Here is a 60948-nt window from a genome sequence, read left to right as displayed (position 1 = left end):
AAGTACTATATGTATAAAATCAGTATGCTGTTCCTGGCCTACCCAGCCATTTCATACCCAGGCAACTGCTCTTTGATTAAGTCTAACACGACAGATGAACACTACAACAGATAATTTTTAAGCACCGTTGTTCCCACAACGATTTAAATATTTTGTGCATGGAAGAAGGAACCAAATGCTAGAAAGCCTGAAAGACTGTTCCCTCCAACAAAAAACTAAGTTAAGTGCCAAAGTCAAGAACCATTCATTTTGAGATGCCTGGACAGCATTAAAAAGACTGGAGGGTCATAGGCAGTAGGAAGCGAGGAAGGCAGTTCCAGAGCCGACCTCTTGCATACATGAAGGAATGGGAGTAATGTAAACTCCTGCATTTGAAAGCTGCACAGAAATGGGACGAAAGTTTGCTGCCAGACAGGTGCTACGCACCAGCCAGAGTGGTGGAGGGAAGCAAGCAGACGTTTCAAAGGGGCAGTGACCTTTGACATACAACAGAGATAAACATGCAACAGTTGTAGACAGATGGAATAAAAACTGGCACGCTGTATCACTAAGTGCCACTAATGCAAAATGTCGAGAAGTTTCAAATAATTTTTTGTCTGCACCAGGTGCATGGATTTTTTTTTTTAGCTCTTTGGTTATATGTTTTGTATTTTGATTACACGTTGCAGCAATATTTCACTCATTGGAAAAACTGACATAAGATTATAAAAAGCAAGGTTAATTTTAATACCTCCAAAATATCTGAAATTCTACAACTGCCTTGTCAAACTCAAGCTGTTTTTCATATTACAAACGTCTTAAAGGCAAAAAAGTGTACACTAGATACAATATTAAAACATTTATATTAAATATTCATTTATTGGAATAAAGAAAATATTTTATGGTCAGCACATATTAATACAGTAGATAAATAATGGATGTGGGATCATGAGGGCAGCAATATATTAAAATCTACACAAGTGAAGAACTGCTGAAAAATCAAATGGTCTGACTGACTAGCCAAGAGATGCTCCCACATCCACAAATACAGACAATGCATATACAGATGTCCTCGTTTAGCCACAGGTATGGCCTAAACTAAGTGTTCCCCCCATACAACTGGTAATGGAAAATTTTGTACCCTGACTAAGCTTCATATGAACACTTTTCAATGGACAGAACTGTACAAAGAAAAATGAAGACGGGGGGAGAGGGGTTGCATTGTTTCATGATCCTTAGTTATGAGGTATGACTGTCTCCTCCGTCACTTCGTTTACTTTCCTACTGCTTAAAAAGGCTTCAACATGCGTGCATGAGTTGGCCTTGGTCATCTAATGGCAACTCTCCATGCTACGGTACTTGATCTCTGGCAGTCTCACTCTCCAGTCCCTTATCCCTGAGGTCTCACTGTTTGACTTCATCCCAGATCTTTCTTCAATCCGCCTCTCACAACTCTACCCCAGACAAGCACAGCTCTCACCCTCCATCATCTCCACATGTTCAAACGATCTCAATCTACCCCTCCTCATCACTACATCAATACATTCAAGTTCCATCCTTCTCGACTCCTCAACTGCTGTCCTAACACCCCTCCCAAGGCCTGTCATTCAAGGTTGCACTACATACGAATCTAATCATTGTCATTTCTGTATGCTTGAGCCTACGAACCTCCTCCTCCTTCACTGCCCAGGTCTCACTACCATACAGCATTATACTCCTAACATATGCCACATACAAAGATTCCTTAGCACTGAGAGAGAGCCCTCTCAATGTCAGGAGGTAACAGTTCTCTGAACTTCCTCCGAACACTCCTGACAATAGCCACAGAGCTAACACCAGCCCCAACTCCAGTGCATAACATGTCTCCAAAATAACAAATCCTCCACACACTCAACTCACCAGCAAGATCAATCCCTTCATGCCTGAATCTCCATATGCTCTCCCCCACACAATGCACACCAAATCAGCATTTCCCACAGTCTAACTCTAACACCACTACATCTCATGCACCCTCTTACCAAACACTGATCAAGATGCAGTTACTTCCCACACCCCTGTAGGTATACCACACATGGCCACATTCCCTCTGCTCTGGCAGTACTGCCACTAGCCCTAGATGCCATCATCCTCGGTTACTAGTCATATCAACCCTCCAATCTGACTACACACTGCCATCAACTGAGACAAAAGGGAAGAGGGATCTTTCAGGTTTGAAATCATGCTGTAACAATTAAATTTAACAGACAATGGAGAAGGTTGCCTTCAAGAGGTGGCACAGTCTCCTTGGGTTACTAGTCTTATCAATTTGGTATAGCAATAGACTATACCGTTCAGGTACAGGAGACTTGCTGTCATGAGTCTCCTTGGTTACTAGTCCCTCATGTGGCAGGTGACTGATCATCTACTCACTTTATACACAGTGCAACCTCTAAAATTTGAGGTGCTTGTGTCCAAACTATTTGAACTTTTGAAAATTTTGAACTTTTAATAAAGCATTTCTGTGGCTGTCTTAATTCTCATGGTCTAAGATATGCTTTTGACAAGCACTGTAGTTTGGCCTAACTGGCTGGCTTAAGGGATCCTATTTTCCAGTGTTAACACTACAATTTATCTAATCTCTGAACTCAAGGTAATAATCACCAAAACAATAATCGCTACAAACCATGAAGCATTTTTCTTTCACAGTTCTCTTTCCTCATCTTGTGTAAGTGCCCTTGTTCTAAAATGTTTTACGGTTGTATTCATAATTAACATCCACCAGTAAGTTGTAAGGGACAACCTTGCATTCATTTATCTATGTAAAAACTACACTATTGTACATTAATGTTTACCTCTTTCAGCAACTCACTTGTAGTGCTACCTCTTCTTCCCTCACCGCTATCATTATTTCTATGTCTGCCCTCCTCTCTTCCTATTTCTATTTTTCCTGTCACTTCTTCTTACTCTTCTTTCCTTTTCAGGTGGCTTTACATTTAGTGACAAGCCTAATGGGTCCCTGTAAGCCTGGAAACTATTTACAAAGCTGGGTAGCAACCCATATAACCAACCCATTCGTGTTTCCTACACGGCACAAAGTGGGTTGGCGGAGGGCTAGTTAGTACCCCTCCCTATAAAACAAACCCAAAGTCAAACGGCCATCCTTTACGGGTATGATGTCTGGCTATTGAAAAATATAGGCTACCACCATGCGTTGTGTAGCAAGTGATCAGCTGATTGTTTTTATTACAGTCTGACCAACGTAGTGTGATGCTACTTTTTTCATGTGTTGTGCATTGCTCACCGATTGCTTAGTTAATTTTATTATTTATTTTATGATGATGTACACTTATTGCAATTAAATATTGAATTTTCAAACAGTGATGCAATACGTGTGCACACCGTGCAAGCGTGGAAGAAGATGGAAGTTAATACCTACTCAAATAGATTGCACAGTGGTTTAACAGTGATGCAAATCATCTAAAATAATTATATTATGAGACTGCTGCCTAGGAACAATAATCTTCATGTCAAAAGTGAGTAAAATCAGTTGACATTTGACAAGTGGTGTTCCTTGGTGTTGCATGGTTAAGGAATATTTACAATAATATCACTCTATAGAGAACTTAAAAACCTTGTCATATACTTTCATGTATAAAACCACCACCATCTTTGAGAATACCTCCAATAAGTTATTTACTCTAGTTTCAGTTGGCACACACACACACTACTTGTGCCTCGATAGTAAATATGTTATATCATTAGTTAAAATATCTTGACTTTCAAGGTTACGAAAACGCGGCTATGCACTGTTATGTTGAATACTTTTTTTTCAGCACTGCACAAACCGGAAAAGCTAGACACCTTTTTGAAGCCATATTTACAGTGAAAACTGAATATGGTAAACTGAATCAAAGAACACTGAACCACAAGGAGGAAAGGAAATTTTTAATGAACAACAAGATGCTCTATACTAAGGTGAGCAGGTCATTAGTATCGGATAAGTGTAGCTGGCAATTTAGATGCTAGTGTCCTGGGGTATTGGTGAGCTGATATTGGGAAATAAAAATTACAGAACTCATAAAGTATGACAGTCCAACTTTGGAGGCTTCCAAACTTTCGAGGTTCGAATAATCGAGGTTGCACTGTGATACTGCTTACTTCAACTCATTGTTCCGTTTGTCCTCCCTCTCTACTTCTCCCTTTCCTTCCTGTCTCTTTTTATTTCTCTTCTTCACACTTTGGGTGGTTCTACACCTGGTGACGAGCCTAGTGGTTTCCTGCAACCCCCAAAAAAACAGTTACAATGCTGGGTGGTAACCATATAACCTGATATAGGGTGATGTGGAGCCTACTGTGGTGTCCATGTTAACTGCATGGAGATGCAAATGCAGCATCCATCCAGGAACCAAAGCTCCACACTATTCCCCACACCTAACTGCTGCAGGGCACTGTTGACCATAAGGGAACATCGGTTCACTTAGTGGGGTGGCCCTGCAAGGGGTTGTTACTTGCCTGTGGTTGATGGGTCTGCTTGGCTAGACAAACTAGGGTTGATCAACAACAGCTAGTCCCTCAATTCACAATCCCATTAAATAAAATACCCCTCAATTCCCTTCCTTATCCTCCCCAAGGATGGTGAACTACAAGGGTCTGTATGGTTACTAGTCATATACTTCCCTATCCTCCTACAAAGGATAATGGTGGACTACAGGATAAGGGCAAATTCAGCCAGCAAACCACTATGGTCACGTTCAGATAAGCCTGGGAACAAAAAAATTCAGCACTGCTTCATAACTAGCATATAAACGAGCATGGGGACAAAAGTAAACTACTTGGATTTTTTTTAAATCAAATGAACACTGTCAACAGCACTTGATGACTAGCACAAACGAGGACTTTCTGTATACACAACTACAGTTCTTTCACTTTAACCTGGCCAAGATTTATCCTTTCACAGCTTACACCACTTAGTTCAATACCAAAAACAAAAACAGCATTGGCTCTACATCCTTCCCACTGCACTTATTCATGACTAGCATCACTAATTTTAATCTACAGTCATAGCTAAATCCTTAAGATTCAAAGATGGTAATTTAGGCCAAAGTTAAACCCTTCTCACAGCACTTCTTCCTGACTAGCAAAATAATTTTAGGTCAAAGTTAAACCATTATCACGGCACTTTTCATTGCTAGGATGGGTATTTCAGGCCAAGTTAAAGCAAAAAGAAAGCGCCAGTTTTAACACATTACCTATCTTGGGAATGAATGGCATTTTTCTTTACACAGCCGGCTTGATCTTGCTGTCTTGATATCTTCATATATCTTGTCAGAAGTCATCTTGCCTCCTTTAAATACAAAAAACGCATTAGCTGCTTTGTTTTCATCTGATGCAACTAAACCACTCCCAAACTGAAATACTAAGCGGTGGTTGCTTAGGCACCTGGCACACGAACACTAACCTAATCTAAACACTTACAACCGAATCTAAACACCTAAACTAAACGCACACCAGCACACACATAAAACACCTGCCAACTGGATTATCTAAACACATGGTCAGAAGTTTAAATTCCATGTCTAAACAAGAAGAGACTATCTGCACAGCCCTGCAGCAAAACTACTGCAGCCAATTTTTAAAAGTTTTTCTTTGATACTCACAATGTGAAACTTTTATACAAATGCCTCCTCACATCCAAAACTGATAACTACTTAGTAATCAGCTGATACAAGAACTGACATATCAAATCAACTAAAAATTCCAAGATGGGCAACTTTGTATTTCATAAGTCGCCACAATGCCTCCTTGTAGACAAAACTGAAAAGCACCTAATAGGCAGCATAGGTAACAACTAACATGTTAAATCAACAAAATTTCTAAGTAACTTTGTACTTCATAAGAAAATCATTCAGCGCATTCCAAGAGCAGATATTTAAACTTTTCTTGGAGAGAGAGAGAGAGAGAGAGAGAGAGAAAGAGAACTTCTTGGACATGTCAGCTTCGCCAGAGGTAAAAAGATTTTATTATATTCAAAAGCGCATCTACCTGGACCATCTTACCCACTGGATCACCAGGCATCTACAGTAAATACAGTAAAACACAACCACCTAACAAATTAAAACATCAGCCAATGGTACCTTAACCCACTAAACGACAACAATGATCATGATGATAATGGACAAATTTTTAAACAAGACAACCTGTAAACACCGCTAATACACCTAAAGATAATCCACTATACTCCGTGTGCTTTATCTATCTATCTACAGTATATCTATATCTATTGAAGTAATTCTAGAGGCTATTTCAAAGATTGGATTACATGAGAAAGCTAGAACAGTTAAAACAAAAATCTTTCCAAACAAGAACTGAACAAAGTCGAGATCCATCCACTGCAAGATGCCTTTCAGTGGATGGATCTTGTCACTGGCAGTAGAAAGGAAGGAATAATGAACTAGCACCTAATCAAACTAGCTACATGGTATATACAACACATTTTTTCATGAACTATAGTTATGGTGGTAAGAATGCGTCTCCTTGGTTACTACTGTATATATTTTCACTGGACAGAGCTAACACTCCCACATTAATACTGTGTGCTTGCTTGAAATTCAGTTATCTAATTTACTGCCAGAAACCTTAAGTCCATACGGATGGCTACAAAAAAACTGCCTCTATCCTGCCCTGTCCCCTGCCATTTGGATGCCCTCCCTCCATCTCACATCCCCCACTCTCATATCTCCACTCCATCCCTCACTTACACCCCTTCTCCCATATCTCTCCACTCCATCCCTCCATCTCATCCTTGGTTATAATGTAGGGGTGAGTGTGCTTAGTCAATTCAGCCTTCATAATTACCTGACTACCTTACTATACTAACAGACAGGAAACCATACATGAGAGAGAGAGAGAGAGAGAGAGAGAGAGAGAGAGAGAGAGAGAGAGAGAGAGAGAGAGAGAGAGAGAGAGACTATACTTATCAGAACAGATTTCTTATCACTTCCTCCAAGTTTGACTCTCCGCTACTTGAGTTCTCCAGGTAGTTTCCCACTGCGCCTCTTGAACCATAATCAGGCTGCCCTTTCCCTGGAACCTGGCCATCTTGATACTCTGTTCACACCCATGGCCACCATTGGAACGCCGCTGCCATGAAATTAGAAATATAGTACAAATTATTTAGAGTTGACAATTTATACACTAAATAACACTACTACTGTACCTACTTGATATACAGTAGATTTGCTTTATGCAGTCCACTTCACGTACTATAGGGGCAGAACAAGATAATGCTACAGACTATCCTGTCCACAGCATTTCATAACCAGCAACATTCTATGTGTTCATTTATTGTAACAAAAAATTAAAGATGCTGATATTTTAAACAAAAAAAAAAAAAAAAAAAAAAAAAAAAGAGCATAGCATCATGTTCTAATAAATTTTTGTTGCAGCTAAGTATTCAAAGAGGTGAGTTATCATTTTTAGATCTATGCCAGTTTTTCTGAAGTGGTCACTCCCACAAAAACTATGAAGATGCGGTTGCATTTAATAAGCCACAGTTACGAGGTAGGAATGAGTCTCCTTGGCTTCTATTCTGATTTTCAACTACTGTACTAAAATATGAGGCAATTCATGAAGTGATATGACAGAGTCCCTGGTTACTGGACTGCTTTTATTCTAACTTGGCCTAAAATGCCATCTCTATCTTGAATGCTAAATTGTAATATCAGATTAATACTAGAAAATGAGGCTAGTCACGAAGTGCTCAGGGATAAATAGCCTATAGACTACGAGCTATACCAGTGTCTTTTTGCCAGTAAGCTGTGTGAAATAATTTACAAAAGAATGAAAATCTGGGGAAAGTTATTGTGAATGTCTCCTTGCTTACTAGTTAAAACTGCACTCCCAGTCTGACTACACTTGGCCATGAATTAATTGTAAAGGGGCTTGGGATCTTTACAAAGAATTGGTCATGAGTAAAGAATGAGTCTCCTTGGTAAATAGTCAAAATTACCCTTACAATCTGTCTATGCTTGGCAATAGTGAAAATTAATTATGAATATCACAAGCCCTGGTCATGAGTAAGAAATGAGTCTAGTTATTGGTCAAAATTACCTCCCACTCTGACTACACTTAGCCACCAGCTGACTGAAAAGACGTAAGGAATCTTAAGGTTGTTGCATGAATATTTAACCTTAGTTAAGGTATGAGTCCATGTTACTAGCCAAAATTACCCTCCCAATCTGACTACACCTGACCAACAAACTACATAGAGGCTACGGATTTTTACAAAGGGCCCTGGCCATAAGTCTCCTTGGTTACTCTTCAAATTAATTACACTTGGCCATCAACTAAAAAGGAGTGATGGATCTTTGCGAGGTTGCTGCAAGGAATCTGAGCCTTAGTTAAGGGAGTCTCCTTAATTACTAGTCAAAATTACCTTTCCAATCTGCCTACACTTGGCCACAGTAACTGAAAAGGGACTAGGGATCTTTATGAAGAGTTTTTGTCATGAATATGGAATAAGTCTCCTTGGTTATTAGTCAAGATCACCCTCCCAATCTAGCTACACTTGGCAATAAACTAACAAAAGGGTTAATGAGTTTTTTCAGTTGAGAAGCTTGCTATACCAAATGATTTTTAGAATTGAGTTGTGAAGTTTAATATACCTAACCCCTCTAAAAAGGCCATGTGGAAGTACCAAGCATAAAATAATAATAATAATAATAATAATAATAATAATAATAATAATAATCCATCCATCCATCCATCATCCAATCCTACATTGCCCCATGAGGAGCGTAGGAGTCCAGGGCTAGGCAGTTGGTCTCGACATTTAAAACGAGAATGACCAGCCTCACTCATCCCTGACTGGCATTACATGAGCAATCAACCCCAACTATCCCTTGGATATAAACCTTCACCAGCTCAATCCGACTGGAGTGCAATAATTACCCATTAAACCACCAGGTGCCAAAATTTGGCTATATAGTTACCACCCAGCGTAGTAAATGGTTTCCTGGGTACAGGAAACCATTTGCCTTGTCACTCATTAATAATAATAATAATAATAATAATAATATAAACTTGCCATACTCACCAAATTATTATCCAATTATATGTCCCTTCCAAAGTGATTGTTGTGCCTGTGGTACTTGTGGCAGCTGTGGTGATGGTAGCTGAGGTAGTCCTCTACATCTAAATGCCTCGATGCCAGAAAGGTGCCCACAAATTAATTTGCCTCCATGTCAGTCTTTTCTACACTATCAGGCTACCCTCTCCCCAGTTCACACACCTGAAACAGAAAGTCCTTAAATGCCATCACACTAAAAACTATAAACGTAAATTACCCATAAACAAACACCAAAATTACACACACACACACACACACACACCACAAAGTCCACACACACAGTTCCATTATCCTGCCTTATTGTGATTTTAATTATGAGTAAGCTTTAAAAATATTCAGCAGTATTTACAATACAAATTAAAATCAATATCATCATCAAAGCAGTGAACTGGAAGATAAAGGAAAAATGTCTTACCAAAATCGTACAGCTTTCACCACTCACTGATCAAGTCAAACTGACCAAAAGCCGGCCGGCCGATTCCATTCCACCCAGCCCCACAGTCTTTCCTCCCCCCCCCCCATAGTTCTCCCCCCTTCCACTCCACCATCTCCCTCCCTTCACAGTCCGTCTTTCCTCCACGTGTCTCTCTCTCTCCCTCCTCCTTGTTTTTCCACCTCTTCTTCCTTCTTAAAAGTACATTTCCTCCATCCCAGCCACCCCTTCCTCCTCCTTACGTCCTCTCTGCCCTCCCTCCCCTCCGCCCTCTCTCTCATTCCCCCTTCTTCCTTCCCCCACTCGTTTGTCCAATCTCTCTGGCTTCCTAGAACATTTGATAATTTAGACACATTATCTACACGATAACGATGATCAGACACGACTATCACCACTGCATTTCCACCATTACCACCACCACTAACTACTGTACCACCAACCACCACTACCAGCTACTGTCATTACCACTACCACCACCACCACCACCAGCTACTATCATTACCACTACCACCACCACCATCACCAGCTACTATCATTACCACTATCACCACCGCCAGCCACCATCAACCACCATGACCTGCTACCACTAACCACCACCACCATTACCACAACCACCACCACAACTACCATCACAATCATCCACCATTACCACCACTACCTGTTTCCATCACATCCCTCCCTCCACACCCCTTCTTTCCTCCACCCCTATCTTTCTCTCCTTCCTTCCTTTCCCCTCCTTGTCTTTCTCCTTCCCTCTTCCCCTCCACCTCTTCCTCCTCCCAGAAAAGCACGCTTCCTTCCTCCCCCTCCCTCTATCCCCCCTTACGTCCTCCCTTTTATCCCCACTACAAATTACCGCCACCACAACCTACCACCATTACCACCACCATCATCACAACCACCTATCATTACCACCACCACAACCACCTACCATCACCACCACAACCACCTACCATCACCACCACAACCACCTACCATCACCACAACCACCTATCATCACCACAACCACATACCATCACCACAACCACAACCACCTACAATCACCACAAGCACAACCATCACCACACGCACAAACATCCACCATTACTACCACACCACAAGCACAACCATCTACCATTACTACCACCATCACCACCTGTTGTCACCGTTTCTCTCCGTTCAGACATTATCTTTCCTCCATCCCTATCTTCCTTTTCCTTCTTTCCTTCCTTTTCCCTCCACCTCTTCCTCCTCCCTGAAAAGCACGCTTCCTTCCTCCCCTTTGCATCCTCCCTCCCCTCCATCCCCCCTCCCTCCTTCCCCCTTACAGCCTCCCTCTCCTCCATCCCCCCTTACAACCTCCCTCCCCTCCATCCACCTCTCCCTCTTACGTCCTCCCTCCCTTCTACACCCCTACAACCAACAACCATTCACTATTACCACCACCCCCAACCACCAATGTCTCGTCTTTTTCCCCTCCACCTCTTCCTCCTCCCTGAAAAGAAAGCTTCCTTCCTCCCCCTTACGTCCTCCCTCCCCTCCAGCTCCTCTACAAACAACTACCACCATTACGACCACCATCACCACCACTGCAACAACAACCATCACATTTTTCTACCTTTTTTTTTTTTTTTTTTTTTAATTCTAAACACGATCTGTGGCAGTGGGGGCAAGAATCGTCAAGACTTCCAGGCATATTCTGAGCTTTTTCGGGTTCATTTTGATGTGCTTTATCTAAATATGATATTCATTTTCTTGGGAAAACAATTCCTTAAAAAGAAGGGGGGGGTCATAAAGTGTGACCTCTGGGATAAGGGACTCAACAGGGAAGCTGCTAGAGATCGAGCAGCATGGAGAGCCGCCATTAGGTGATCAAGGCCGACGCATGCAAGCAAGTTGGAGCTTTTAAAAACGAAAACGCTAATAACAATATTCTTGTTCTCGTCAGAAGACTTTATTCAACTTTTGAGTGATTTATATAATTCTGCTCTAACTTGGCCTACAGTATCACTGCCATCTCCCCATCTTGAATGATGAACTGTTACATGTTAACACCAAAACATTATTTTAGTCGTGAAGTAGTGATATGGACTGTGGAACCACAGTATTGTCATATTCTGATATTGTACTGCAAAAGGTCAGTAATCTGGGCAAAGTTAAGGTGAAGTGTACAGTGTTACTCATGCTCTCTTCAGAAAATTTTATTCAGCTTCAGAAAGACCTACTCATGGAGTTAATGAAGGCTGTATCTCACCCTTCCAGTTTGGAGTGCCTACAAAGCTGATTTAACCTGTCTGAATGTGGCTGGAATAAAATTACACATACGTCACTCAAGTGAAGGAAGTGTCCTTTCAGTACCATGGCATTTTTCATTTATGTTATTTCCAGACCATTATGGGAAAGTTTTATATCTGAAGGAGTTACATATAGCCCCCCATTACTTATTTTTCTTATTCATGCTATTCCCAGACGATTTGAATCAGCTCTGGTGAAATTTTTGGAACTGATGGAGTTAGTTAATACCCAAATCAACTTAAAACGAGAATGGTGGACTGCAGAAGGGGAACTTGAGCCTTAATCTGCTGGGTTCACATCTGAGTTGATCACGAGTCACCAAAACTTCAAACACATAAACTTTTAATTCCAGCACCTACCCGCTATATTCTTTTCTCCTTAACCTGGCCCAGATTTTCATCCTTTTGGCAACTTATATCACATATGGCAGAAAAAGACAATACTATGACTCTACATCCTGTTCATTGCACTTCATGACTAGCACCATATTCTAGTGTTAATCTATTGCTATAACTCAACAATGAACATGGAGAGAAGGCAATTTTGGGCCATGTTAGAGTAAAAAGACTGTAGGTCAAGACTTTCACTCACAATATGTCCAGGAATATAAAAATTAATCTTAATACAGTTCCCCCTCCAGAGATGGGGTTGGACAGGGATGCCTTCAAGTGTTAGCACTGAAACAGCCCAGCTGCTCTGCTGTCTGATATAAGAAATGTCTCTCAACTGTACTATTTTCTGAAAGAAGCATGATGAACCGCAGGAGGAGGAGGATAACCTAAGCCTCCAGTCCACCTAATTCACATTTCAGGTGAGCCTCGGGCCATAACAGCAACAACTCCACCTGCCTGCTACCTCTAGGGTTTCATTGTATCCAGGCATCTATAGTCAGTTTGTTTTCATCTGACAGAACTGAGCTATTCCCAAAACTTGAATACCGTACTAAGTTATGGATGCATGAACTCTGATGAGCCCTTGCTTTGAGGATGAGTCTCCTTAGTTACTAGTTAAATCAACCATCCACTCTGACTACACCTGCTCATCACCTGAGTAAATGAGTAAAGGTCACTAGTAATCTTTGCCAGGTTGAACACTATAAAAATTATTGTTTCCTTCTGTTTTATTTCTTTATAGGAAAATATTTTTGCAAGTTGCCAATCCTTCCCTTTTTTAATATATATATATATATATATATATATATACATATATACATATATATATATATATATATATATTATATATATATATATATACATATATACATATATATATATATATATAAAAAGTGAAGGATTGGCAATATATATATATATATATATATATATATATATATATATATATATATATATATATATATATATATATATATATATATATATATACTGTATATAAGGAATAAGCTCTTTTTGTGGTCACAGCCTCATCTGAAATGTGAATTTCATGGACTGCAAGCTGAATCTGCCCTTCTGCTGCAGCTTATCCTCCTCCTTTCAGGGATAAGGAGGAACTCGAGGTATGTTCGTATACTTAGGTAGTGAGCCGTGTTATATCAGTACCATCATGTGAAGGCATCAGTTTCCAGCACCTTGAGAGGTTTGAAAGCTGCTTATTATCCATATACAAGAATATATGTATATTTTAAATGAAATTAAATCTACATTGACTCTTTAGTAGCATAGTGCCCAGTAATAAGGTATTCAGTCCTGATGTTTAAGGCAAGGATGACCCGTCACTCATCCCCAGGTGGCATTATATGAAAAGCAAAACTCTCAATCAACCCTTGGGTTTATACCCTTTAAAGGCGATATCCAACTGGACCACCTTAACCCATTATGCCACCACCCATAGATTTCTTGGGTACTTGGTTACCATGGTGCTGCACAGCGATGCCTTCATGAGGTGGCACTGACATAAACGGATGGCTCCACTGCTGTTATACAATAGCCTCATTGCTCCCTCCCTATCCCCAAAAAGAGGATGGTAGACTCCTGAAGAGGGTTAATTTCAGTCTACAGACCACCGGGTTCACATCCATAACAATCTGGGGCCACAACATTAACAACTTTCTTTCAAATAAAGGGGCTGCCCTCAGATTTCCCCCCCACCTGAAGGGAAGGCCACCCCGTTTCCCCCCTTCCCAAAGTGGGGATGCCCCCCCTTTCCTCACACAAAGGGTTCTATTTCCTCTCTTCCCTCTAAAGGGAGGGCTGTTCCTTCTCTTTCCCTCATGCAAATGGTTCTATTTCCTCTTTTCCTTTTAAAGGAAGGGTGGTTCCCCCTTTTCCCTCCATAGGGAGTGGGCTGCCTTACTCTTTCCCCCCAAAAGGGGGGCTGCACCCCTTTTAAATCCAAAGGGGGACTGCTCCTTCTTTTCCCCCCAAGAAGTTGCTCCCCTCTTTTCCCCCAAAAAGGGAGACTATTTCCCTTTCTTTCTCCTCAAGGAGAGCTGTTCCCCCCTTTCCCCCAAAGGGGACTGCCCATCCCTTTATTGCCCCAAGAATGTGCACCTCCCTTTACCCTCCAAGGGGGTGCTGGAACCCCTAGTAGCAGCTACCTCCATCCCTAGGTGGGCTAACATCCCAAATGGGCTAACCCACAAGCAGTTTAACCCCACAATGGGGGCTAGCCCTGTCTCTGGCTCAGCTATGTCCCCCAGAAAGACTAACTCCCCATGAGGTCTAAACCCTAATTTACCCTGAAGATGCGTTATGTCCCCAATTGGGGTGACCTCTTTTTACCTCCAAGGTGGGCAACCACATCTGTACTTGCAAGGGACAGCTAACCCACACAACTTTTGAGCAATATTAAATTGCAACAGAAGTCAGTTGGTGTAATTAAAACAATACTTAGTACAAAACTCAAAACCAGTTGTTGCCATGATTGTAGAAATACACACATCACGTCACCACCCAACCTCACACCGCCCCATGAGAAGCATAGGAGACCGGGGCTAAGCAAGGTGGTCCTGACATATAAGATGAGAGTGAACAGCCTCACTTATCCCCGAGAGGCATTACGTGAGCAATAAACCCCAACCACCCCTTGGATATAAAACTTCACTGGTTCAATCCGATTGGAGAACCGTAATTACCCACCAAACCACCAAGTGCCAAAATTTGGTTATATGGTTACCACCTTGCGTAGTAAATGGTTCCCTGGTGTACAGGAAACCATTTGGCTTGTCACTCAGTGTTGAGTAACCCACAGGCAGAATGAAGTGGTAAGAATGAAGGAAAGAATGACAGAAGAGGATGGAAGGAAAGAAGGATGGAGGAGGGGAAAAGGGAGACACCCGAGAACAGCACTACATCGAATGAGTGGATGATGAGTGCCCCCACTTACCACACAACAAGGATATATATTCCATCCATCCATCATCCAATCCTACATTGCCCCATGAGGAGCGTAGGAGCCAGGAACTAGGCAGTTGGTCCCGACATTTAAGATGAGAGTGTATCGATATATATATATATATATATATATATATATATATATATATACACAGTATATATATATATTATATATATATATGTATATTTATTTATTTGGGAAAAATGGATAAATATCTTTTTCACAAATCTGGTCAGTCTATGTCCTCATGAATGTTTCTGTCATGTTCTGAAAATGGTGTACTAATACAGATTCTATAACCGTTATCACATTTTATGTAAAAGTTCTCTTTCAAATTGTTCCGCTGTGAATGTTCCATCTATGGATTCACAGTTGGGATTGAACACTGAGTAGGCACTCACTTCCCCTTTCTTCTTTGGTTCACTTCTCAAGTTGTACCTGAAATATAAGACTATATGAGATTGGTAAAAAGATTTATAAATGCATTACAGTACATTAAAACAAAATATTACAAATGACATTCTATATACAGTAATTCCTCGATTATCCGAAGTAACAGAGCCAAAGGTATGTCTTGATAGTGGCTCTGTCCAGATAGTAGACTTCTCCCCTGCTCCCCCTTTATACATACCCTAACTTTGAAAGCCACTGTAAAAGGCCACTACAGAACCTTGTACAACACTTATTCCTGGTGTTTTACACTACTCTATCTGGTCAAGCAGACCTATAACCCACAGCCAAGCAATAATTAAGGTCAACCAGACCCATCAACCACAGGCAAGCAATCATCACGGCCCTAAAAAATGAGGGGAAAAAACGGCAAAAATGTTCGCGTGGCCATAATCCCCACCCAGATGCAAGCATTTTGTCCTGATAAAATGGAAAAATGTATGAATAATGTTTTTGAACATTCAGATCACAGCATCCGGATAACAGATGGTCCAGATACTGTAGTGGGCGTCTGGATACCTGAGGGATTACTGTATGTATGTATGTATGTGTATATATATATATATATATATATATATATATATATATATATATATATATATACAGTGGAGTCTCTTTTATCCGAAAATCAAGGGACTTTCAAAGTTTCGTTTAATCGGTTTTTTCAGATAAAAGATACTGTAATAATATGTAGGATACAAGAGAACAGTATTGTATTCACCCATCACCCATTTCTGGCGACGTCTAGCTCACCACCACCACCAGCAATCAAAAGCCACTCAACATCACCAAAACAATTAATACACTGTAGTAACTACGTATGTAACTGCGCTTTTGTAACTGTAATTGAAACTGTCAACTTAAATAAATCTTCACTCAAATAACTTACATAAACCTTCACCAAAACAATTATGTAATGCACTGTAAGCAATTCGAACAAATAAAGTCTTAAACCTAATTGTTTTTACATATTTTCTGTTTCCTTATTCGAACATTTCCACATCATCTCCCACATGATCCAAATCTCCAAGGTGGTGGATGCAGGTGAGGGAGTGGGCAACTCCCTAGCAGGGGATATATATATGCAGTCGTAAACTAACGCTAGTGGCGCGAAACAAGCCCACCGTGTTTGAACTTTTGGGTAGATTTCAGATTTTTCCGGTCAATCGAAATGAGAACATTTTAGTAAAACTTATGGTTAATGGCATATTACGGTTAAAAGAATTTCGGATGAAAGAGACTCCGCTGTATATATATACATATATATATATACTGTATATACACATACACACACACTCACACACACAGTCTATCCTTGTCTAACACGGTTTTCCCTAACATGAAAATGGCCTAACATGGTACAATTATCAGGAAGCAATATCGCCTCTGACATGGCCACTGATGAAGCTAACACGGTTTTTGAACCGGTTGGGCGATGATGAGATGCATCATAGCAGTGTTGCCTTGCCAATGGGCGTCATCTACCTCCCAGCCAATCATACTTCAGTTGCTGAACTCCAGGAAGAGGATATCCAATGCCAGCAGAATGAAGCCATGGATAACATAGATGATGATATGAGAAGTGTTATAAGTGCTACTGACTTTGAAGGATTTTAACCAGTGATCTCCCCTCTACCTCCTCTCCGGCACAGTGTGTCTCCTCTTATCCTCCCATAAGGTAAATAAAATGTGGCTTTTAACTGTAATAATATTCTTTTATAATTTTTTGAACCATATTAATGCTTTCTCGGAGGTTAAAATTGGGGGGAATAAAAAAAATTTGCACCACAAAGGGGGAAAAAAGTGGACTTTGGGCAGGGGTACAGAAGGAAGTAGGGGTTTCAAGAATCCCTGTAACATGAAATTTCTCTAACACGGTAGGGGTGCGGAAACAATTAACCGTATTAGACAAGGACAGACTGTATATGAGGCGTTGAGAATAGTAGTGACGTAAGCGCCACCTCGGACGATTTTCAGTTATGTACACCATTGTCTTCCTCCGGCCTTCCTCTGTCTGCGGCAACAACTAAACAGTCAGAATTCAACCCGGAAAATGGTCGAAAACCCTTTACCTTAGAGTGGTACCTGCGGCTCTACGCGCGTCACCCAGAAAAATGTTCTCAAGTTGACTCTGCCTAGCGTAAGCGCCACGGGCAGCCAATGGCATGAGGGAACTTGCTCCTGCCGGTGAGTTATTATAGCACTTTCTTCCTCCTGTGCCTGGACACACAACCGAGTAGTCAGAAGACAACTCGCAACACGGTCGAAATCCCTATAGTATTGAAGGTATTACCGACCCTATGGGCTCACCCAGAAAAATTGCACTCAGAGTTTACCTGTGTGAGCGTATCCACCAGTGCCAGAAAACGCGGGGCTGAGCAGCCAATGGGAGGCGGGAACGAGCTCCCGTGACTGATGACGCCCCGTTCTCGCCTCTTCCCTTCTCCCTGACCACCACAGTCGTCCTACCTCCTCCCTCCCCACCACACTGAAATTTATTGATTTTCCTTTTTCTCTGTGTGCGTTCGTAAGAACGTTTGTGCCGGCGGTATGAGTGATTCAACGGAGAGTGAGGATGACCCTGGAGAGCCTCTAAGTAGAAAAAGAGGGCCCCAGTGCAGTGAGTGGCGGTCAAACATGGTGAAAAAGAGACGCAATCTAGGTGAAGCGTATGTGAGTAGGTTCAGTAGGTGCAAAATCCGGTGATTTTACGTAAAACTTTTTTTTTAAGATCTACCTATGGAGAAAAACGCAGTTAATGTGGCAATATTCAGATTGTGGTATATGAATGTATTACTGTATGGAAAGCCCTGTAATAGAGCTTCAATTTAAAAGAAACAAGAGCTTCCTATCATATCCCACTATAAAGTTATCACAGTCTGAAGACTGCAAAACTTTAACTGCGTTTTTCTCCATTGTTTATATATGGCGTTTACGTCAGTACTATTCTCAACATCTCATATATGTATATACAGTACAGTAAACCCTTGATATAACGAACTAATTGGGGGGAGGGTGGGTCGCTATATCCAAATGTTCGCTATATACGAGAGGTCGGTATTTCCGATGGATTACCGAACTCAGTTCGCTATATAAGGGGAGTTGTTCGGTCCTACCTGCTCAAACATAACCTAAAGTAACTCTATGAAGTTTTATATGAAGAATTCAATGGTTTATGAAGTTGTACATGTAAATACAATACTGTATGAAGCTGTACATATAAATACAATACCTATAATAAGAATACAGTGTAATGTAGTACTGCTACAGTACACTTACTGTGCCCAGAAGGGATGCTGTTGAAGTACACTTACTGTGCCAGGAAGGGATGCTGCTGTCACCGTGGGCTGATTTCCGAACCTCCCCCTCATTTAGTGACCTTGTTCGCTAAATCCGGGGGAAGTTTGGCCGCGATTTGGCAGTTCGTTAAATCCGAAATTCGCAATACAGGGGTTCGTTATATCGAGGGTTTACCGTGTGTGTGTATATATATATATATATATATATATATATATTGTCACGCAGCTTTAGTTCTGAGCAGACACCGGCTGATCCCGAACAAGGTGCGTAACAGAACCCACAATGGTTAGGAATCCTTGTGTTCCTTTTCCTTCAGGCTACAGTAGTACTCGTATATTGTTCATCACTGTTTACCGCCGCTCATTAAATAGGGTTTTCTTGAATGAATTTGTTCATTGTGGAGTACTGTAAGGTAGGGAGTCTAAAATTCCTCATTCCCTAAAACCTGTATTTACTTTCACCAACACTATTTACCACAATAAAGCATGAACCACATTACACACCGAATCGTTTCGTTTCGTTTTTAAAGGTTCCAACATGCTTGCATGTGTCGGCCTTGGTCACCTAATGGCGGCTCTCCACGCTGCACGATCCATTGCAGCCTCCCTGTTCAGTCCCTTAACCCTAAGGTCACACTTAATGACCTCGTCTCATGTCTTTCTCGGTCTACCCCTCATAACCCCACCCCCAATATTAACACTTCTCACCTTCCTCACCCAATTATCATCCCCCATCCTCTCCACATGTCCAAACCACCTCAATCTATCTCTCCTCATCACAACACCAATACACTCCAGTCCCATCCTACCTCTCAACTCTTCCATTGTAAACCCAGCCCCTCCAGGCCTTGGACGCAGGGACGCACTGCACATCCACCTAATCATTGTCATTTCTGTACGTCTGAGCCGGCGAATATCTTCCTCCTTCACTGCCCAGGTCTCACTGCCATACAGCATTACACTCCTAACACATGCTGCATACAAAGACCCCTTAGCACGTAGGGAGAGCCCTCTCAATGTCAGGAGAGGCAAGAGCTCCCTGAACTTCTTCCAACCACTTCTCACCCTAGCCACAGAGCTAGCTCCAGCCCCACCTCCAGCACACAACATGTCTCCCAAATAACAAAACTCTTCCACACACTCAAGAGATTCACCAGCAAGTTCAATCCTTTCACGTCTGACGATCTCCACATGCTCACCCCGGCACGCCGTACACATAAAATCAGCATTATCTCGCAGTCTACCTCTGATACCACTACATCTCTTATGCACCCATTTATCACACACACCGCACAAGATGGAATTACTTCCCACGCCCTTGTGGCAAACTGCACATGGCCACTCTCCCTCGTCTTTGACAGTACCGCCACCAACCCTAGATATCATCACTTTTGTTTTATCTGCATTTACCCTTAAACCCTTTTGCCCCATACCATCTCTCCACTTCCTAAACCTTTCCTCCGCCTCCCTTTCATTCTCTGCAATCAACACCAAATCATCAGCATACAACAACTCCCACGGGAGTCCGTTTCTAAAGTCACATGAAAGGGCTTCAAGTACCATGATAAACAACATGGGACTCAAGACTGACCCCTGATGCACACCAACATTCACGGAAAACTCATCACTCAAATCTCCATTCACTCTCACCTGGGTGTGAGCACCCACATACATGGCCATAACCACCCTAACCAGCCACTCCTCCAAGCCAAGCTTTCTCATTGCCCACTTCACCACCTCTCTAGGGACTCTGTCAAAGGCCTTTTCCAAATCAACAAAAACAAAATAAAGATCCCTTCTCCTACCAATATATTTTTCCTGATGCTGTCGAACAATGAATATGGCATCAGTGGTCCCCCTACCTGATAATAAACATAAACATAAACACCCTAAACACCCTAATAATAATAATCACAACATAGAAACATACATAGTTCTGCTATATGGGTCAGCAGATAATATCACTCACAAATACAGATATACAATATATATATCGATGTAAAACCACAACCCGGCTCCGCCGACCATCGACCAGCCCTCGTCACCCTCCCCCTTCACAGTCCAAGGTAGTTCTGTTCACTCCCTCCTCACCAGCTTCCTCTACAGTGCTGTTCAGAATTCGAATTAATCCGAACCGCCGAAGTCCTGGACCCTCAACACCTGAAGTTATCGCAACAGTGTGCCATAACATGGTCCACTCGTTCAGACTCTGTTCCAAATGTATTCTGAGGTAGCGAGTGGAGGTGGGAGATTCGGGTTTCGAACAGGCACGGGTGGATGGTCGGGTGAGCCGTGTCGGGTCTCATTGCCAGCCACGTAACAATATATATATACAGTATATATATATCCATCCATCCATCATCCAACCCTATGTCGCCCCACGAGATGCATAGGAGCCCAGGGCAAGTTGGTCCTGACATTTAAGATGAGAGTGACCTGCCTCACTCAACCCTGAGTGGCATTATGTGAGCAATAAACCCTAACCATCCCTTGGATTTAAACCTGCACCAGCTTAAGCAGACTGGAGCACCTCAAGTACCCACTACACCACCAGGCGCCATTATTTGGGTAACACTCAGCATCATCCACAGGCAGAAGGAAGAGGAAAGAATGAAGGAAAGAAAAACAGAAGAGGGAGTGTAAAGTCACCTCTAGGCAGAAGGAAGAAGAAAGAATGAAGGAAAGAAAGACAAAGAGGAAGGAAGGAAGAGAGGAAAGGACAGACTCAAAGCAGCACTACATCGAGTGAGTGGATGGTGAGTGCCCCCACCTACCATATATATATATATATATATATATATATATATATATATATATATATATATATTGCCAGACACCATAATCCTGTAAGGGGTGGCCATTTGACTTTGAGTTATTGGTTTTACGGGGAGGGGCACTAACCCTCCACCAACCCACTTGTTGACACGTAGGGAGAACGTATGGGTTGGTTATATGGTTGCCACCAAGTGTTGTAAATGGTTTCTTGGCTTACAGGAAACCATTTGGCTTGTAGTATATATATATATATATATATATATATATATATATATATATAGATATATATATATATACAGTATAGTTGGGTCTGGTTAGTACTTGGATGGGTGACCGCCTGGGAACACCAGATGCTGTTGGCATCCCTACGTGTCAAGTGGGGTTGGTGGAGGATTAGTGCCCCTCCCTGTAAAACAATTAACTCTAAGCCCTTGACCACCCCGTTTGGGATACATGGCGTCTGGCAATGAATGAATATACTGTATATATATACATAGGCATACCCCAGTTTAATGATGCAACTGGTTAAGTAAAAATCCATTGCTAGGCAGGGTATCGTGTCTCGGGGTAGATTTAACATGTAAAGTACAGTACAGGGATGCATTTTTGAGCCTGGGTTTTCCCCCAACCAAGTCCTAAACCCACCCAAATGAGTCTTAAAAAAGTTTCTAGCTAACCTAAACCCCCAAACAGCTTTAAAACAAGCTAAACTAAGCCCAAAAGCAGTTTAACCCCTACACCGCGGGCTTGTTTACCAATGACTTGCGTGTGCCGCGGGGTTATTTGGGCTCCGACAGACTCTCAAAAAATATTTGCCAAAAATCAGTTATTAGTCCTAGAATAATAAAATTACATATGCTTATGGCACATACCTTCAGCTTTCTCCTGGAATGATTGTTGAGCCTTCGTCGGTTACCGTAGGACTTGTGGAGACCTCTGAAGTAGGGTAACGAAGTCTCCACTTTACACTTCCCGACAACCCGTAATATGATTACCACAGCCAGATACAAACACTATAAACACTATTCTACAATTTTCAAGTAGTTTGGGATCCATACTCAAAAAAAAAAACACTTTGAAAGCAATGGAAATTACGAGCGCGTCTGATCGTCGCACTGGCACTAGTTCGCTCATGGTAGTCTGTCATTTATTATTCATAAAACCCCTCACACTTTATATTTCTATTACTATATAACGCTTATATATATCTACAGTCTTTATCCATAAGTTTCCTTCAGTAGTATTAGTTTATTGTCACTGTAGGGATTCAATTTCTTTCAGTAAAATACGTAGCATTCACTTTCTCGTCCTGTATACTGGCACTGAGAGTGAATGTCACTTTCATCTTCACTCTCATAACTCATAGCATTCAGACATGCTAGAGTGAAACTTTCACTTTCATTACTCCTAGGGTATATACTCGTATTCTTATAATACTACTCATTTACATTTCTATTTACGTTCTCTATTTTATTTATGTTATTTACATTTCTATTTTATTTACACTGTGTTGTGCACTGTCACTTGAAATAACTTATAAAACTATTTTCCATTGTTCACGTATATTTACATTCATTACTTTCACTTGCTGTTTACACATTATTTACACATTATTTACAATTCCACTTGCACTGTTTTACTCAATAGAAAGATCGTAGTCACTCTTTTATCAATTGTCAGCCCTTTACCTCTTTCCACACGAGGTTTAGTAGGGGGTAAAGGTCACAGGGCCCTTGCATGGGGGTGAAAAAAGGCCCTGAAGTCAGCAAGAGGATGAGCCGTACCTCCTCTTCGGAATCTGAGAGAGAACTGCTAGGAGGGCCGGCCCGGGTTGAGAGGCCTACTTGAGGGTTATTCAGCACTACCAACGTAGCTCTTGAAACAGCTAAGCCTAGCACTGATATGATTGGCAGGAAATCTAGACAATACATTATAAATATGGTAGTTCCAGGTGAATGTAAATATCATTTAGGCTTCTCCCTTCCCTTCTTACATGTATATTTATTACGAAAATAGATTAGAGGCCTCCTTAGGAGATATATAATCAGAGCTACCAATGTTAAATCTTGAAACAGCTTTGTGTAGCACTGATATGATTGGCAGGAAATCTAGACAATACATTATAAATTAGGTAGTTCCAGGTGAATGTAAATATCACTTAGGCTTCTCCCTTCTCTCCTTACATGTATATTTATTACGAAAATAGATTATACGGCATATTTCAAGGGGAAAAAAACAGCGAAAATTAGCGAACGAGTGCACGTGAGGTGTTGTCAGGTGATAATTAGCCAATTCCAGGTGTATGGCACTCTCACTTACCTGATTTCTTTCTTGTATATATTATTTGGTATAAGAATACGACATAGGGCTTATTTCAATGGATGAAATCAGTGAAAAATTCCAGGGTAGATTTACTTAGCGTAGCATGGCCGGGCAGGCGAGAGGATAGGGTAATGGAGTGGGGGTAGGGAGGGGAGTCAAGAACGGGGAGAAATGGCTAAATTGTCAACAATGGATGGGGGTACAGATGAGATTAGGAGTGCTGACTAGTGTTGGACATTGTCAGTACTGATAGATGATACAAGCCCCCACTTGAAAGCCCGGGTGAATTCAAAATAACACAGAATCACAAAAGCGACGCCCCGCGGTATGATCCCTTGCTCCCAAGCGTCACGAAAGTGACGCCCCGCGGTTAAGGGGTTAAAACTCACCTAAACACAAAAATAAAATCTGAAAATCATCAAAAATAAGTCTGGAAAAAATCAAACTTAGTAAACTGTACCCCAAAATGACAATGTTCACCCCACCTATGAATAAAACACAGTACTCTAAGTCTAAAAACAGTTTATAAATCAACCTAAATACAAAATTTAAGTCTAAAATATCATCACAATCAGCTTTAAAAATACAAAACCCATTGTTATACCGAGGTTTGGCCATTGTTCAGCAGGGTAGGGTGATACACTCAAACCTCGATTAAAGGGACCTCCATTTAAGGGATTTCGGATTTAGGGGCTCCATATTCTACCTGATAAACGGACATTATTGTTTTGTAATGATACGTAATGTCTAGGTTATACACATTAATATGTTTCTTTATGCAGTACCCATAATATTCATAATCATATAAATAAGAAATAAGTGAAACAATCATTGCATTTCATAGTAATATTGTCTTTATATGTGGTAAAACAATGGATATTTTCAAGTAAGGGACATTTTCAAGTAAGGGACAAGTTGATACCCCATTTAGTCCCTTAAATTGGGGTTTGAGTGTACTTCTACCTCCATCGCTGTGCAGGGGTATCATATCTAGAGGTATTTTATCTTGGGGTATGCCTGTATAAGTATATATGTATATATAACAACATTATATATATATATATAATATATATATATATATATATATATATATATATATATATATATATATATAGTAATCCCTCGAACGCCCAATATCCGAACATCCCCACTAACCGGACATAATCGTCCTGGGATCCAATATTCCCAAAATGGGCCAAAAACTGCAAAGAATTAGAAAAAAATCTGACTTTTTTCCCACCCGTAATTTGAAATTGCCGCCTGGCGCCGAACAGCTGTTACACCATGGTCCCTTCACTCCTTCCTTCCTGCCCCCTCCCCCCTCCCCTGTCAGGGTTACCATTTGGTATTTTTCATTACCAAGTGTGTGCCAATTTGGTAATGAAAAATTCGTTTGGTAATGAATCACATGTATAAGGATACACAGTATGGAGATGGTGGATTGTTTGCCCTCTCTGATTAATCTGCTACCCTACATAGCGTGAAAATAATCAACATGGTGTTAATTATAAGGAGAGTGATTACATGTATTTCCACTTGTATATATAATTAGTGAAGAATAAATGCTAGCTTTACAAATTTGGTAATGAAAAGTTAAATTTGGTAATGAAAGATGAGGAGATTGGTAATGTGGCCATTGCGATCTGGCAACTCTGTTACCCCACCATCATCAACAGTCACAGCCTAACTCCGATCGAAAGCAGATGTTCATAGCAGTGCAAGCCACAGGTGCTTGTTTTTTGTGAATAAACAGTGAATAAACTGCAATACCTCGCCACTAGAACACAAAGGAATTTACAGTGTTGTGCAGTGTTAAGAAATTAGAATTTAGAGTGCAGAGGATTAACTGTGGACTGCAAACTGGCGGTTCAAACCAGTCCAGTAGCCAGGGACTTGTAAGTACCCAGAATATTTAATATTGTATGAACCTACCTCTAAAACCTCATTTTATGCTTCTTTTGCATTTATTTCAGTCTTTTATGTGCCTTATTGGTGTGATTTGGGTCTTAAATAGGTGCTATGCATGTCCAGAGGGAATTGTATAGGTGTTTCTCTGAGTTAGGGTCCATAAGTACAAGTCCATAAGCTGGGGCCCAATATCCGAACAGGACCACTATCCGGACCTGCCTATGGCTCTATTACATCGGATATTGGAGGGATTACTGTATATATATATATACATACAATATACAGTACTGTATATATATAGGGCATTTCATTATCATAGAGTTATTTTTTCAAGCTTGACTTGGATCAAAGCACACACATTTCTCGGAGTCTGTTTGGAAAGAAATGTAAACAGACGAAATCTCTTTTTATTAGAACGAAAATAAGTCACCCCACAGATGGTGTCATACACTATGGTTCATGAGGACGACAATAAACTCAATCCATGAAAATGAAGACATTTTCTGACAAAATGACCACGACTCACAGCAGGACACATGATGATTAGATATTTATGGACTTCCATGACAGAGGAACCTCCGTCCTGTGGTTGGTGGTGATTTGGAGGGCCAGCTGTCTCTTCTCCTTGCTCCTCGAGAGCTTCTCATTAAAACCAGATGCCAGCTTGACTCCGTGTTCAGAGTTCAACACAGTTGTTGACTACACTGACTGCCATGACCCAGCTGCAGTGCTCCTCAATGTCTGCAAGCTCCCTGGTAACTTCCATCTTCAAACACTTGATGAAGTTTTGTGTTTGGACCGTGACAAAATCAGTAATCTTCATGTCCATGGAGTCTCACAACACTCAGGGATCAACCTTCCTCGCCCTCACCATTCAAGGAAGCTTCTGGTGAAGGTTGAGGAGCATCTGAGCATTTTTGTACTCAGGCATGAGGTTCAAGAAAAAGTAAAAGCCTGTCAAATCCTCACTCAAGTACCAGCCATGGTTCTGAAGTTTTTTCAGTCCTGTGCCACCCACCTCCTCATGAACCTCGTTCTCATAGATCTGTAGTGTCTTGAGGAGAGTTGGATCATTTGCAGGCGCATCGATTCCAACTGGTGATGAGTACCATGCTTGAAGATGCACTGTAAGCTAAAAGACGTTTATCCACTTAAGAGCTTGTTCCTCGTGAGGGGTGAGAGGGAACTGGTCCCGGAACAGGTAAATCTTCAGCAAGTAGATCCTCCGCCCCATCCATCTGGCCCTGTTGTATCCTCCTGGATGGCGGAATCTGCTGTCAGAGCGCTGCCTTGTTTTGGAGAGAGGTTAATCCAGGAAGGGAAATGCAAGTTCGAGGTATTCCCTGTAGTCATCATAGTCGTGGCCCTCCTGGAGACTTGCGACGATGAAGGAAGCCAGCTCATCTCGGTACTTCGAAATCCATTTACCTAAGGGTTGTGGATCAGAACAATTGGTCTGAGCTTTGTACGGTTTGAAAAACTGCTGATTGATGATATCTTCGGCCAAATAGGGAGATTTATGGGCCAGAGGGGGAAGAAGAACACGCCAAAGACCCCAGTGGAAAGAAGCTCGTGGATGTGGTGGCGACATGCAATGAAGTGGAGCGGTTTCCCATTGGCGTTCTGGATGACAATGCAAGCCCCACTGTGGACACCCGTATTGCTTGGAGTAGTATCGAAGCAGAGGCCAGCCACCCAGTCTTCCACTTGTGACCACTGCTTTAGAACATCCAATACTGCTCTTCCCATCGCCTCTCCCATCCCAAAACTGTTTCCGGACAGCCAGTAGCTTTTCAATTTGACCTGCACCGGTCACAACGATGGGCAGTTGACCAAATAATTTCTCACAAGCGGCAAAACATGCTTACCTTGTGGGGATGGAATAAGAACAGGCAGTTATGCTCATCTTTTGCATGAAGTCATTGCTTATGAAATGGGACTCAGCATGTGTGCATTCACCGAGCACATAATTGAGAATTTTCAAACACCCTAATATATTATACACACACACACACACACATATATATATATTTTGTGGTAGGTGTGTGTTTAGGTTACCATGGTGTGTGTGGGAACTTTGCTAACCGAGTGACAAGACAGTGCTTCATGTTGAGTGAAAAGTAATTCCACGGCCACAAACAGAAGTCGCTGGAAAAGATTTAAATATCTGCTTCCTCTCCTGACAATGAAAGAACTCTCACTTCACACAAATGCAAGCAGATGCTGCTTGTGTGAGAAATGTAATGTTTAGCAGTGAAATATGGCTGGCAAAGAATGATGCTGACAGGTTGGAGTGAACTGAGATGAGAATGAATGATGCATGAATAACATTTCCTTGTGGAACAAGTTGGATAGGAAGCAGTTTCATATAAACTGTGTTACAGCGGAGGTTCCAGTGCTGACAATATTAATCAGAAGCCATTTTCTATCCATGGCAATCATTTTCAACCTACAGACATATTCATCACCACCTCCAATGTCCTGCTTCCTCCTAGAAACCCTTGAACAGGCGACGGTCATGACTGAAACACCTCCAGGACACCTTATCCTCACACATCTCTCTCACTCTCAAACACTCCTCTTCCTCTTCCCACTCTTTCATTAACATGCTGTTCCACTCTCTTCTTCCAATCCACATATGGTCTGCCACTACCAACATTGCCCTCAATCTCACTCTCACAAAATTTTTCTGGCATCCACATCTATGCACATTTGACCACATCCATACCATCTCAACGTATTCCTCTTTTCCACTAAGAAGCTCCATATCTCACTCCGATAGTTCTTTATCATATTCCATAACACTCATAATTTCACTATGACTGTACTTACATCCTCCATCCTCTCCATGGCTGCAGCAATCCAAAGAAAAGTCATTTCTACAACTTGCAGACAGCAACCTAGATAGATGTCATTCACTGTCCAAGGTCATTTCTCATTCTGCTAAACCATCTCACCCTAAATAATCATCTTAGATATTTCATTTGCATCATTTCCACCCTTTTCCAATTTACAGCATTTATGGTTCATATATTGCATTCATGCGGTTGTTGACAACAATGCTTTCAAACATAACAACCTCAACTTAACAGATGCTGATCTTTCCTTCCACTAACTCTTCAATGCCTCCTCTCCTATCCTTTGGCTAACTTGAAGTTTCTGAACTCCATCTGCTGCAATATTCATTCCTGAATATCTGCAGTAATTCACTTCCTCCAAATTTTTTACTCACTGATGCTTATATCATTTTGCTCATCTTACGTCTTTTCCCCCCCCCCCCACATTATTTGCTATGCATGCAAGCAGTTTGTATTGTATTGCCTGGCTTACAAACACCTGACAAGGGTGGTAGCTCTACACTACACTCTCAAGCCATATTTTATGGGTCCTGAATGGTTGTTGTTGTTGTTGCTTAACCATGGTCCACCTGGTCAAGCACTCACTGACTGCAGGTAAGCAACTGCACATGGGATGTGCTGTGCATACTCCACTATGTGTGTTATGTTATTTGGGCCTACTCCACATGTGAGGCACATGTCATCTGATTCCTCCCAACCCATACCTAACCTGGTCCATGATGAGGGCTGAATGATGTCCTGATCTATGCCTACCTATGTGTACTTGATCAGCTCAATTTCAGGAGGGGGCACAGGGAAGACTTTAGTTTCAATGTGTAAGTGAGCTGTGAGAGTGGTTCTGGTGGAGCCAGTGATGAGCACAGCGTTTTTCTGTATGGTCTGCATGGTGTTGTAGTGAGTGTTAAGGAGAGGCAAAGGACATCAATGATCTAACGTACAGTAGGGAGAGACTTTCTTTTTGTTGCCCAAAGTTTGCCAAATAACCTGAGTGCATTAAATTAAGGGAAGAGCAGTTAAGGGAAGCACTGCCTCTTGATGTCTTGTATGTGACCCTCGAAGGTGAGTCCAATGTCATATGTCACTCCAACGATCTTATTGATGGAAGTGTAAGTAATGGTACATTGTCAAGTGTGATATCAGGAGAGTATCAATGCCCATCCTTGCTACTGGTGATGAGTCTGGTGGTAGATTTGACTGGAACAACTGTCGGTCAAGGCCTGCTGTCCTTGACCCATGCCTGAAGTGTGTTGAGGAAGTTTTGTTACAGTGTACAGGCTGTGTCTGTGATGTGATGTGTGGATGATATGGTAATGTTATCTGCATATGACGCAATATACGTGGGCAGATGGGGTATGGAAACACTATGCACCTATTGACTGAAGAGGGTAAGATAAAGGACAAAGCCCAGTGGAACTCGTTAGGAAAGTTTCATGCTCGTGATGAGTTGTTCTAGAGTGTAATGTGTCCTTTGTACATCAGATAAATAGATGACAAGCCAGTATTTGGTATTGTACTCAATGTTTGTGCTGTAGATTTTGGTGATTAGCATGAACTGCGGGATGGCATCATAGGTCTATCATTGTAATATGTGTAACTTGTGCAGAGTGCAGAGTTCATGCCATCAGAAGTTTCTTGTGTATGGTTGGTTAGAAAGGTGTTAGTCAAGTGCATCGTTCTAAAGATATGTTGTGATGGAGCAAGGAGGATATGAAGTGTGAATTTGTTAAGAATCAGATGTTCAGTTATCTTGGATGGAATGCTTGGTAGTTATGGGATTGTACAAAGAAGGGTGTATTCCTTTTCATTTGGTTTAGGCATACTGAAGACTGATCCATGTTTCCAGATGCTGGGAATGCTAAGATGTGCATATAAGTCACTGATGTCTGTGAGAGCCTGGATGCCATGTGATCTTAGGTGTTACAGATGTACGCTGTTAATGCTATCCAGCCCTATACTGTACATGTACAGAGCTTCATCTTCTTGATGATGTTGCATGTCTGTTTTGGAGTAAAGTGGGTTACACTGTGGATTATTGGAAAGGGATGCTTATGCTGAGAAGCTTGTTTTTCTGAATCAGTGCATGCTGGTGTAAAGTGATTTATGTTTGTGTAGTGGTCCTTGAGTATGTTTGCTTGTTCCTTCTAAAAAGGGATGTGCTGGGTGTTGATAGTGCTGGCAGCATGGGTCTTGAATATGCCTGTTTGTGATTTAGTAATGCTGTTAAGTGTTTTGTTGAGCCATTAGGGGTCTGTGGAGTGGCTGGGTGTTGTTACAAAGGAAATCCAATTTTCTGTTTTCTAAGTGTTAATTTTGCTATCAATTTTGTTGTTTAATTACTGGAGCTTTGTGGTGTGTGTGTGTGTGGGGGGGGGGAAGTTGCATTTGTGTGTGCTGCATTGTTTTATGGAGGAAGCAATCTCTGGCATAGCATCTGGAGTGAAGTGACTTCTGCTGCCTTGAGGAAGATGGTGCTTGTCGGCATTAAGATGTTAATTTCATAATGTGCCTGTTGGTGATGGGTGTGCTGTTTTGTGTACTGTAGCGTTTTCTGTTTCCTATTTGAATTTAGTCCAGTCTGCTTTTTTGTAGTTTGTGTAAATGATATGTGATTGCTTTGGTTTGAAGTGAATTCTTGTGGTGAGGAAAATAGGGAGGTGATCTGAAGGGAATTTGGGTTCTGCCCACCAGGCAGTGGTGTAAGAATATGTGGACAATTAGAATGTGGTGTCTGGGGAGGAGGAAGAGTTGAGTGCTTGGTGCGGGATGTGTGTGTATTGTGGAGCGTCACTAAGAATGTTTAGTATATTTTGTTGAACTATCTTGCAATGCTGTGGCCTCAGTGGTTAGTTTGACTTGTGTATATTACCAGGCAGTGTTTTTGCCATTAAAGCCCTCACCAATGATAGATATGAGTGTCTGTGTTGGGGATAGGAGTTGAGGATTGCAATGCACTGTTATGGTGGGGGAAGTGTCAGGGGGAATGTAAATGCTAAAAAATATTAATTTCTTTTTTGTGACCAGAGCTGCCAGTGAGTGCTTGTATTTCTAATGTGGTGTCATCAGGGAGGAGTCACTGTGTTCTCTGTGTTGTGTCTTTGTAGAGGATGGATTTGTGAATGAAAATGATGAGGTCTCCTGCATGGCCATTAATTCTGTCTGTATGGATGTGTGAACAGTGTCTGATGTGTGGGGCCTTGTGTGTGCATGTGAGGTTTGCTTGTTGTAGGAGTGCAATCTGTATGTTGCATCAGTGAAAAGTGTCTCCAAGTTGTGGTGTTTTGGAGCAGAGGCCATCAACACTGTGTTGTACTGTTTACGTTGCACGTTCCAGGCAGTGTGCATCTAGCATGGCTGTGTTGCAGGAGTGGTCTTTATGCAGTGGCTGAGTTGTAGTGGTAATGGCTATGTGAGTAGGGGGAGTTGTTGGATGCTGTGTGTGTGTGTGTGTGTGTGTGTGTGTGTGTGTGTGTGTGTGTGTGTGTGTGTGTGTGTGTGTGTGTGTGTGTGTGTGTGTGTGTGTGTGTGTGTGTGTGTGTGTGTGTGTGTGTGTGTGTGTGTGTGTGTGTGTGTGTGTGTGTGTGTGTGTGTGTGTGTGTGTGTGTGTGTGTGTGTGTGTGTGTGTGTGTGTGTGTGTGTGTGTGTGTGTGTGTGTGTGTGTGTGTGTGTGTGTGTGTGTGTGTGTGTGTGTGTGTGTGTGTGTGTGTGTGTGTGTGTGTGTGTGTGTGTGTGTGTGTGTGTGTGTGTGTGTGTGTGTGTGTGTGTGTGTGTGTGTGTGTGTGTGTGTGTGTGTGTGTGTGTGTGTGTGTGTGTGTGTGTGTGTGTGTGTGTGTGTGTGTGTGTGTGTGTGTGTGTGTGTGTGTGTGTGTGTGTGTGTGTGTGTGTGTGTGTGTGTGTGTGTGTGTGTGTGTGTGTGTGTGTGTGTGTGTGTGTGTGTGTGTGTGTGTGTGTGTGTGTGTGTGTGTGTGTGTGTGTGTGTGTGTGTGTGTGTGTGTGTGTGTGTGTGTGTGTGTGTGTGTGTGTGTGTGTGTGTGTGTGTGTGTGTGTGTGTGTGTGTGTGTGTGTGTGTGTGTGTGTGTGTGTGTGTGTGTGTGTGTGTGTGTGTGTGTGTGTGTGTGTGTGTGTGTGTGTGTGTGTGTGTGTGTGTGTGTGTGTGTGTGTGTGTGTGTGTGTGTGTGTGTGTGTGTGAGGGGGGGGTGACCTGTGTTTGGAGTGAAAGGAGTGTTTGTGGATGTGTTAAAGGAGTGTTTGTGGATGTGTTAGAGGAGTGTTTGTGGATGTGCTGCACCTGCCACATACCCATGTGCTTCAGTTGTTATTTGGCATTTGTAAGTGTAGTGCATGTGGTGTGCATCCAACTCTAGAAGAACTACACTGAACAGATCCACAAGTCCACTATGTGCTTATGATGTGTAAGGAGCAAACAGGGCATATGTATCACGTTTAGGTCCAGTGTCACATGCCCCACATGCACAGAGTAACCTATGCACTGAAGTATTCAAACAACATCCCTGATCTTTGGCCAGAGAATAATAAAAAGCTTATTTTCAATGATTAACTGAGGGTCAATATCATTTCTGCACAAAAATTCTTGATTTACCTACACCAAAGGAAATAGTTTATTTACAGTAGTAGTATGTAGTATATGGACAAAGACAGGGATGTATACATATTACTTTGTGCATAAGGTTGATTACTGTGTGCTTCCATGTATGTGAACACCCTATGCACAAAGTACCATACACCATATTCCCATACTTAGATAAAGGATAACCCTTCTGCACACAGTACATTGTACATGCATGAGCTTAGTGCAGGTGACACCAGGACTGCTCTCTGTGTCTCCAGCGAGTGACAGGAAGAGGAAAGTGACTACTGAAGTCAGTCTTTGCATAAAGACTGGAATAAGAAGCAGCTGCCCCCAAGTGGGAGACAGCAACCCACCAAGCTGACCAAGATCCTCCTCACAGGACACAGGGTAGGTTGAGGAGTACTGGCTTCCAGACTTGAGGTCCTAGTTGTTCCTCCTCCTCTGAAGTACACAGTGCCACCTTGGGTAGTCTTCCCCCCAGTGCTGACCCTGAAGGGTAAAACTTGTATACGTACCATATAAATACAAAGGCACTGAAGATGAAGAACACAGCCCCAAATTCAATAATGATGAAGATCTTCATGAGAAGGGCCCAAAGAACCAGCTTCAGGACAAGGGCAGCCCAGTCCATGGCTGTGTAAGCAGTGAATAAGTGTGGGGTGTTGGTGGTACCACTCTCACTCCAGTCACTACTTCTGCTTGAGGAGGAAGTCTTGGTGAGAATACCTCTCCTCCTTACCTGTAGGACAAGTATTTAGTCAGATCTGAACTGGTGAAGTTATTCTAAATATTACACTCCTCTAACAATCAAAATACTGAACATTATATATAGTGTATATGATTCCTGCTCCCTGTTAGTGACAACAAAGAAGCAACCAAAATGTATTTAAAAGCTTTTGTATATGTGATAATTAAAAATGAAATTATAAATCAACATAGTTATATTATTATTAAAAGATGCTGAGATGATCATTTTTTTTGTTTGTTTGTTTAACTGACTTTTAATTTTTATTTTTCCTGTAATTCAGTTGTGTAATCCCATGATAACACATGAAAAAATACTTTTTTTCTCTCTCTCGTAATTCAGTTGTACAAATGCCATGATAACACAACATACTTGTAACCGGTATCAGTATTTCTGTTAACTGTTGTCAAGCACTACTGTATAAACTACAGACTATTCTATGAAGGAATAATGTGATCCGGGATGCATACTGTAATATTCCACTAGGGTACTGTGCATACAGTAAGCCTTCAATATAATGTGCGGTAAACTCTCAATCATCCGGCAGGTGTCAATATCTGTCACAGCAAATGGGGATGAATTTTAAAAATTCTATGGGAAGACCCCAAATCAAAATCTACATCATTTGCCGGAAATTCCACCACCAAAACAATTCTGCATTGTGGGTCCCACCACCAAACACTGCCATGAGTCTTGGCACCAAAAAAACACTTTTGATGTTGCCAAATCTGGCGAGTTTCTCTTTAATTTGTAACTTGTAGGTCCGTATCTTTTGTTTTGTTCTCATGTTCCATATTAAATGCATCTACTGTATCACCTCCATTTTTCTGAATATTTTCAAGTCCTATGGTACAGTACCAGCAGTTTCATAATATTACATCTGTATCACAAATACATGTTTTACTGATTTATGTTTGTGGTAGTGTCCTAGCAAACACAACAATATGGAATCATAAGTAGCCACATTTTTGTTGCTTTCAAGGGGAGGTAGTTTTTTTTTTTTTTTTTTTTTTTTTTTCCAATGGGTATATGTACAAGGGTGCTAAGGCTGCAGGCCATGTGGATCACGAACAAAGTGTTCTTCTAACTGAATGTAAGATTGAAACAGGGATGTGTCATGTTTCCATGGTTGTTCAATCTGTATATGGATGATGTAATAAAAGAGATACAGTACAAGGTAGGGCAGTGGATGTTGGAGTGGCCCTGATGAGAGAGGGCAGTGGTTGCTGGAGTGGCCCTAGTGAGAGAAAGCAACTTCTGGAAACTTCCTGTACTGTTGTTTGCAGATGATACTGTATTGTTAAGCGAAGACAAAGGGGAACGACAATGCTTGGTGATGAGTTTGGAAGAGTGTGTAAGAAACAGAATCTAAAGGTGAATGTAGGGAAAAGTAAAGCTATGGTCTTCAAGAGATATAAAATCACTGAATGTACAGTGAGACTGGATGATGAGGAAATGGAAAGAGTGAGTGCATTTAAGTACAGTACTTGGGTAGTGTGATCGGTAGGGATGGAAGTTCAGAGGATGAAGTGCTTAAAAGTGTACAACAGGGGAGAAAGCTTGCTGGTTCTCTGAAAGCAGTGATAAGAAATTGGGAAGTGGCATGGATGTAAAAAAAAAAAGGTCGCTGCATTATAACACTGATACCAACTCAACATGCCGGTACGGAAGTGAAACTTGGACCTTGTTGGAGGGATGCAAGTCAAGAGTGAGAGTAGTGGAAATGAGCTGCAAGGAGCATGTGGAGTTACCTGGAGGCACAGACTGACAAATGAGGGAGTGAAAAAGCATTGTGCTGTGGATGTGGAGGTAACAGAAGGCATTAGAAGAAATACACTGATGTAGTTTGCCCATGTGGAGAGGATGGAGAGTGAGAGTCTAATGAGGAGAATGCATGTGAGTGACGTGGAGTGGGGGAGAGGGAGGGGGAGGCCAAGGATGAGATGGAGGGATGGAATGGAGAGGTATATGAAAGAGAAGGGTCTGAACTGAGGGAAGGGCAGTGAAATGGAGAGGATAGGGCAACATGGAGGTGATTTATTTGTGGACACTCCTTACGGGATTAAGGCATCTGGCAACAGACAGATAGACATATAAACAGTACCTATATGCTAGAAGTACAGTACATAATACACATGAGGAGCTGATCAGTACAATGTACTCTCTGCAGTAGGTGACTAAAAACAAGTTTTTCCACTATTTTTTCCAGTAACGTATCTACTATCTGAGAAGCTGTCTCATTATTTTCTGTGCAAATACCATAAGGTTAACAGAAGTTTGGAGAGAGAGAGAGAGAGAAAGAGAGAGAGAGAGAGACAGAGGCAGAGACAGAGAGAGAGAAAAGCAGTACCTGTGAACAGAAATGAATAACAGAGGCACACATGCTATGGTATGTAGCTATAGTCTCACTGCCTTTGTACAACTATCAAATCTGGGATTTCTACTTGACAGTTAATGTATCTCTGATAGTACCAAATTTTATTCAATGAAATATGCTCACAAATAAACAATACTGTACCAATATTGAAGTTTCCACTAAGGTACACCATGAGATGGTGTTTTGTTTTGATGTCATGCTCTTCTGCTTCACAGAGCAATGAGATCCACTGTATAGTAAGCATTCACATTAATTTTATAGGTCAGGTTTGCTCAGAACCTAAACTAACCTAACCTAACCTTAACCTAATGAGATCACACTGAAACTGGCTAGTAATCAATCTCACACAGTACCAGTACTTTGCTATTCCGAAAAGCAGGACATTAACCTAAAAGTCACCAGATCCTAAAAAATTCTCTCTCTGGTAATATCTATTTGCAACAATATTTTACAGACACTAAACATTAGTACAACCTGACATACAGTATATCAATTTCCAAAAGAAACCCCCCAGAATTGATGGTTATATGAATGTATAAATTAACCATGAAAACTTTTTTGCTTAATGTTTAAGAACCTGTTAGTACCTCTTGGAAGGTACTTTTATTGACTCTGTCCAACTTGGCTATACATTAATAACTTTAATTTACACTATGGGTCACCATAGTATCAAATTTGTGATCCCGTGTAGACCCACCCCACAAATTGGTGTTATTGTCACTTATTATAGTCAAGCCTGTCAGGTATTCCAGCCTTTTCTATGACATAAGCTGCTCAAATTAGGGGGAAGGGTCTTCTCTATGCCATTTCTTTCGCAAATGTGTCTTAGGCTAGGGGTTAAGTCTGATTATGTTAGGTCAGGTTAGGTTAGTTTGGTTAGGTGAATTTAATAAAAAAGAAAAAAAAATTTCCAGCAAAAATTAGTCTCAAAATCATTTGAAATATGGGTAAATCCTTCCCCTAGTGAAAAAATGAAAAAGGAAAATTATGTACTTCGGTCGATTCCGAGGATTTTACTTCATATTTGACTTCAACCCCAAATAGGGGTTAGAGGTCATTTACGGATTAAATTAATCTCTAAATCATTCGAAATGGAGGTAAATCCTACCCCTAGTGAAAGAAAAAATTTATAATACCCTCACTGTAATAAACAACTCTGCACAAAGTTCTAAGCCAGGGTAGTTAGTACCTTCGCCTTCGAATCATTCTGGTGTTCGGCTTCATCTAGTTCTTCGCCACATGGGCCAAGGTCTTCGCTATCAGCTGTATAACTGGAAGCGGAGGAAGGAGTCGAACTGTCAGAGCCACTTCCTAGTGTCATGATCCAGTTCATCCACAACCACAGCCTCTCTTTTCGTGCCTTTGCCTCCTCTTCCTTTCTTTTACGTTGTCGGTAGAGGACCAACTGCTCCTCAATATTTGGCTTGACTGCACTTGACATTTTGTAGGTTTCTTTGCCAAAAGAAGCGACACGAAACCTTACTACTCTTCTTCTTCTTCTCTGTTCGTGTGTGTTTTGATAAAATTTTGATGACGCGGCAAGACGATTTCGACGCATAGCAAGTTCGGCACTGTTAATTGTTACTGTTCTCCATTTCCTTCAGATTTATAACTCATAACAACTGTAATGCAGAAATGTACTTTTATTGGGATGCAAAGCACAAGCTGAATCAGTTCCACAAAAAAGTGATAAAAATGTCTGTATATCTATCTACAGCCAGACGCCATAATCCCAGAAGGGGTGGCCGGTTTGTCTTTACATTGTTTTACGGGGTGGGGTACTAACCCTCCAACCCAACTGCTGACACGTAGGGAACACGTATGGGTTGGTTATGGTTACCACCGAGCGTTGTAAATGGTTTCCAGGCCTGCAGGAAACCATTAGGCTTGTCACAATGTAAAGCCACCTGAAAGGGAACGAAGAGTAATACAAAAATTACAGGAACAACGAGAAAAATAGGAAGAGAGGAGGGCAGACACAGAAAAAGAATTATTAAAGGTGAAGGAAGTGAGTGGATGACAGTGAGAACTGGTAAGAGAGGAGGGCAGACAGAAAATGAATGAAAAAGGTGAAGACGAAGAAGAAGTAGGCAGCACAACATCAAGTGAGTGGATGATGGTCGCCACCACCTACCACCAATGATAAAAAGCTTGACAAAATAATCGGGTAGTTACAGCATTCCAGTAAATGTATTACAGACTTGTCATCTATTAACGCTTTAAAATTTTCCACTAAAAACAATGAAAAATATGGATACCTTACCCAAGCATCAAGATTTGTCAAGTCAAAAGACTACATAATGTAAATTAACACTTTCCAGGTTATGGACGCACATTATAAATATAATACGGCCATTCTGGGCAAGTTTCGTATGTGAGAGGGTGTTACTATTATATACACAGAACTCGTTCACCCATTCGCCGCTTCCCAGCAATACACACACAGTTTGCCCCTCTATGGGATACAGTGGGGTGAGATGGGGGGGGGGGGGAAGGCAAGGCAAGGTAAAACAGTGCAAGGTGAGAAAGGGCGGGACAAGGAAGAGTAGAGTGCCGTGTGGCAGGGCAAGGCTAAACTAGAGAAAGTACCATAGGGAAGACAGCAAACTTTTACTGCCCTATCTTTTCTTTCCCTATAGTCTACTGTTCACTGTATCCAGGCTTGTCTTGCCATGTCCTGCCCTACCTTGCCCTGCCCTCCCCTGTCCTTCACTTTTTTACTCATTTTTTTCCTGTCATTCCCTATTTTACGCCAAAAAAAAACACACACACACAGCTCGCCGATTATCAACCTCATCAATATATATATATATATATATATATATATATATATATATATATATACTCTATTATTATACACTAACACTTCTGGCTCTTTTGACTCAACGGCAATTAAATAAAACCGTCTCGTTTTGGCTAGTCTAAAAATACTGGAGATATCCCGGCTTTGAGAGGGCTAATACGTTGGCCTGTAGTGTGTTCAGTTTGACGGTTCATACGTTCACGTACCATTAAATCCTCCACTCCGAGGACGTCATTTTGTTATTCTTGTTACTAACAGACAAGATTTTTTTTTTTCGTCTTAAGAGAGCGTTTTTGTACTGAAGGAGTTACTGAAGGCTATAACCAACCCCTCAGATTCTGAAATGTCACAGATAAGCTGAATACTCTCATCTGATGATACCAAGTACAAAATACAGACGTCACCGTATACGTTCCTATCTAGATACTGTGACTCGATTCACAAAATTCAGATTACTTCTGATATACTCGTCATATTCCCTAACCACCATCAACCAGGTGGTGCCAATTTTCATTTCATAACTTCTATTTACAAACTTTGTATCATATTAGAGTTTCCTAATAGTCAAAGATTAACTGAAGGTAACCCTTCCAGTTTCAAAAGTCCACTCCGCTCTGAATAAAACCAGTGGGACAGCAAGAATATATTAAATAAAGAAACCAAAGAGTTGATGGAGTTAAGCAATCGTATACAAAGTTTATTTACCTAGTCAGGTTTGCAAAATTCAAATGACCTCCGGCTACTGGTCATGCTCCCTAATTAAACTTTTCTTATATTTTTTTCATCGTCTCTCCTTGTAACAAGAGTAACAGTACCGCAAGTTCTCGATTATGCTCCTGTTCTTATCTTGTTTATTATTATTTATTGGCAGTTAAATCCTAAAAACTTCCATTACTATCTATAAAGCTGATTTACCAGTTTCACTTAAATTACAGTACGGATTATAAGGGAAAAATATAATTGTCATATTTTGGAACTCATCCCTGACAATTAATATAATGGTACGATCACACTCAAAATTCACCAACACTTCCTTGCCGAATGTGGCGATATAGGTTCACCGATCAAAATAAGGTAAAAATGTAACGTAAAACTGAATTGGAAGTAGAGGGAGTAATGATGTGGAGAGAGAGAGAGAGAGAGAGAGAGAGAGAGAGAGAGAGAGATCTTCTCTGACATTCAGGAAGGAACTATGAAAGGCAATACAACGCTGGCAAGGAACTGTCTGGCAAATTTTCATTGTAACAGAAACCCACATGAAAACAGACCCCCCCCCCTTACCTGCTATACCCTTTTTACTCTACCTTGGCCTGAATTTGCCATCCCTCCATCTTGAATACTGAGTTGCGATAAGAGATAAACAACAGGATACCATACTAGTCACGAAAAAGTGCTGCGGAAAGGAACCAAAACCACGGCAATGTCTTTTTCTGTCACTGAGATCCGTAAAATTAATAAGCTGCAAAAGGGACGAAAATCTGGGCCAAGTTAGAATGAAAGGACTTTAACACTTTCACCCTCTCTCTCTCTCTCTCTCTCTCCCACCTGGCGAGGATCCCTGTCCCGTCTCAGCTCAGTCGTTGTGTGTACTCAGACTGGAGGGTCGCTTGCACTATACTTCACCTTTTTTCCATTTTCTTTTCTTTTTTTTTTCCCTAACCTGAAGATCCCTAACTCCTTGAAGTGTGGCCAGATAACAAGGTCGATAAGCTCATCAATCTCATACCACTAAGCTCATCAATTTCATACCACTAAGCTCATCAATTTCATGCCACTAAGCTCATCTAATTCCATGCCACTAAGTTTATATTCAAGATGTGGAAGTGGCCCAGTTCCGTCAGATAAACACAAAAAGACAATACACAACCTCAAACAAACCATCTACTTAATAAAAATGCCCGCAGGTGTAAGCAAGAAAAGTGCACAGTAACTGGGTGACGTAAACAAGGGGAAGGAAGACAGAAGGGAAGAACAGGAGGGGAGACGGTAAGGAAGGAGGGAAGAAAGAAGGGGGAGGAGGAAACAAGAGTGACAGGAGGGAAGAAAGAAGAAAAGCGGGAAAGGAGAAAGGAAGGAAGGGAAGGAGAAAAGGAGGGGTGGGGAGAAAGGAGGGAGGGGAAGGGACGAAGAGAGGAGTAGGGAGGGATGAAGGAAGGAAAGGGGGGAGAAGGACGAAGGAAGAGAAAGGAAAAGAAGGATGGGAGAGAAAGAAAGAGGCTGAAGATGTGCGTTCAATGGGGTGAGGGATGATAAATTCCGCACTGAGGGATAATTATTGTCTGTTTGTTCCATAATCTCTCTCTCTCTCTCTCTCTCTCTCTCTCTCACACACACACACACACACACACACACACACACACACACACACAAACAAACACAGTGCGGATGCAGGTGAGAGCGTAGCCAGGAGTAGCCTAGCAGATGAGTATAGAGTCCAACGGATGTGTACACAGAGTCAATAGGGGGTGAGGCTGGCACACTACCGTATTGATCCATAGAGTCTGCTTACCGTGTCACTCCTGGGTTTTCCCTTCACTAAATATAAACATCTCGGCCTGACCAAAAGCGTCCTCAGAAACAACCCAAATCTACCCACACACTCCCAAGACCACTTTATTATTACTGTACGTTCTACCTCCAAATAATTCCGAATATGCAAGAGGAGAATGTCGAACTGATACTTTCATTACTTTAAATATATAAATACCACATGCGGGGACGTCAGGGACCTTCGGTGTGGTGTGGTTTGAGAGAGTGTGTGGTGTGGTGTGTGAGGGTGGTGTGGTGTGGTGTAATATGGTGCGGTGTGGTATATGAGGGTGGTATGGTGACTGTGTGTGGTGCGATGTACGATGGTGGTATGGTGATTGTGTGTGGTGCGGTGTATGTGGTATGGCGAGTTGTGTGATTGTGTGGTTTGGAAGGGTGACTGTGTGTGGTGTGGTGTGGTGTGAGGGTGGTATGGTGTGTGATGGGGTGTATGAGAATGGTATGGTGTGTTGTGTGGTATGGCGTGGTGTGCCTTTGCCAGAGTCGCTAAATTCTACGGGAGTGGAACACCTCATTTCAGACAATCGTTAATGAGACAGGACTGGGCCACTCACTGCGATGCTCCCACATCCAAAAATACGACTGATTACTGTACTCTGTCTAACGCAAGATTTTACCCGTCAATGAGAAACCTCCCGTCGTGAAAGGATTAATTCTACAAGTGACTTCATTCAGTACGAGGACGTCTTTAGTATCCTTTCTCCTAGGCGGCATATTTCAAGTTACGAAATTCAAAGGAAGTATTTTAAATTTCACCTTAATCTTGCTATCCCTAGATGATGTTACTTAGGATATATTTATTGAACTGGAGAAATTAGTCTTCATTAAATTTTACCACCACGGACTCCTCTATCATGAGCTGATGGTCTGGTACTAGCAATCTTAGCCAACAAAGTCATCGTGCTGAAGTGGTTAGCGGTATCTGACCCCAACGTCATTCAAAGCGGTGGCGTCACAACAAATCTGATAACCACCTTCATCGCCGCGGTGCACATAACGTCATGATTACGTCACCAGGGCCGTGGTTATATAAACCTGACTTTGGAGACTTCATAACACCTCTTCCTCAGCGATTTATTTAGCACATTACAACAGAATCAACCTCATGTATGCTACTGATACAGTGTCGATCTTAAGCATAAATTCATACAAGGAAAACCAAGGTGCGAAACCATAAAATAAATCGCACACACAGAAATACCGCCTAAAATCTCCAAACCTTGCCTAATCAGCTGCATGGTAGCACTTTGATTAGTCTATACAGTCATCCCCTTTTAGCATCACTAGGAGGCGCACTTTAGCAGCTGAATTAAGTAGCTGTAGTTCAGAGAATGAAGGAAACAAGACGCCAACCCGCTGAAGGTGAGATGAAACTTCGGGCTCATTGCTCCTTTACTATAACAGGTCCACACACACACACACACACACACACACACACACACACACACACACACACACACACACACACACACACACACACACGCAAATCACCTAGGGACGCAGTGAAAGACTCACGGGTTAAAATGACAGTGGACGTCCCTCACTCTCACCACTGTACGCACTGAATAATGGATGGGTGAAGTTGGAGGGAGGGGGAGCTGTGGCCGAGGAGTCACTGTGGCATTTGATTAATCATGTGGGGAGGCAGAAGAAAGGAAGGGGGAAGGAAATCAGGAAGAAAAAGGAAGGAAAGATGGAAAAACAAGGCAGGAAGGAAGGAAGGGAAAGAAAAAATGAAGGAGAAGGAACAGGTGAGGTGCAAGGAAAAGAGAGAGAGAGAGAGAGAGAGAGAGAGAGAGAGGACTGAATGGGACGGGAATGAAGAGGAAGAACGGGGGAAGGAGATGTACAAGATGGTGTGGAGAAAAACAATAAGACGAGGAATGGAGAAAGGAAGGAAAGTATGGGAGGGGAAGGGTGGGAAAAGAAGAGAAGAAAAAGTGGAAAAAAGAGAAGGAGAGTGATGGAAGAGAGCACAGAGGGGAAGAGAGAAGACTAAGGAGACAGGAAGAGTAGGGAATGAAGAGATGAAGAAGGGGGAGGTGAAGAGAGACGGTGGATGCATGGAAAAGGTAGGGGACGAGAAGAAATGGAGAGGAAGAAGACTGGAAGAGAAGAGGTTGAGTAGAAAGGAAGAGGAAGAAAGGGGAGAGGGGATCAGTGTGGAGGGTGAGACGAGGGGAAAGTGATTTAAGTTATTGGTGAGCAGGGAAGAGAGAGGGGGGGAGGAAGGGAAGAGGGGTAGAGTGAAGGAAGAGGTAGATTTGAGGAGGGAGCAAGGAGGAAATAAACAGGAGGATGGGATAAAATAACAGCAGCAAAGTAGTGGAAGATGAATGGTTTTGTTAGGGAGAAAGGAAAGACATTGGAAGGTGAGGGGAGTGGGGGGGGGGAGAGGGAAAGGGAAGCAATAGGAGGTGATAGAAGGCGATGGAAAAGGGGGAAGGGGAGGAAAGGAGAGGAAAAACAAAGGAAACGAGAGGATAACAGAGGACGAGAGAGAAGACGGGAAAAGAGAAGGAGGGAAGGGGATGAAAAGAGATCAGCGTAAGACATAATTATGGAGGTGAACGAAGGAGATGAGAAGAGAGGAGAGAATGATGGAGGTAATCAGAGAGGTAAGAAGAGGAATGGGGAGGACAAGGATAGAGAGGAGAGGAGATGATTAGGAACAATGAAGGAAGAGGAGGCTGTAGAAAGGGATGTGAGAGGAGGAAAGAGGGGGGGGAAGGAAAGAAAAGGAAGGCAGAAGGAGCGGGAGGGAGGGAAGGAAAAAGGGAAAGGGAGGGAGGGAAGGGAATAAGAGGTAAAGACAGGGTTGCGAGAAGGGGAGAGGAGAATGGTGGAATTATTGATGAGCAAATTAGACAAGGAAAGTGGGGGAAGAAAGGAGAGAGAGAGAGAGAGAGAGAGAGAGAGAGCATCAGCATCATAACGCTTCCCTTCCTCCCATACAAGACAAAAAAAAAAAAAATCTACCACCCAGCTGCCAGCCTGCCCCACCCCTCCCTTCCACCCTACCCCCGTTTTCTATCCTCTGTTCATGAAAAGTCTAGTAAAGATTACTCTCAGTATAAAACAAAAATCACCCATAGAAAAAGGAGAAATCAAACATACAGAGAGGAAATATTAGGCAAGTCACCCATAGTAATATCCACAGAAATTATCCCTATCCTGAACACAACTCCAATCACCCATTTAAAGAGAAATTATCCACTCACAAATTACTCACAAATTACCCACACACACATCATCTCAAGGGCTTCTAGTGACTGGGTTAAGGTAAGAATGGTGCTCGGAAATAAACCTAGCAATTATGTTAGGGTTCAGTTCCAAACCTGAATAACCAACCGCCTACTGAACCAAAAATGTGGAAGAAGTTGAAGCGAGGGGACACTATGACAAGATATTAATTTTGGCATGAACGACCGTATTCATGAAACCCAAAACGGGAATGAAAGGCAAGCCCGCATTCTCTCTCTCTCTCTCTCTCTCTCTCTCTCTGAAGCACGTGACAAAGACTGAGCGTGTCTGGCCTCTCTGTACAGCTCATAACTAGACTGTGAATTGTGGGACGCCGTGATGTGGGATCCAGACTGATTCCAATAGCCACAGGCCTTTCATATTTGCCTCTCCCCTTCGCGATCCAAGCCTGCATCCTTTCAATTTTCTGACGACGTGTTTTTCATTCTTGACGGATTCATTTTGTTCTTGCGATTTTGGGAGACTTTCTACATAGGGGAAGTTTAATGAAGACTGTTTTTAACCCCCACAATGCGAGAGTTCTCCCCAAAATTAAAGAGCGCTGACTGCATAAAAGAAAGAATAAACCATAATAATAATAATAATAATAATAATAATAATAATAATAATAATAATAAAATAAGGAAATAAAAGGATGTCGGCGGATTCAGTGTTCCAGGATATGACCGTCAGCGCAAGTGATCCCTCTGCCCCGCCAAGATTGCAGCATGTGAGTCGTGCATCAGTATTACACGGAAAACCTTGTTGGGGGAATGACTGTTTGAGGCACAGGAATATAGCGACCATCCATCCCACCACAGCTGCTCTCCCTTCCTGTAGCCAGCTGTCTCCCCTCCCTCCCTCCCTTTCTTTTCTTCCAATCTTCTTTCCTCTCCCGCCTTTTCTTCTCCCCCTCCTTCCTTTCCAATCTTCTTGCCCTCCCTCTCCCCCTTTCTCGTCTCCCTCCTCCCCTCTCCCTCGTTTTCTACTCACCCTTCCACCCTTCTCCCTCCATTCCCTTCCTAATCCCCTCTCATCCTTACTTCATTTCCAACTGTCCCTCACAATCGTTTCCTCTGTCTCCCATTTCCACTCTCTCCTCTCCATCCCTTTCTACTTTTCATCCTTCCTTCATTCCTAACTGTCATTTCCTCCATCCCATCCTTTCCTCTGGCTCCCCTTTTCCTCTCCATCAGCTTCTTTTCCTCCCTCCCCTCCACCTCTCTTTTTCTCCCTGCCTCCCTCCCTCCATCTGTCTCCCCCTCTCTTCCCTTTGACGCGGCACTCCATCAAGCGACGCACGTGCCCCGTTGTGTTGTGCGGCTGCCACGTGTCGCCAGCCAATGAGCGCACGAGAAGCCAGCAGGAGCCGTGACGTCACTCAAGTAAACAAAGAGTACAGGCGGTACGATCCAGATGAAAGTGCAAAGCGTAATCATACATGTAAAGACTAAATACGCAAAAAAAAAAAAAAAAAAAAAAAAAAAAAAAAAAAATCGAGGGTAACGTGATGACGTATGTAAAAACTTCGTAGAATCTGCTTTAACAAAAATCGACATAATGGGATGATATAAGTAAAGTTTTTAAAAATGTCAGGAAAAAAATCAAAACGATGGCGGGCCACTTCTAACCTGCTCTCAGCCTCCTCACTAAGATGACGCCCTTTTCTAACCTGATCTTGCTATCTCCAGCCGCAATATTTGTCTCGTGTTAGGCAGCAACGGGAATCACTGCTGGTGGAAATAAATGGGTGTGGGAGAGAACGGTGATTAACACATTCAACCTGAGGACGGACGGATTTTGGGGGCTTATTCTTGTTACTTCCAGACGATTTTGTCGGGTTATGAGAAAAGATAAATTCGAATAGTGAAGTGTTAATGTGGGCTGTTTCTAACTCCTCTATTTCGGTGTCATTCTTACGCTGAATAAAACTTTTTAAATAGCAAGAACAACAATTGCGCTGTCAGGCTGAAGGGGTGTAAATAACAAGTGAACACCGTTTAACCCCTTCAGTCCGATGTATCTGTCCTAAGCCAAGTAAAGCTGTCTGGCGATAAAGACGTCATCGTACTGAAAGGCTTGACGAACTCTAACTCCTGTGGTTCAAGTCTCTCCTACGCTAAATAAAATCGATTGGTGACACCCACATAAGATTTCAACATGCGTCGTTGTACTGAAGAGTTGGAAGCGACCAGGGTATAAACAAGAAGAGACAAAATGGAAGTAAAAGAAAATGACAGAGCAAATAAGGCATCCCTAAGAGAGAGTGAAAGGAAGGAGCTACAATGATGGGTGGATGTTTTTTAGAAGATAGGCAGGAAGAGGGTCAGAATAGTGAGGAGGGGGAAGAAGAGAGGTAAGTAGGAGGGGACAAGAGTAGTGGAGATGGGGGCGAGAGGGGTAAGTAGGAAGGAGCAGCGGGGAGGGGAGGGAGTTAGTAGATGTGATGAAAGTAGTTTTTTTTTTTTTTTTTTTTTTTTATGGGGGAGTCCCTCAGATTAAAAGAGTCCTCAAGTGATAGGCAATGTGACAACAGCATTGGGAAAAGTAACGTCATTTACCGTTGATATCTGCGTTCTCACTTCCTTACTCCTCGCTCACTCAAATATCCCTCCTTCCCCCTAACAAACTTCTCACTCTCCTCCCCATTCGATGTCGCTAACTTCCGTTTCCTTCTCCCTAACTCCTACCGCTGTTGCTGTTTGCTTTTCTTTCTTCTCCTCTCCTCTATACTTTTCCCTAACCAATTCACCACTTACTTAGCACTCTTCTCCCTTTACGTCTTCTCTTCCCTTCTCCCTAACTAATTTCTCACTCACTTCCTAATCCTCCCTTCATCTCTCCTCTTCCCTTCCCATCAAAGTTCCTAGTCTCAGTGGAATGAATGAAGCTGGGGCCTGATTGACTGCTGTCTACCTTAATAGCACCAGGCAAGGCTGCCACACCATCCCTGAATATCCACACTGTGCACTGTGCAATTTCCACACTGTGTCCGCAGATGCCCTGTCAACTCAACGTACCCGTACAGCGACATGCATTAGTTATTTATTTAGCCTATTCGATTACTCATTGTATTTTATTACTTTCTCTTTCAGGTTATTCATACTGGTAGCTCATAGATAATGTATTATAGAATGTAGCTTTTCCTTTTCAGTCTTTCCTATGAAATTTCCATGTCAGTTTTTCCATGCTGCGTGGTGGTTTTTCTCACTTTTTCTTGCCAGTTTTGGCTGGAGGGTTTGGAGGTGGGGGGAGCCTTCTTGCTTTACTATCCTTATCCTTCAGCATGTAGAGTTAGATCTTGTAGTCATAGTCTACTCTGTACCAAACAGCCTCGAAAGGACCATAAGGTCTGTTGCTGTTTGCTTTCCTTTGTACTAACTCCCCACACCCGTCCTAATTCTCTTCCCTTCTCATTAATTCCTCACTCCCGTTCTACCCCTCTCCCTTCACCTCTCCTCTTCCCTTCTCCCTCACAAATTCCTCACTCCCTTCCTACTCTTCTCCCTACACTTCTCCTCCTTAAACTAACTCCTCACTCCCTTCCACCTTCCCATTAATCCTCTTCTCCCCACCCTCACCACCGTGATAAGCAAGACAGCACACGAGCGCTTCCGCCGGAAACGCGTTATCTCATCCCGTAAAAAAGAAAAAAAAAAAATCTGCCATCTGTGAGCCTTGCCACTGCCTCGCTCACTCATGCCTGCTTCCTTCCTACCCCCTCAGTCCACCCCACACCACCACACCTTCTGTTCTCATTCTCCTCACTCCACCCCACACCTTCTGCTCTCATTCTCCTCACTCCACCCCACACCACCTCACCCTGTGCTCCCTCCTCTCTCCACCCCACCCTCTACTCCCACCCGCCCCACTCAACCTCATCCCACCCCACTGTCGGCTCTCACCCGACTTCACCCTACCCCCTGCTCTCACCCCACCCCACCCTACTCTCCACACTCCACCCACCTACCCCACCCTTTGCTCTCACCTCAACCCACCCCACCCTCTGCTATCACCTCATCCCTCCCTCCCTTTTGACATGCGCTACCTCTCTCCTTACAGTCACCCCTCTCTCCCACTCTATTCCTTTACAAAACCATATTTCCGTTTCAAAAGAGCCAGCACCCCATTCAGGCGTCTCCCTGCCCTTACAAAGGATGGAAAAAATAAGTTTTTATCTCTATCTAACTATCTATGCAATCCTAACCCTACTTCCCAGTAATATAATATGACGTAGAAAAATTCTACACACATGGAGAGGGAAGAGAAATGTAGAATTATAAACAACATGCCCTGTCAGATGGGCCATTCACTCATTTACTTATCAGTCAAGCCTCTGAATTTTGGGCTACACCTCCAGTACCGATTTGAGTGGCTGCCAGAGATCGAACAACGTGGAGAGTCGCCACAGGGTGACCAAGGCTGACGCGTGCATGTTGAAGCCCCTATAAACGAACGATTTCATAGTGACTGAGGGATAAACACCATTCCGCAGGCTGAAAAGTATAAAAAAAAATGCAAACTGTCATGTGCATCTTCCACACACACACACACACAAATATATATATATATATATATATATATATATATATATATATATATATATATATATATATATATATATATATATATATATATATATATATATATATCCCTTATTCCCTACACAATATTCCGTCTCCCCATTTCAGTATTCCATCTCCCCATTCCTCCAACTACAGTACGTTTCTACCTTCTGTATACCCATTACTCCTCCTATCAATTCTTTACTCTCCAGTTACCCATTACCCCTTCCTACCCCCTAGCTTCCTGTCCCTTACTTTAACAGCTGTACATCAGAGGTCACTTCGTGGGTAATTTCAAGATATATTAACCTTTATGGGGTCTAAAGAATTTATTTTGTGCAAAGGGGTCTCCTTTTTCTTAGTATTCTTGCTCTTTCGTTTGTCTAGAGAGAGAGAGAGAGAGAGAGAGAGAGAGTCACTTTTTTGGTTACATCTCGTTCACTACTTAATCCTTTGACTCTTAGAGGGAGGGCGGGATTTCCACTGATGAATAAAATCGTCTGACATTACCTCAAACAAATCACCAAAGCATTACAGTCCCAGAGCTCTATTTAATCAGTCCAATACGATGACTTTTTTTTTTTTACAGTTATTCTTGCTACTTCCAGGTAATTTATTTTAGGAGTGACCCCTGGTACTGTATGTGTTTAAGAAGGATGTATGTAACCCTAACAATTCCATAAATCTTTCCCACTATAAATCGTCTACAGATAGCATTACTCACTCAAAAATAAACGTCATAGGATGCAAGGGTTCAATAAAATCTATGTTAATTCTTGTAGCAGTAAAATCTCTATTCGTAAAATCACTTATGTTCGACCAGCTAGTACATCTCTTGACATCACAGTGCTCATCTAGGCAACATCTCTGACACTTCCCATCTTGCTAATACCTCCCAACATTTTAACTCTCTCTCTCTCTCTCTCTCTCTCTCTCTCTCTCTCTCTCTCTCTCTCTCTCTCTCTCTCTCTCTCGTTCATAAATCACTTGAGGTTTTAGCCCTCCACGAGATTACTTCTGGCATTACAGTCCTCATCTAAGTAAGGACTGTGGCATTTTAGCTCTCTCTTGGTTCTCTAAATTGCTAACATTACTCTCGACCTGCCAGTAAATCACTTCTCTGTAAATCGGACGTGTTATTTCTCATCACAGTAATATAGCCAACATTTTATCTTTCATTTACACTCAAAATTCTTACACATTTACAGCTCTTTCAGTAAACCTCTTTATGGTTATCTACGCAAAATCTTTCACAAGTTAGCCGTCATCTTCTTAATATCTAAGCTGCTTTTATTCTTGTTTCGATATTTACCATTTTCATCTTGACAGTGTTTGCCTAAATATAACACTCAAGGATAGGAAGGTTCAGTGATCAAAATAAAATCGCCGAGGATGATGTGTCACGGTATTTCCCAAGTCTGAGAGCGTACGGCTGTTAACCCCTTCAGCCCAAGACGTAAAATTCTTGTTCCTACCATACGATTTTTTCACCTTAGGAGGGCAGTAATAAAGAGGTAAATGAAAGCCACCAGTATGTCGAAGAAAAACAAAAAATAATCTTAGTAATACTGATAAGATGGTTGGAGTAATAAGGAAATGATGCTCTCGGGGCGAAAGAGTTGAGATATAGTGCAAAATAAATCGCTGAGGGAAAAATGTTACGCTACCTCCCACGTGAGCGAGAACACGGCCGGATATAAGCCTGCTGTCGCTAATGCCTCTCACACTTCATAGCTGCGTCTGGCCTGGCCTGGGGTTGACGTCCTTCGTAATGGGCGGCACACACACACACACACACACACACACACACACACACACACACACACACACACACACACAAACTGCATAACAAATAAAAACACATGCACTCACAAATAAAACAACACACACACACACACACACACACACACACACACACACACACACACACACACACACACACACACACAAACTGCATAAACAAATAAAAACACATGCACTCACAAATAAAACAACACACACACACACACACACACACACACACACACACACACACACACACACACACACACACATTGCACATAAACACAAGTAAACACATGCACTCAAAAACAGAACACACACACACACACACACACACACACACACACACACACACACACACACACACACACAAGAGCACCTCCGGGAGCAAAGCATCCACGTGTAACCCTATACCGTTCTCTGGTCCAGCCACCCATGGAGCCGAAGCCTACCCCACCCACTGGCTCCTCCCTCTATACTCGTTTTACTCTAACTTGGCCTAAAACTGCCATCTCCCCATCATTAAGACTGACTTATAGCATTACATTAACACTACAAGAGAGTACTAGAGTTGTTCCTACGATAAAAGGGTGGTGACGGTACTGACACTATCAAGTTCTTAGGACTACCGCTAGGTGGCTTTTGGAGATTTCGTAATACTTATGCACGTTACAGCTCACTATCCTCTCGTATGTTACTGATGGTAACTATGGCGAAATTAAAACATATGATAAATCAGAGGAAGGTGGTCAGATAATATAATGACTAACAGTCACTGCTACGATTACTACTACTACTACTACTACTACTACAAATAATAATAATAATAATAATAATAATAATAATAATAATAATAATGACGATGATGATGATGATGATGATAATGACTAATCATCATCATTAATCTATCTACAACCAGACGCCTTAATCACGGAAGGGGTGGCCATGAAGAAATCACCTCCATGTCACCCTGTCCTTGATAATCAAGCATCCCTACCTCCATCCCACACCATCCACATTCCTGCCCATCCACATACCTCTCCTGCTAATCCTTCCACATCATCCTCGGTCACCCTCTCACTCTCCCTCTGCCTAGCTCACATACACTTTCCTATTGAATCTCTCACTCTTTTCACTCCACATGGCCAAATCATTTGAGGGTTCTCCTTCAAACACTTTCAAGCACATTCATATCAACACCAAAACGCTCCTTAACTCTCTCTCTCTCTCTCTCTCTCTCTCTCAACGTACCTACAACCCCCTTTCCCCATTTTTCCCTTCTATGTACCCTTACTTATCAACGTCCCTTCACCTAGGATCCAAAACCTATTTGAAAAGTACGAAAATAAAAAATGGCTGACAGTAAAAAGGGTGATGGGGGCGCCAAACCCGATGGCCCTCCTGCAGGCGGCGCCCCCCCGGGCGGTAACCTGCCCCCGCCCCCACGCTTGGACCAAAACGGGGCAGAGAGTGAGAAGAAGAGTAGCGTCGCCCCGTGGATGGCGCTGATGGCAGGGTTGGTGTGCTGCTGCTGCTGTTGCTGCTGCATCTCCTGCTGCCTGGCGGTCGCGGGCTTCACAGGTGCAGGATCGAGTTTAGGGGCAGCAGCGGCGAAGAAGGGGGCAGAGGGGCAAGAAATCTGAAAAGGAAAGTGACGAGGGGCGACTAGGGTTTGAGGATGACCAGTCCCCCTGGCCACCCTCACTGACGTTCCTCTCACACACTGTTTATTCTTAATTTAACATTCTCACACGTATAATCAATATCGTTCTCTTATTTCAACATTATCATTATCATCTCAGCCTTATTTCCTACTTAAACTTGGATGAGGTAAAATAAAGCAACAAAGAATGAAATGGCATAACTGTGGGAGAACTATCATCAAATGCCCACACTCATTCACACGCACAAAATATCCAAACCCTTAATATAAAAAAAAAAAAAAAAAAAATACTTTTTTTAGTTTTAGCGTATTTTCGAGGTGTTATTTACTACTCTGCGGCCAGGTTGTGTTAGGAAGAATACTGCCACCGTATTCCCTGCGTGTCGTAAAAGGCGACTAAAAGGGGCGGGGTGAGGGGACTAGGGACCCCCTCCTCTGTTTTTTAGTTCCTAAAAGAGACAGGCCAGAGAAAGGGATGGGGGATGGAGTTATCCCCGTACCCTGAAGATTGGGTCTATGAATGTGCGTGGATGTAGTACAATTGAGGCTAAAAGGGAGGAGATTGGGAGAATGTTTGTGAGAAGAAAGTTGGATGTGTTAGCTTTGAGTGAAACGAAGATGAAAGGGAAGGGGGAATCTATGTTTGGAAGTGTGAATGGAAGATTGTCAGGTGTTGATAGAGGAAGGGCAAGAGAAGGTGTGGCCTTGTTAGTGAGTCCGGAAGTACAGCAGTGTGTGATTGAATGGAAGGAGGTGTCATCGAGACTGATGTGGGTGAAAGCGAAATTTGAACGTGAGTTGTGGGTGTTTGTGAGTGCATATGGGCCTGGTAGTGAAAGGGATGAACAAGAGAGGGAGTCTTTCTGGAATGATGTTGATGAGTGTCTGCAGAGTTTTGGAGCGAATGTGAATGTGGTAATGATGGGAGATCTGAATGCTAGAGTGGGAAATGTAGCAGTTGAAGGCGTAGTTGGTATGCATGGTGTGCCTGGAAGAAATGAAAATGGGGAACGAATGATAGCGATGTGTGTTGAGCGAGAAATGGTGATTGGGAATACGCTGTTTGAGAAGAAAGATATTTATAAGTATACATGGGTGAGACAGGAGGGTGGAAGGGTTGTTGATAGAGCCTTGATGGACTATGTGGTTGTGTCTAGGAATGTAATAGGAAGATTGTTGGATGTGAGAGTTCTGAGAGGGGAGGGTGGAGGTATGTCTGACCACTACCTGGTGGAGGGAAAGTTGAGAGTAGGTAAGAGATGGGTGAGAGCTAGGAGGGTTAGGTGTGGCAGGGAGGTTTTGAAAGTGAGTGAGTTGGATAAAAGAGAGAAAAAGATAGAGTATCAGGAGAAATTGAAAGATAAGTGGAACGCAGTGAAAGATCGGGGAAAATGGCAGCGTGGAGGAGGAATGGCAGTTGTTTAAGAGTGCTGTGGTGGGGCATGCAGAAGAGGTGTGTGGTGTGAGACGTGTGGGTGGTGGTGTAAGAAAAGGAAGTGAATGGTGGTGCGAGGAAGTAAGTATGGCTGTGGCTGAGAAGAGACGGGCATATGAAGTGTGGCTGCAGAGGAAGGATGAGATGTCATATGAAAGGTATAAGGAAAAGAGGAATAGAGCGAGAAGGGCTGTGCGTGATGCTAAAGTGGCAGCAGATGAGAGGTGGGGTAGGCGGCTGACAGAGAATTTTCAACAGAATAAGAAAATGTTTTGGAAGGAGGTGAAAAGGGTGCGAAAGGGAGAGTCTGGGAAGGAAGAACGAGTAAAAGCAGAGGATGGAAGGATGTTAATTGAGATGGATGCAGTAAGGAAGAGATGGGCAGAGTATTTTGAAAGATTGTTAAATGTAGAGGGGAGGAAAGGGTGGCTGAGATTATGGCGGATGGAAGGGTGCAAGGAATAAATGTGTTGGGAGAGTTGAATGATTCTTTGATCACAAAGGAAGAAGTGGAGAAGGCAGTAAAGGATATGAAAACAGGGAAAGCTGCAGGTATGGATGGGTGTGCTGTGGAATGCCTGAAGGGTGGTGGAGTGACTATTGTTGACTGGTTAGTAAGATTGTTGAATGTGTGCTTTGAGAAAGGTATGGTGCCAATTGACTGGGCAAGTGCTTGTGTGGTCCCGTTGTATAAAGGCAAGGGTGATAAGTATGAATGTACAAGTTTTAGGGGCATAAGTCTGTTGAGTGTTGTAGGTAAAGTGTATGGTAGAGTGTTAATTATGAGAGTTAGAGAGGGTACAGAGGGAGTGATTAGTGATGAGCAGTGTGGCTTTAGGAGAGGGAGGGGATGCGTTGATCAGGTGTTTGCTGTGAGACAAGTGTGTGAAAAGTATTTAGCAAAAGGCAAGGATGTGTTTTGGGCATTTATGGATTTAGAGAAAGCGTATGATAGAATTGATAGGGAGGCTTTGTGGACTGTTTTAAGATTGTATGGACTTGATGGTAGGTTACTAAAAGGGGTGAAAAGTTTTTATGTAAATAGTAGAGCGTAAGAGTGGGAAATGCTGTGAGTGATTGGTTTCCCGTGAGAGTGGGGCTGCGACAGGGATGTGTGATGTCGCCTTGGTTGTTTAATATTTACATGGATGGTGTTGTAAGGGAGGTGAATGCAAGAGTTTTAGGTGGTCTGAGTCTGGTAAATGTTGATGGAGGAGAGTGGAATCTGAAGCAGCTGCTGTTTGCAGATGATACTGCACTGGTGACTGATTCAGAGGAGAGATTGAGACAGTTGGTAGAGGAGTTTGGAAGGGTGTGTGAAAGGAGGAAATTGAAAGTAAATGAGAATAAGAGTAAAGTGATGAAGTGTACGAGGTTGATAAATGGTAGGGGGATGAATATAGTTTTGAATGGTGAGTTGCTTGAGGAGGTAGATTGTTTTAAATATCTAGGGTCACATGTTGCTGTGGATGGAAGAATAGATGCAGAAGTGAAGTTTAGAATAAATGAAGTAGGAAAGGTGCTGGGAGGAATGAAAAAAGTGTTTAAATGTCGTTCGCTTAGAATGGATGTAAAGAGAAGGCTGTATGAGGGTGTTGTGGTACCAACTGCATTATATGGGGCTGAAACATGGAATGTGGGTGTAGCAGAGAGGAAAAGTTTGAATGTAATGGAGATGAGATGTCTGAGGAGTATGTGTGGAGTGACGCGTATGGATCGAGTGCGAAATGATGAAGTGCGAAGGAGAACTGGAGTTGTTCGGGAGATGGCTGGTAGAGTTGAGCAGAGGGTGTTGCAATGGTTTGGGCATATGGAGAGAATGGATAATGAACGATTGGTGAAAAAGATAACTAGATCTGATGTGAGAGGTGTAAGGCTGAGAGGGAGACCACGAATAGGATGGATGGACAGTGTGAAGAGAGCGCTGGATGCGAGAGGGATGTCTGTTGAGCAAGGAAGAGTGGCTGTGCGTGACAGAAATAAATGGAGAGAAATTGTGAATGAATAAGTGATGACGCAGCCCTGAGGGGATATTCTCCCGCATTTGGTCTGATCAGCTAGTCAGGTCAGGTGCGGGTAAGGGGATGGGTCTGTTATGATGTGGCAGGGGTAAACCAGTTCTGCTGTCGGGCCCTGCTGCGGATGTCACTGATTGCATTGCGCAGTTGACCCTTGTGCGGTGTGATGCGGTGAGGATCTGTCCGTTCTCCCCTTTGGGGCTAAGATGCGAATGAATGTGTTTGAATGGATGAGTAAATGGAGAGTGAGTCGTCCTGTCTCGGCTACCTCCCTTTCCTTGGGAGAAGCAGCCTAGGTATATAGATAGATAGATAGATATTTATGGATATTCGCATTTACACACAAAACAGTCCTACTATCGCTCATCATCATCATCATCATCATTTCAACCTTAGTTCCCACGTGAGAGCTTGGATGAATTAAGATACAGAAACAAAAAAGGAAAAAGCATAACAGTGGATATTATACAAATAAAAATTAAGGCTACAAAAATAAAATAACTGCCCAAAAAAAGTGTGGATGGCCCTTTTTTCCAAGCAAGGATTCTGAAGCTTTGAATGTGTGGATTAGTGTGGTGCAGCTGTTACTTCTACCAGTGTTACCGATATTACACAAACTAAGGTGCCTTCACATGGTGGCATGGATATAATTAGGTACCTCCACTGCCCGGTTATACAAGCATCCCTCAACTCCCTCCCTATCCCCCCCAAAGAGGATGGTGGACGCAGAAGGGTAACTATAGCCTGCATTCCACCAAGCACACGTATCAGATATACTTGGACCTACGACAACTGAGATTTTTCTTTTCGTTTCTTTCTTTCTTTTTGTTTTTCTACCTCCAGACGCTTTTACTACGCTAATGAATGAATCTTAAGTGGTGGAGTTTGTACACCCTTCACTGATCCGTTCATAAGTTGAGTAAATTGGTCTATTGTTGTTGGTAGTAATAGTAGTAGCAGTAGTTGGAGGAGGAGTAGGAGGAGTATAGTAGTAGTTAGTAGCTGAAACCCCAGGCTCATATGACTCTGAACCTGGTAGACCGCAGGTTTAAGTTCCTCTTCTACAGTCCATCATCCTCATTTCGTGGGATAGGAAGTATATGAGAGCCGTTTGTGTAACCAGGCAGCTGAACCCCTCGATTATATCAGTGCTACCACATGGCGGCGTCCCTCTCCACCACCTCCGTCATTAGAAAAAAATATATACGTCCTCGAGATGAAGGGTCTAAATACGAATGGGCAACTCTAAAAAGGAAAGGTATCCCCATACGACCTAAAATACGGTCCTTTGGGGTGTACTCGTGGGTGTCCCTGACTGGTGTTATGTGGGCACCAAACGCCAACCACCCCTCGGATATAACACTGGGATAAGGTGGATGACACACTTCTCGGATACACTGTATATCTTTGTGGAACCAGCAGGAGAACGTTAACCGCCGCAACACCGAACGTTACCAACCAACGTCCGGAACACCAAACGTTGCCACCCAATGTAGTACATGTATGGTTCTTGGGTTACAGGAAACCATGTGAACTGTAACGAGGTGCAGCTACTTGAAGGTAACACTACATCAAGTGAGTGGATAGTGGGCGTTTCCATTTACCACACTGGAATAATTACTACATACCGTACCGAAACCGTTTATCATGGGTAAATAACAGTTTTCGACCCTCCTCACGAGACAGAAAAATAAACAGGTACAAGTAAACAAAAATACTGAAAGAGAGAACTATATAGTGAATCAGATGGCCAAATAACTAGAAAGTGATGTAGAAATGAAGAGGAAATCCCGTAGAGTTTACATTATAAATCTGGCTTGCAAACCCCATAGAGTTTCCTGAGCTTGTGTACCTACGGACCCAGTCACCCCACAACAACGCCATCGATCCATCCACGATAACGCTCTAAACACAACGCTGGCGCTGCGTTGTCCACTTCGGTCTTTCGCGTTCTTTCTCGGTCATTTTCTCTTCCAAACGCCATTACTCCTTCAAACATCCTCTTGCCTTCAAACATCTTCAATCCTTCAAACATATCCACTCCTTCAAACATCCTCCTCCTACACCTCTCTATGTAACGTCGGATATCCATAGTCTGTTTCTGTCTTTGGGGCTCTCTGTGCTCATCTTTACACACCAATCAGCCTCTTTGCATAGTTACACTTGGTTAACCGTTGAATCTGACAATTATTTACTGTTCTTGTTATCTCCAAACGATATATCACTTTTAACAACGGTGATTCTTCACAGTCTGCTTAATTCTGTGGTTATGCCACATTTTCAGTACTCCCCTCCACCTTCAGTAGATCGTTGGGTTTGTATTGTTAACTCGACGTTACGTTACATTACGTTACGTTCCGTTCCGTTACATTAGGCTATATTTGTCCCATTCCCAGTCTTCTTCTCCTTCAACCATCAGTTTTTATTGTTCCCATTTCCTGGCGCTTGTATTCAGTTTGAGCAAGATTGTATTCAGCTTAAGAGCAAGTTTCAGTGAACCTTGCATTCTCCATGAGCTTAATATACCTCATCCAATCATCTCAACACTCGTTCTTTGTTTACTCTTCCTCAGAACATTTACACGTGAATTCTGTATTAATTATTTCGTAGAAGTAGATCAGTGTATTGCATTCCTTTAACTACTCCTACGTCTAGTTTAACCACGAAAGTCTGCCCTAAAGCCATATCTACACTACAAACGATCGATGCTTGATAATCTGTAGCTGACGAGGTGCTGTTCACTTAGGCCTACCCACGGACTTCACCCTCCTTCCCTCGCCCTTCCTCCATTTATCCCCTCCCCCCCTTCCCTCCCTCTCTTTCCCTTCCCCTACTCCCTCTCCCTCCCTCCCTCGCCTTCCCTTCCGTCCCCCTCTCTTTCTCTGTCCCCCTTTTCTCTTTCTTTCTCCCTCCCTCTCCCACTACCCCCCCCCTCTTCCATTATTCTCCATCACCCACTCCCCTCCTCCTACGCCCCTCGTTCCCTCCCCTCCTCCCTCTCGCGCCCCACCAACACACACACAGAATCAACCCACGGGATTCATACTACACCAACACTATTTTTCCTTCATACTACTTCTCTCCAGCATCACTTGTTGCATACCTATAAGAAGATGGGTAACACGCTAAGTTCTCGTTTTGTTGCTGTTATTATTATTATTATTATTATTATTGTTATTATCATTATTACTGCTACTACTACTACAACTAAACTATACTGTAAGGGACAAAAGTTGAACCACTACTCCAGTGCATCTACTTTACACTTATTGCATGTCTGTCAATGCCTCTCTACCACATTACATGAAACAGATTCACGTATAGGCAGACAAACATACGAGACCCCCCCCCCCTCAGTTTAGGAATATTAAGCAGATGAGGGAAGTGGGGAATAAAAGAGGTGATATAGGCGAAATTTTGTCCTCGACCATACCTTATAATTTGCTAATGCTGTCTGGGGGATATGATAATGTTTGCTAATATTACAAAAACGAGAACTTCGAGATTATGAACTTTTCTGGCTATTACGTCCTCCTGCGCCACACACACAGACCCTGGCGTGAAGGTGATGTCGCTGAGCTCACGAAAGATCATTCATGTTAACTTGTTGCTTATTATAATGTGACCGAGTGGCTTGTCAGGGCTCATATAAACGACTGAATGTGACGATTTTCACTCTTAAGATTTCATCCCCTTTACAGATCCTTACAGGCACCCTCCATCACGTACACAACTCAGTATTACAGTGACAACAGAGGATTGGTTATGTATTATACAGTACAGTAATAAATTCATCACACGTCACGGAAACTGTTTTACTCTGGCTATCCACGGACAGCTATATTCTGACTAGACCAGCTGGACAAAAGGAATCAAATGCAGCCTCCACACGCGCCCTGACTGCGATGGCGACTTACATGGCATGCTCTTATTGCCCCCACACGGTTCTGTTTGGTGGTTAGAAATATAACATACTCGACCCGGCAAGGAGGCAGCGAGGGAGAGGGGAGGTGTGAAGGGGAGGGATGGGTGGAGGTGGTGGTGGTGGTGAAGAGGAGGAGGAGGAGAAGGAGGAGGAGAGGGGTGGGAGAAGGAAGGAGAGGAGGAGGGGAGAGAAAGAGGTCTGGGAAGCATGACCTTGAGTAACTCAGCCCTCCTGTCCCTCCACACACACACACACACACACACACACACACGTATTCACGCACATACAAACAACCTCTCTCTCTCTCTCTCTCTCTCTCTCTCTCTCTCATCCACCTTCGCTTAATGTACGGTAGGTGTGTGGGGGAGGGGGATAGTTTCACTCCTATCATTCGCTCATCCGCTGTTCATTTTTTTTTTTCCCTTCCTATCCCTTTCCTCCAACTCGCTACCTCCTCCCACACTCCTAACCTGAGCTCGTTCTTGATTCCTCCCACCCT

At 42.5% G+C, this 60948-nt stretch overlaps 1 protein-coding gene across 1 annotated transcript; it reads right to left on the bottom strand.

Annotated features, from left to right (window-relative positions):
• Positions 1-15377: 15377 nt before the first annotated feature.
• Saysd1 (SAYSVFN motif domain containing 1) lies at positions 15378-37950 on the bottom strand. The gene is made up of 3 exons (XM_080275324.1): positions 37655-37950; positions 33859-34082; positions 15378-15581 (listed from the first exon to the last, which is right to left on the bottom strand). Exons 1-3 carry the CDS (start codon positions 37904-37906, stop codon positions 15449-15451), a joined length of 609 nt encoding a protein of 202 aa, XP_080131450.1. The 5' UTR covers positions 37907-37950; the 3' UTR covers positions 15378-15448.
• Between the last annotated feature and the right edge of the window lie 22998 nt (positions 37951-60948).

This window comes from Coenobita brevimanus, chromosome 61 (assembly GCF_032717465.1).
Source record: "Coenobita brevimanus isolate Jiangsu-jjx chromosome 61, ASM3271746v2, whole genome shotgun sequence".
In the NCBI taxonomy this organism is placed as follows: domain Eukaryota; kingdom Metazoa; phylum Arthropoda; class Malacostraca; order Decapoda; family Coenobitidae; genus Coenobita; species Coenobita brevimanus.
This window is presented reverse-complemented; position numbering and strand designations above follow the sequence as displayed.

Excerpts from the sequence above, each read along its gene's own strand:
- Saysd1 (XM_080275324.1), bottom strand. The coding sequence starts at position 37,906 with ATGTCAAGTGCAGTCAAGCCAAATATTGAGGAGCAGTTGGTCCTCTAC. Across the intron at positions 34,083-37,654 it reads AGAATGATTCGAAGGCGAAG|GTAAGGAGGAGAGGTATTCT; the intron begins GTACTAACTACC and ends CTTGTCCTACAG. Across the intron at positions 15,582-33,858 it reads AGTGCCTTTGTATTTATATG|GTACAACTTGAGAAGTGAAC; the intron begins GTACGTATACAA and ends CTTATATTTCAG.